Source organism: Pectinophora gossypiella, unplaced genomic scaffold (assembly GCF_024362695.1).
Source record: "Pectinophora gossypiella unplaced genomic scaffold, ilPecGoss1.1 Pgos_41, whole genome shotgun sequence".
Lineage (NCBI taxonomy): Eukaryota > Metazoa > Arthropoda > Insecta > Lepidoptera > Gelechiidae > Pectinophora > Pectinophora gossypiella.
In genome coordinates, this window is record NW_026063251.1 from 67,692 (window position 1) to 139,780 (window position 72,089).

The 72,089-nt window shown below is 38.0% G+C and overlaps 3 protein-coding genes and 2 long non-coding RNA genes across 6 annotated transcripts; 3 read left to right on the plus strand and 2 right to left on the minus strand.

Moving 5' to 3' along the window:
• Positions 1-16,791: 16,791 nt before the first annotated feature.
• LOC126381237 (uncharacterized) lies at positions 16,792-19,224 on the minus strand. The gene has a single exon (XM_050030738.1). The coding sequence runs from the start codon at positions 18,669-18,671 to the stop codon at positions 16,962-16,964; it is 1,710 nt and encodes a 569-aa protein (XP_049886695.1). The 5' UTR covers positions 18,672-19,224; the 3' UTR covers positions 16,792-16,961.
• A 17,481-nt stretch (positions 19,225-36,705) lies between these two features.
• LOC126381255 (uncharacterized) lies at positions 36,706-37,800 on the plus strand. The gene has a single exon (XM_050030749.1). The coding sequence runs from the start codon at positions 36,706-36,708 to the stop codon at positions 37,738-37,740; it is 1,035 nt and encodes a 344-aa protein (XP_049886706.1). The 3' UTR covers positions 37,741-37,800.
• Positions 37,801-39,495: 1,695 nt separating this feature from the next.
• LOC126381250 (uncharacterized) lies at positions 39,496-40,937 on the plus strand. The gene is made up of 2 exons (XR_007568744.1): positions 39,496-39,636; positions 40,691-40,937. It is a non-coding gene; the product is annotated as an uncharacterized LOC126381250 (long non-coding RNA).
• A 543-nt stretch (positions 40,938-41,480) lies between these two features.
• On the minus strand, positions 41,481-44,392 carry LOC126381251 (uncharacterized). 2 transcript variants are annotated; one of them, XR_007568746.1, is made up of 5 exons: positions 43,321-44,392; positions 42,830-43,001; positions 42,192-42,296; positions 42,021-42,102; positions 41,481-41,599 (listed from the first exon to the last, which is right to left on the minus strand). It is a non-coding gene; the product is annotated as an uncharacterized LOC126381251 (long non-coding RNA). The 2 variants fall into 2 exon arrangements; XR_007568745.1 differs by lacking the exon at positions 43,321-44,392 and having other exon boundaries at positions 42,830-43,230.
• A 6,152-nt stretch (positions 44,393-50,544) lies between these two features.
• LOC126381256 (uncharacterized) lies at positions 50,545-51,420 on the plus strand. The gene has a single exon (XM_050030751.1). It carries the CDS (start codon positions 50,545-50,547, stop codon positions 51,418-51,420), a length of 876 nt encoding a protein of 291 aa, XP_049886708.1.
• The last annotated feature ends 20,669 nt before the right edge of the window (positions 51,421-72,089 follow it).

Here is a 72,089-nt window from a genome sequence, read left to right on the forward strand (position 1 = left end):
CACCCTCCTTAAACGTTGTATTCCCTGGTATATAAATATGCCCTGTGTATTTATCGGCACAGTTTACTTTAATCACCTGCATATTTTTCTTCTGTATTATATATATATGGATCTTTAGTAGTTCTGCCTTATCAGAATACATAATCAGAGAAGACTTCTTTTTGTGGACTACAACATCCGGTAACTCAGTAATATTTTGTCCTAATAATACATCTGTACTAAGAAATTCATCTGGCACTACGTAAGCTATAATGTTGGCAGTTACGAAATCTACTGACACATCAAATGATACTTTTCCGATAGGTTGTAAAGTCCCAAAGCCAAAACCTTTTAAAATGGGTAAATCAGTATAGTCAATTTTTAAATCGAGTTCGGAGACTAGGCTTCTCTTTATGATTGTACACTGACTCCCAAAGTCAACAAATGCGGTCTTACATATGTCATTGACTTTAATCATCTTAGTGTATAAGTCGCCGGTCTGATATTGTGTAGTTATGTGCTGCACTTTGTTTACTGCAGAGCTAGTACTGTCCATAATCGAGTTTGTTTTTGTATATTCAGTATTTGATTCTCGTTTACAGTAATTGGCGATGTGGCCCATGCGATGGCATTTCGAGCACTTCTGTGGTTCTTTACGACACCGGGGTGCCGTGTGACCAGGTTCAGAACAGTTATAACATATTCGAATAGTAGTTAGTAGCATAGTTTTTTTTTTGTACTACTGGATGTTTTGTCATTCTTACTCAATTCATTAGATTTATTTGTCATCTTTGTTAAATTTGTTTTCCTATGGTCTCTATTATTCATGGATTTTTTTATAGAAATACTACGCAAGTATTTTAGAAGTTTGTTGGCACTCTTAAAGTTTGCGCCCTGCGCATTCAATTTAATATTTTGGTCAAAAATTCCATGAATGATACAGTCAACGGCATCTTTTCCTTTTATATTGCAGTGAGTAACTAATTTTGCTTTGTCGTAAAAATATTCTTCAAGGGTCTCCTCTCGGCGGCTCCTACGTGATAACATTTCGGTAAGTCTTTCAGCGTAGTTGCGGTCATCAGGAAAATTATACAATATTTTTCTCTGCCATTCCTTCCAAGTTGACTTTACCGAAGACAGTCACTCATACCATTGTCGTGCTAACCCAGATAGTTTAGGCAATGCGTGAAAAATAGTTTGCCGATCACTCCATTTATAGATAGCCGCTGTTTCATTCACCTTGTTCAGCCAGGCCTTCGTAGATTGTGTCCTCTGGGTGGGATCGAAACTTGGTATGACATTTTGTGCGCCAACAAACGTATTACGTCCATGGTCACTGTTTGCATCAATAAATCGATCCATTATATCTTTACTCTTATTTATCTTTGTAATGTTAGACTGTCTCCGAAAGCGTCGTTTCAAATGGAAACGCCTGGATTTTGAACGCGAACGACGTGAATCTTCGCTAAATGAAGAAATTACACTGACGCTACTTGATGACGAAGAGACCGTAGTACTGCTTGAGCTGCTACTATGTGTATCATTAGTTTCTGTACTACGAGTCCTACGAGAACGATTTTTCCGTTCGGAACGTGACCGACTCCTACCCATACGCCGCCGGTCCCTACGGTGGTTAGTGCGTGAACGATTACGTTTGTGTCTACGCAACATTTTCCGATCTTTTGATTTACATCTAGATTTGGACCGTGCCCGTGGGGTTAGTGACCGTTTACTACGTTTCCTGTACACAGGGGAAACGGTCCTCTTTTCCTTTCTTTTACGTGTAGTGGTATCATCAAGTTGAGGAGTATAAGCACTCCTTTCTGAATCCCGCATTTTAGTACCTAATCCACAGACCACTGGTACCGACCAATAGAATAAATAATCTCTTTTATCTACGTTTTAATTTATAGTCAAGTAAGTCATTTTTATGGGAAAAGATAAGGAAAAGGACAAAAGAACATCATTAATCAAAACATTTATAACAATGTGGAAATAACTCGCATAGGATTTGTGTACACATTACCTACCGATAAAACTATCACCGTATTTTGATTTCGACAAAATTAAATCTAATGCCCGACTGTACATAACAAACCTCATCACGTATGTAGTATTATTATGAAATACTCATTATTTAAACTAGCCGTGACGCGTGAAGTTATTTTCTTCAAACCTCTCTGTCCTAATCACGGTATGTACCTACTATAACCACCTCAACGGGCAAGTAGCTCGTAATCTTAGACAATACAGATCCTTTAATATGTAGGTACCGTATCACAGATATCGCACATAAATACGTCGGTATATATTTGAATGTAGTTCATACGAAAATTTAGAACATTACGGGGTTCGGATTCGTGATCCTTTAGACAAGGCATAGACACTAACCACTAGTAAATTAATAAGCCTGTGCTTGCTTGCCTACTTACTTTTACTAAATTGTCTAAGTAATCATGTATCTACATGTCATAATATTCTACGTGCATACAACTTGTCTATTTATTTAATTTTAAATACACCTACATCGCATACCTAATTTGCATTCTATATATTATCTTTATGTACGGTCACGAGCACTAATATGTATATGTCGTGGCCAGATCATAGAATTGACCATTTCATGAAATGATCGACCATTTCATGAAATGGTCGTATTTCATGAAATGGCCAACTTCAACTGACCATATCGTTTAAACGTCAGCGTTTAATGATATTTCCATCCACGTTTGGCCATATCATTAATGTAGGGTGTCCATGATAAGTGGTGTAATAAAAACGCGAAATAAGGTAGGAAATAATGTATTACTCTAGTACAAAGTACAAAAATGTTTAAAAGTCAATTAAAAATTAAAAAGTCATTTTCGATTAACGGAGTGTTGATGTAGTTGACATATACGCCGTAACTGCATCTCGCTTTGAAGTCGTCGTCATATTTTTTGACACTATTTCATGCCATTGGTCATAATTCAGTATACTTTTCGTGTGTAAGATAAACATACTGGCGGCGTAGGGGTGGCCCAAGGGCCACCCCCGCCGCACCCTAACCTACTGTTATGCCTTGTAAAAATTATAAAAAAAAGGATTATGATAATTTAAATTATGACAAAAACATTTATGCGTTTTAATAGAATCCTGTTTCAAGTAGTTAATGCCATCTGCGGCATATCTACAATAAGTCACGTCAAAAAAAGAAACTTTACGGACAGTAGGATCGTCTATATTTTTCTTTTTTAAAATTAATATCTCTTCATTCGCAGTTTTAATTATATCATATTTTGAAATCCAATAATAGTCCATTGATTTACGTAGCGTGGTCACTCGACCTTCATTATTTGCCATATAACCTAAAAATAAAAATAAAGTTGCTGTCTACAGTTAATACGAGTTTTTCTTTTCACCTTAGTGTCAAAACATTGCTTCAATGCACTTTTATCTTGTATTTGCTCATTATTATTCGTATTATTCGTGTTCACACAAGAATAATTATTGTCCGCCGCCATTATGCAAAACATAAACAAAGCGACACCAGCGCCACTACCGGTGGATAATGTTACTATTTTACGATATGATCGCTAACGTTTGGCCATATCATGAAGTAATCATGCATTTAGTTGGTCATATCGTTAAACGTTTTGTGTTCATTGATCTGGCCAAACCACATCATGATGTGGCCAACGAATGTTGTTCTATTTCATGAAATACGACCATTTCATGCAATGGTCGATCATTTCATGAAATGATCAATTCTATGATATGGCCACGATATATACACCCCGGTACCATGCCACACCAACTCCCTTGACAAATTGAACTATAAGTCTCACTGAATGTCAAACATGTTAGCGTGACAGAGCTCCAAAGTGGGTACACTATATCGCTCATGTCATGACTGTACTTACAGCTATATAGGTACGAGCATGAAATACTTACAAAGTTACGAGTAAAAAAAAATCATTGAAAAGTCTATAAAAACACGGTATAATTATGAGATTAAACGAACTTACCTGTAAGTGAAGTTCTATCTCAATTATACGAAGCTCCTTGTTCGAGAGGTTTTTAACAGTGTAGTCTACGTTTTATGCTCCAGCATCGTCACAATTTTCAAAGCTCATATCCAAAGCTAAAAAAAAAAGTTAGTTTCCCGCTTCCTGAACGCAGCTGTCAACTAATGTCATTATGTTTAAAGCATGTTTCATGGACAACTCCATCACCTGTGGAAGCTTTAGGGCGGGATATTAAAATTGAAGGGAGGGAGTCCTCTCGAACAAGGAGCTTCGTATAATTGAGATAGAACTTCACTTACAGGTAAGTTCGTTTAATCTCATAATTATACTCGCTCCTTGTTCGAGAGGTTTTTAACAGTGTAGATGTTCAAAGTTTAGTTAGGAATGAAACATTTAAATTGAAACGAGTACCAATAATATGATTATTCATTAATGAATAAAGTACATACATTGTTATCACAAAAGCTAATTAAGCTGCCCATGACTTTAATCCCAATAAAGGCAGTCAGAGGCACAGCCGTCTCCTGATAAACTCAGCGCGGCGTTCCACCAAACGTTTTGATATTATCATGTAAAAAACAATAAAAATAATAACTGTTCGCTAAACAAGTTTCATCAGTTCTCAAGAATGGAATCGATATTATGTATGTTATATATGGTTATACTATACTGTACTAGAATAGATACATAGTTCTAAATAATAAAGTTGAAGTTGAGCAAGTACATTAAATACCTATTTCACATTACTATCAATTTCACAACAAAAGAACTACACAAGAACAAATTTCTGATGGAGCTCAACATCAAGATTGGCTATAAGAGCCTCACAGGGACCTCACCATAGAGCACATTTCCGAAGCTCTTGAACAACAACGATAGTTATAGTCGAAAGGACTGTGAGACTTCATCATATTATAACACTCATTTTTCATTGGCACACCAAGGGCTACAATAATTATCAAAGTTACACATTATTTGTTTACATACATAAAAGAAGAAGAAATACATAAAGAAGAACGGGTAATGACGAGGGCACCCAGACACAAGATTGATTGTAACATCCTGTGCTAAGTTGGCAATTGTTGTCGACATTGAGTAGTTAAATGAATCCTAAGACAAAATGTCAAATTGATTAGAGAAAATACAAATATAAGTGCAAGTAAGAATTTCGATACATTTATTCAAATGACCTTTTTCATTAAAATATTCAGAACCACTGAACTAAACTTTCCTCTTTATTATAAGATATTGTTAAATGAGGCTGAAAGTATAAAGAGGGGAAGTGCATTTACATTATGTACTTGTGTGATAATTATACTTCAATTTAGTAATCATAAGGCTCAGCGTTTTCACTTTGATATAAAATGTAAAGGTCAGGTGGTGCAACAAACTGATCAGACTAAGTTTATGGGACTTTATTTAGATCAACACTGCAATTGGAAAAATCACATTGAACAAATTTGCAATAGGCTTGGAAAGTTTACATTTGCTTTGAAGTGTCTTAGACGTACTACGGGCCTCAATGCTGCTCTTACCGCTTATCATGGCTACGTTGCTTGTGTTTTAAGATATGGCCTCGTTCTGTGGGGGAATTCAACTGACATTGAAAAAGTTTTCATCACTCAAAAGAAATGTATCAGAGCCATTATTGGAGTTGGACCACTGGAAAGTTGCCGTCCATTGTTTAAACAATTACGCATCCTTACATTAACATGTTTATACATCTATGAGGTGGGTGTCTTTGTCAGAGCGAATCGACACCTTTTCCCATTAAGACCAAAGCACGACACTAGATTGCGACCAAGGGATCCAACGCTATTACAGAAGCCAAACTGTAACAGCGCTTTCTACAGTAAAAGTTGTCATATAATGTCCGTACAAATTTACAATCATATTCCCAGATACATTAAAGAATTGCAAACAAATTATTTTAAATCTCAACTGTATATTTGGCTATGTGATAAATGTTATTATTGTATAAAAGATTATTTTGAAGAAGCTAAGAAGTTTAATATTAATAATGTTTAGAGAATTTTGAGGCTATATATTTATTTTTGTTAATTATTGTAAGCTTGTTTTCTTTAATTATTTTTGTTTTTATTAGATTTATGTTAGGTTAGTTAAGTTAGTAAGTAGATTTAATTAGTTAATTAAGTACTCACCTACTTACCTCCTAAATTTTCGCATGCTTACATCTAGCGGATCATGTGATACTTGAAACATAAAACCCATCAACTGTTATACAAAACCATGAATCCTACGCGAATAAATGATTTGATTTGATTTATCTTCGGAATAATTAAGATTTTGTTTTTATTAAAATAGATTTCCTGAGCCCACGTTATTGTGTATTACCTAATATCGACCATATGGGCTTGGTAATAACATTTAGTATATTTTTTTATGTGGTAATAATAAATATAACTAGTTGTGGATTTTTTTTCACTTGTAAAGGGGCACATAGATACGTCCAAAGTAGATAAACTAACATTTACACGTGAGTCCTAGGGACGTCTTAAGAGCTTTTAAATCTTTAGAAATGAAAAAGACTGCAGATCTTCATGGTCTCTCTGTTAAAGTCATTAACTCCGTGATTGATTGCATAGCTCCCTATCTATCATGTATATTTAATAAATGTGTAGACAATGGTGTGTTTCCAGATTTAATGAAGCACAGTAAAGTCATTCCATTGTTTAAAGCTGGTAGTACTTCTGACCCTACTAATTTTAGACCAATATCTATACTACCCACGCTTAGTAAAATATTTGAAAAAAATTTATTACTGCAATTACTTCAACATTTCAATTTAAACAATTTAATGTCTAATAAACAATTTGGTTTCACAAAGGGTCGCTCAACAACCGATGCTGGTGTTGAGTTAATAAATCATGTTTTTCAGGCTTGGGAGGAGTCCAAAGATGCTATTGGTGTCTTTTGTGACCTTTCCAAAGCCTTCGATTGCGTTTGTCATGATATATTGATCGCGAAACTTCGTCACTATGGAATGACAGATAATGCCATCGCTCTTTTGGAGTCGTACCTTAGTGGCCGCGTTCAGAGGGTTGATGTGCATGGCTCCAGATCGTGTGGATCTAACGTCACTATAGGCGTCCCGCAGGGCTCAATTCTAGGTCCATTTCTATTCCTAGTTTACATAAACGACCTACCTAGTCTTGTAAAACATGAAGTGGTGCTGTTTGCAGATGATACCTCCTTACTTTTTAAAGTAAAGAGACGACAAGATTCCTTTGACGATGTAAACAACGCCATTTCAGAGGTAGTGGATTGGTTTACTGTAAACAACCTGCTACTTAATGAAAATAAAACAAAATATGTTTATTTTACGTTATCGAATGTTAGTAGGCCGCTCGATTCTATTATTGTAAAAAATAAGAAATTGGACCTCACGGATACTGCTGTATTTTTGGGAATTACTTTGGACGCTAAGTTGCAATGGAGTCCTCATATTGATAAGTTGTCCAAAAGGCTCAGCTCAGCAGCATTCGCGGTCAAAAAAATTCGTTTAATAACCGATGTAGAAACCGCGCGATTAGTTTATTTTGCCTACTTCCACAGTCTAATGTCGTACGGCATCTTGCTGTGGGGTCATGCTGCAGATATGAACAGCATTTTTGTTCTGCAAAAACGAGCCATTCGGGCGATTTACAAATTGGGACCCAAGATGTCACTTAGAAATAAATTTAAAGAAATTAATATTTTAACTATGGCATCACAATATATCTTTGAAAACTTAATATATGTAAAAAAACATATAGGATTATTTGCAAAAAATAGCGATCGGCACATTGTTAATACCCGGAATAAAAATAAACTTGCTTTACAAGTCAGTCGATTACATAAGATTACTAAATCTTTTAAGGGGCAATGTATACGTTTTTACAATAAGATTCCCATTGACATTCAGAATTTGCCTTTCAACTGCTTTAAGAAAGTAGTTAAACAAAAACTTTACAAAAAAGGTTATTATAAAGTTAGTGATTATTTAGAAGATATGAATGCATGGGATTAACTGTCTGAGAACTGATATTAGGCAGCTAAATTACTCAATTGTATATCAATATTTTATGTTTATTTTTATTTTTTTTAAAAGAACGTCTAGGGCCCTGTGCCGAGGTTTTTCTTGCAGCTTCTTTTCCCCGGCTATACAGGTTGTGAGAAGCTGCAGTAGTTTTAGGCGGATGAGACGTTCGTTATGTAAAAATTGACGATTCAAAGTGTAACTATGTTACCTACTGAATAAAGATATTTTTGAATTTGAATTTGAATTTGAATTTCCTATTCCTCTATGCAACCTTTCACCCACCAATCAGATGATAGAACAACGTACACACAACACATTAACACACGTAACATTGTTAACGCAGCTATCTCTTTAGTGTAATAATTATTGAATTTGTTTTTAGGACAGTAATAGTAACGTCCTATTATTTACTGGAAAAATAGGATAAACATATATTTATCATGAAAATATTATTGTTACTTCTCCATTGCAGTTTGGTTCCGATTGATTAAGTGGAGGGACATTATTGTTGTAATTTTTATATTAATTGTAAACTGTGTTTTGGGCTGATCAGCAACAACATAATAAATCTACAACAACATAATTTAGAGAAAACGCTAATGGTGATGTAAGTTATATGTTAATAATGAACTAGTTTTCCTTCCTTTTCACCCATGAGTTAATAATTAAAAGGGCAACTATTCTATCTAACCGAACTAGGTATCAATATTTTACAATTTCGAATGTAATACTTGAAGGAAATTTTCATTGAAGTTATAATATTATCAGGTAGGTACCTCAATTTATACTGAGATTAGTATTGTTATTCCTGATTAACAAAGACAGAATTTGAATCCCATGTCTTAATGATAATGCTAAAACTTTTAGTGATAGACATTCGGAATAAATTTTACCAGAATTTTGAAAAAGTAAATATCATAACGGTAGGTATATTTGCTTGTGCAAATTTTCCCATTATAACTTTATAGGGAATTCTTCCTCCTCATGAGGTACTATTCTTAAACGGCCTTGCTGCCTGGGCCACTGTTGATACTAATGGCTGTGAGACTGCTAATACATCTGGTTGTAGCTCTGCTACTACTGCTGGCTGTAGGGCTGCTGGTACTGCTGGTTATGGCACTGCTGATCATGACTGGTTGCATCACTGCTTTTATTGCTGGCTGTGGGGCGGCCTGCTGATACTGTTCCTTGTGGGCTTTCTGTTCATGCTGTTGGCTGTGGGGCTGCCTGCTGATACTGTTGTCTCTGTTCCACAGATTCTGTTGCTATCTCGTTTACTCACTCTTCGGGCAATGTTATTCATTATTATTTATGTGCTATTTGAATTTTATGATGTTGGTTGAAAGAATTTAATAGCAGTATTCTCTAACCATGTCTTGTGTACAAGTTATCTCTTTTGAAAGTAATCTCTGACATTACATACTATTAATACTTTGATTTCTAGCACAATTGAATCATCTGATAAAGATGTAAAGGCCTGTGATGATGAGGTTGATTAATAGAACAGAGGCTTTTAGGTTTTGAATTGTCGGTTATTTCTTCAGAATTTGTACTCTCATTATTTTATAATAATCAATTTGACATAATAGTCTATTGTTTCTCAGCATTAGTCTAATCTTGAGTTTCAACATGGGTAGGTAAGCCCCGACAATTCAATGGTTTATCTTTGATTCCTCAAGTGACAAACCAAACATGGAAATAAAAGTATAAAAAATAGTTGGTCTATGTTCTAGCTATCTACTAGCGTTTAGCAAAAGGCGATACTTGTAGTGGTAGCTTTATGTTATTTGAGTTGATACCATCAAGTCCATTGTCTATCCTCTAAGTGATAGCTCTAGGTATGGAAATGAGAAATAGGTATATAGCGCTTGCCAGTGCCGACCATAATCGTGGTAGCTCTTATGTTAATAGGGTTCATACCATCAAGTCCATTGTCTATCCTCTAAGTGATAGCTCTAAGTATGGAAATGAGAAACAGGTATGTTAGCGCTTGTCAATGGCGACTTTCTTAGTGGTAGCTCTTACATTCATTGTGTTGATACCTTCAAGTCCATTGTCTATCCTCTAAGTGATAGCTCTAGGCATGGAAATGATAAATATGGCGACCTTCCTGGTGGTAGATCTTTTGTTAATTAGGTTGATACCATCAAGTCCATTGTCTATCCTCTAAGTGATAGCTCTAAGTATGGAAATGAGAAATAGGTATGTTAGCGCTTGTCAGTGGCGACCTTCCTAGTGGTAGCTCTTATGTTCATTACATTGATACCTTCAAGTATATTGTCTATCCTCTAAGTGATAGCTCTAGGTATGGAAATGACAAATAGGTATATTAGCGCTGATCAATGGCGACCTTCCTAATGGTAGCTCTTATGTGCATTGTGCCTTTAAGTCCATTGTCTATCCTCTAAGTGATAGCTCTAGGTATGGAAATGTAAAATAGGTATATTAGCGCTTAGCAATGGCAAACTTCCTAGTGATAGCTCTTATGTACATTAAGTTGGTACCAGTTTGGCGGCGAGGGTGTGCTGCCGCCAAAGGATGTTTTCGGGGTACCGAACTGAGCATAGTACCCCGCTAGCCACAAGTTGGTAGTGTGACTAGGGATCGACGATCCGACAGTGTTGTGTTGGAAGTTGTATATATGCTTCTTGCTGTGTAAACTTCGATACCGCGTTTCACGACCGCTTGAAGAATGTGGCGCCATCTGTTGCATGTGAGCGGAACTAGGTGGCCAACTAGTTGGGTCCGCTACATCACTCCCCCCCTCAGACCGGAGGTCGATTCAAGTGCTTCAGTGCTCTTCAGGAATGCCGTGTTGCCTGTAATCCCAGTGAGTCGGGAAGAGGTGTGTACGGCGTGATTTGTGCTCCTATCCACGGTGAGTCGGGATGGGGAGCTGCTCCTATCCGCGGTGAGTCGGGATTGTGGAGCCGGCGACTGGCGTGAGGCGAGAAGGCGGCCTGCCACGTGGAGCGAGTGCTCGACAGCGTGGTATGGCAGTGGACCTCGTGTGCTGTGTCGCTGTTGCGTGCGGAGTGCCAGGTCCAGGCAGCTTGGGCAGCTGGTCATGGAACTGTAGATGCTCCGAAGTCCTGGTGTGGAGTGTCAGGTGTCCAGGCAGCGTCGTAGGCGGCTGGCAGGTGGACGTGCTGATGATGCTCCGACTGAAGGCTGATGATGAACGCCTGTTGAGGGTTGATGCGGGGTGATTGATGCTGGTGGCGGATGATGCAGGTGAGACGCAGTTGACTCCGACTCCCAGAAGGTGTAGGCAGGAAGTGTTCTGTCGAGGGTCACCAGTTTGGCGGCGAGGGTGTGCTGCCGCCAAAGGATGTTTTCGGGGTACCGAACTGAGCATAGTACCCCGCTAGCCACAAGTTGGTAGTGTGACTAGGGATCGACGATCCGACAGTGTTGTGTTGGAAGTTGTATATATGCTTCTTGCTGTGTAAACTTCGATACCGCGTTTCACGACCGCTTGAAGAATGTGGCGCCATCTGTTGCATGTGAGCGGAACTAGGTGGCCAACTAGTTGGGTCCGCTACACCATCAAGTCCACTGTCCATCCGCTAAATGATAGCTCTAGGTATTAAAATAAGGCATAGGTATATTTGCGCTTTGCAACAGTCTTAGTGGTTGATTTTTATGTTAATAGGGTTGATACATCAAGTCCATTGTCTATCCTCTATTGTGATAGCTCTAAAAGGAAACAAATAGTCTGTCTATTCTCTAGTCAGACAGTTCACTACTAGTGCTTAACTAGGTGACTCTCCAAGTTGTGTTCTCTTGTTGGTTAGGTTGGTACCAATAATCATCACCCATACGTTGGAAGCTTGAATTATAATAAGATTAGAGTAATTTGGAAGAAATTGCTTACTATAATAAGGCTATCTTTTGCCTGTACTCTCTTAACACTCTTTCTGTTTTTATTGTTAGGGTATATTATCATCATCTTATATTGTAAGTATCATTCGGAGAAGATAACATTATTAACACCACTTAACAGAGACTGTGAGAAGGGATTATGTACTGTTATAATATATATAATATCATTTTTAAGTATGGTTATCCTGTAGTAAACCAATTATAATTCTCTAAATGTTTTAAGTGTTATCTTGAATAAGTTATGTATTTTGTCTACCAATGGTGTAGATGACCTCTGTGATATCGAGTACTACTGTGTCATGGGTACTTCTTGATGAACAGGGTAAACATGAAGTGCTTCTGTCATCTAATTATCTGAACTTGTCAAATTATTTCCGAGTTAATTATTTACTTTTCTATGCCATTCTGCGGTTATATTTCACTGGTTCTCTTTGTTTTATAATAAAACTGCTCATTTCATTCGCTGATAGTAAGTTATCAACCGCAACATAAGCCAAGAACACGAATTACAAAAAGAAACAAAAAAAAAATTATTATTTTTGACAGATGAAAATAAAAACGCGGCAATCAGGGACTGAAGACAAGGCTTAGGCCTATTTTGATCGTGATTTTCGAATATTAAATTACTAAAGTCAAGACTGTATAGTCCTCAGATCTTTGCCTGCCTTATATAAGGCGAATTTAAACAACATCAACATCGGAATAAAGTATAACTTTTAAATCACTGTTATAACACGAACACGATACAATTTTAATATTATTATTATTTCTGTTAATAAAACTAGTTACTTTTATTAGTAATAAGTACCAACTTAAGTTACTTCTTCGAATGTTAGGATTATAAAATTATAACCTCAAAAAAAGTAATTTGTTTTCGACAATAAAAGGAATTAAATTGAATTGATCATAATTATATCTTCTCTTGTTTTAGTAGATGGATAATGTTAAGACTTACCAGTTTAATCCACATTTTGTTTTATCAAAAAGAACTTACGCTCGTCGTCATCCACATTTTTTCTTTGGTACTGTTTCTAGCTTTTTTAGAGAAAAAAGCACTTGATTATGTAAGTAACAGATTTTTCGCACTATATCAATCATGTTTTTGTATTAAATATTGGTTTTCAATTAGTTTATTTACGGAGGCGAAGTGACGCGCCGGTGCACAAAAACCGTAATGACATTAGTTGACAGCTGCGTTCAGGAAGCGGGAAACTAACTTTTTTTTTAGCTTTGGATATGAGCTTTGAAAATTGTGACGATGCTGGAGCATAAGACGTAGACTACACTGTTAAAAACCTCTCGAACAAGGAGCGAGTATAATGAACAATATGCACCTTCATTGCTGCAGTAGTAAACAAGATAATAAAATGAACAACTTGTTGGTAATCCGGAACTAGAATGAGTAAAATTACATACCTGCGAGCAGATCCTTTAATATCCCGCTTCTGATTTATTAGTAAAACGTATAGATAAGTAAAATAAACGTGTAGAATTATACAAACTTTAATTAATTACCTTAATTGTACAATATTTCCAAAAAATATCGACACCCTTATATTATCACGTTTTTCAATTAGCTGTCAGTCGAATGCCCGCTGATTTCAGTGTTGGTTCATCATCGGTTTTTTTTTAAAACAAAGTTGAAATTGAAATAAAATTTCTAAAACACTTTAAACAAATATCAATAATACAAAATGCTAACACAATTATTTATTAAAATATAGAATTGTAGTAAAAATACGGAAGAACAGTTATCACACTTATTTATTCTGGTATCAAGAAAATAACACTTAACTTGGTAAACACGTCCGATGTCGACAAGGTCCCCAACGCAAGAGAGCGTGTATCAATCCGTCCGATTTGACAACCCCATTCTTGTGTTGCCATTTATAGAAAAATGTCTTATAACTGTCAACGAACTATTCAGCCTAACACTCGTCCATCCTGACCGCGTGTATGTCCCCATACATGTCGACTGATGAGCCTAACACTCGGCTGATTGATGCACGCTACCAGCTTAATGTACCTAATTAAAAAAGTATATTTAAGTTAATCACACAATAAATGCACAGAATAAATCTCATTTCATTTCATTTCAATCTTTTCACACAGTTTCATAGAGCAGTTAAGTTTTTGAATAGACATGAGGTTGTTCATTTTGAAATTCACTATACAAAGATTTTAATCGTAAGACCCGGTTTTCTAGACGCAATAATTAAATGATAGAGATTCGATTTATCTCAACATTAGGTTTTACGACCATTAATGTAAAAGAAAATATTTATATTCAAATTAAGAATGTTGGTAATATAGAATGACCGGTAATAGGTATAGATTTATATGAACCCACAAAAATGCTTTCTAGCCGTGGGTAATAGCTACCGATTTATGGTGGTACAAAGGTAATTTCAATTAGCTGCACAGAATAACAATTCAAGATATTTAGATATAAGGTAATCGATTTTGTTTACAATTAAATTAATCTATATTACATACTAATGAACCAATCACATGGTCCATTCTATCTCAGTTCTAACGAACCAATCACATGGTCCTTTTTTTTTTGGTCATGGTTTTTTTTTTTTTTTACTTTGACTTTGACTTTTATTTCAACACCAACGAGCCAATCACATGGTCGTCTGTTTCTCTAATATTAGTTAACCAATCACATGGTTCTTCATACCTTAAATTTAAAGAACCAATCACATGGTCGCTACTTTAACAAACTATTGTCATAATACCTTTAATCTTATCGTATCGTGATACCTTCATACACATTTTACACATATAAGTATTTATACTAAATACAAAAGATGTAATATCGTTGATTTTTTGATTCGCAACTCTAAGTCATGATCAACAACAATAAACGCTGTTAAAAATCATGTTCACTGTCAATATTTTCAAGATCCGTGTCACTTTCATTTATGCTTAAGGTTGCTACATGTACCCAGGGCAACATAACGATCGGCAGCGACTGTAGTTTTACGCTTATGTCTACTATTACTTAAACCTGGTTTCGCCGCGATTTTATACCGGTCATTACCGAGTACTGCAATAACACGATATGGACCCGAATAATTGTGGTAGTAACTTTTTACTTTTTCCATCATTTTTAAAATTTGTAGATGTAATCTCTACTAATACGAATTCTAAGAATATGCGTATATTCTTAGAATATGCACATTCGATGCAAGCATCCACATATATTTTCTTTCACGAATCTTGACATCTTAGGAAAACCAATATGTCCTCTTCAACCGATCCAGTGTTCTCTAGGCCAAAGTGGCCTATGTCGTCGTGGTTCATACGGCATAGCTGCCACCTTGCCCCCTTCTGCACCACCCAACGCAAATCAGATCTATTACAATTAACACACCTGTATAACTTGTTATCCTTGATAACATAATTTTCCTTTATTTCTTTTAATCCATTAGCATCTAAGTCAGATGAAAGTATCTCTCGAATCCGGCATAATTCACTATCGCCTAACTACAGGGTGTGAAGCCAATCGTCACCTTCCCTAACGAATAAACAACTTCGTTGCCAAATCCCCTCAAAGCTGTCGTTACGTTGTTTTGTTGAAGGCCCAAATGTGTTAATTTTGAATTTGCCAAAAGAGAAACCTCACTCCCGAAATCTACAAAAGCTTTCACTGGAACCCCGTTAATAAAAACTTCTTTATAGAACTTCAAGTTCAGAGTAGACGTGGATATGCACATCGTCTTTTGACAATTGGTAGCCTTACGTTACGTTACCTTATCACGTTACTCGTCGGGTTTCATAAAAGAACTGTCTATTTTATGGCCTATTTTGTTGCACCGAGTACATTGAATAAGTGGTTTCGGGCACATTCGAAATGGGTGACCTGATCCCTTACAATTAAAACAAAATATACCGGTGTCATTCGGTACTGATTTTATCTTGAAACCACTAGCTCTATTACCATTGCTGCCGCTAGTTGTATTGAACCCTACGTTTGGCCTATTCCTAAAATTGTAACGTTCTGGGATATTTGTCTCCTTATTACTCATTAGGAATTCTAATAACTGTTCAGGTTCTGTGCACCGTAACGTCAAAGCATTCGACTTTGTAGTTTTGTCACTCAACCCGTGTATCAGACAATCTACCGCGCGTTTGCCGATATTGCACTGGTTCAACATTGCCAATTTCTCGTAAAAGTACACTACGATTGGTTCCTGGAACATACTTTTGCGCTTTAGCATGTACTCCAAGGACTGGCCATAGTTTTGCTCAAATGGGAATGCACTACACAACTTTTGTTGCCATTTCACCCACGTATACATTATGGTTTCTAGACTATCATACCACGATTTAGCCAGTCCCTGCCGTTTCTGGCAACGCGAAATGAATTGTAGTTCTTTCGTCCCAACCGTAGACGGTGGCGCAATCATTCACCTTTTTTTTAACCAAACATCTACTCGCTGTCCTTTCGATGACGGGTCAAAATCTGGAAGTATATTCTTAGGATTGGGGTTATTAGAGTGACTGGGTGCGCCTGCCGGCGTCGGCTGGGGCTTTATTGAGTTTAGTATGTCTATAACATGCTTGGACGTGAATGTAGGACTATCTATTTATTTATTTATTAGGCACATCAACAGTACAAACACACAACAATTAATAAAACTTTCTTAAGGCTAGTACTAGTGTTTGCACCAATTACAGACGTGCACAACTTATGTAATTAACATGTATGTAGAATTTGTTTTAAAAAAATAAATAAAAATTAACGGAATAACAAAAGGTATGAAAAGTTACAGCCAGGCAACACTACAACAACAAAAAAAAGAAGAATAGGTACAAGAAAAAAAAAAACTACTATTTTTTTCTACTATCTATCCGTGACTACGCGCCGCCATGGAATGGTGCTCTTCAATGAATCAGTGTTGTTTCAACTGTTTATATACTTTTATTATAATGAAATTACAAAATTTAATACAGCTTCGTCAATGACGGAAAACGCAGTGCCGGCCCCTTCCTCTTGACAGGTAGACGTCACTTTGACAGATTGTAATTCTGATACACGCTCAAACATCCTGCCCCCCCTCGACGACAATGGAAGTTCGAGTTGATTGATTGATGGGGTCCGGCAAGCAGCATAACCTGTGGACTGCCCGACGAAGTGTTCCTCTAGATGTCTTTACTTCTGCGACTCTTTGTATACCATCAGGACCTGAGAAAAGCTTCTCGATCCGTCCCATGCGCCATTTGAGTGGAGGGGTGTTCTCCTCTTTGAGGACAACTAGCTCACCCTCGCGGAGGCCTTCTTCATTAATACGCCATTTGGTCCTTTGCTGAAGTTCGCTTAAATATTCGTTGCGCCACCGCTCCCAAAACAGCTGACGCATTTGTTCTATGCGTTGGTAACGATCCAATCTGTGCATGTGGACATCAGTGAGGCTCGGTGATGGTAGCGACGTCAAAGGTCTTCCTATGAGGAAGTGCCCGGGAGTGAGAGGTTCAAAATCGTTAGGATCAGAAGAGAGAGGAGTCAATGGACGGGAGTTGAGAATAGCCTCTATTTGAATAAATAGGGTCGATAGCTCCTCAAAAGTCAAATGTTGACTGCCTAGAGTTCGAATGATGTGATGCTTGGCGGATTTTACCGCGGATTCCCAAAGTCCACCGAAATGTGGAGAGTAAGCCGGTGAAAATTTAAATGTAATACCTTCGTCAGCTGCAAAGGCAGATACATCTTCATTGCTTGACCTCAAAAACGTTGCGAGTTCGTTGCATGTGCCCACAAAATTCGTCCCGTTGTCGCAATACAATGTAAAGGGCTTTCCTCTACGGGATATGAAACGTCTTAAACATAAAATGAAGGCATTTGTCGAAAGATCGTCTGCTACCTCCAAATGAAGTGCCTTAGTGGCAAAACACACAAACAGGCACAAATAGGATTTGTGTACTTTGGCACCACGACCCTTACGATCAACAATGAAGTATGGACCGGCGAAGTCAACACCACTAGTAAAGAATGGCGGGCTGGGAGTAACTCTGGGAGCAGGTAAGTTACCCATTATGGGATTAATAGCTTTATCTTTCATAATTTTACATATTTTACAATTATTGACAGTACCTTTAGCTAGAATTCTGCCTCTTAAAGGCCAAAACTCATTTTTTATATTACTCAGCAATAGCTGAGGACCACAGTGTAAGTATTTTTTATGAAAATGCAAAAATAGTAATTTTGTAAAAACATGAGTTGAATCCAGTAAAATCGGATGTTTTTTATTATATGTTTCAGGTGAATTTTGAATTCTCCCACCTACACAGAGGATGTCGTTGTCATTAATAAAAGGACTGAGAGACAAAATGTGTGAAGAAACTGGTAAGTTTTGTTTATTTAATAAAATATTAATTTCTTTAGAAAAGCACTTGCTTTGATGAAGTTTAACTAACATCAGTAGAGAAGACTTTAGTTCATCTGTAGTTAAAGTACCTGTAACCTTAGTAGTTTTATTACGTACGTTATTGATGAATCTTAAAACATACGCCATGGATCTTTGTAATGTAGTAAACCTCGAAAATCTTTCGAAGTTCACCACATCACTCAGATCTGTTGCTTGTGTAGTATTAATATTATTTTTAGTGCATGACGTAGAATTAGATTGTAGTTTAGTTTCTGTAGTAAGTAGTATAGTTGTAGATTTATCCTTAGAATAAGCTTTCCTTTCAGGTAAATCAAATATATTTTTTGTGGCGATTTGCTTAGGCCACTCAAACTGATCGTTCATTAAAAATAATGGTCCATTCCACCACAGTTTCGAGAACTGGATTGACTTAGGACTTACACCTCGCGAAGCTAAGTCTGCTGGATTTATATCTCCAGGCACATGTCTCCACGTAGACTGAGACGTAAGGTCTTGTATTTATGAAACAAGATTTGCGATAAATGCCTTTAAGTCACGGGGATCAGAATTTAACCAGCCTAACACTATTGTCGAGTCTGTCCAATGGAAACAATTATCGATTTTAACTCGCAGTGCCTTTAACACTTTGCTGCTTAAGCGAGCTGACAGTAGAGCTCCGCAGAGCTCTAGCCTGGGTATGGTGGTAGGTTTCACTGGGGCTACCTTTGTTTTAGCACAGAGCAGTCGAACTAGAATATTGCCAGAATTATCAATAGATCGCAGATATACTGCGGCTGCGTACGCTACTTGCGACGAGTCTGAAAATGTGTGCAACTCTATTGTAATTGCGTTAGGTATTAAGACACACCTAGGAATTTCAATGTCTGACATTTGCTGTAGCTCCTTTACAAACTTAAACCACTCCCTTTCTAATTTTTTAACATCAACTGGATCATCCCAATCCAGTTTGGAAAGCCATAATTTTTGAAGCATTATTTTTGGGATGATAGTGGTTGGACTAACCAAGCCTAAAGGGTTAAATAACTTCGCTGAATTAGAAAGAATAGTTCTCTTTGTTGCCGGAGAATCACAGTGTATATTAACAGGAAATTGTAACATATCCTTGACTGGGTTCCATTTTAGCCCTAAGACACTTGACTGAGAGTGAGAGTTAAAACTTTTAGGCGAGGGATCATTCGAACTATTTTCTATCATCATGGATGAGTTGGTGCGAAATTTCCGTAGCGGAAAACAAGCGGAATTTAGCACAGTTGTCACTGAATTTATCAATTTACTTAGTTCTCTTTCCGTCTCTGCCCCTGCAAGGAAATCATCGACGTAGAAATTTTCTTTTAATAATTGAGATGTTTTTTCATCTTTACATTCTTGTGACAACTGTACCAAGCATCTAGTACTTAAGTACGGTGCAGATGATGTGCCGTAAGTTACGGTATTTAATTCAAAATGTTTAAATGGTAGAGACGTTTCGTCTCTCCATAATATCATTTGCAAGTGCCTTTGTTCCGGTTGCACTGACACCTGCCGATACATTTTCTCTATATCGGCAGAAACAGCGTACCTATGCTGCCTGTACCGTAATAAAATAGAAAATAGATCATCTTGCACCACCGGACCCACATGTTGAATGTCGTTAAATGATACACCGCTTGAGGTCTTTGAGGAGGCGTCAAATACTACGCGTAGTTTAGTAGTCTCACTACTTTCCCTAATAACAGCGTGGTGGGGTAGATAGCACCCAAAGATAGGTTTGCTTACCTCCGTCATGTGACCTAAGTATTCGTATTCATTAATAAAATTGCGGTAGTCTTCCTTCAACTGCGGTTTATTTTTTAACTTCTTCTCTAACTGCACAAACCGTTTTTCGGCAATGTTATAAGAGTCACCTAAGACAGTTGAAGGCTCCTTTAAAGGAATTTGAACACAAAATCTACCGCTGCTTTCTCGTTGCGTTGTTTCAGCAAACAGACTTTCACAATAATTTTCCTGTAACTCAGGCTTGGTATCTCTTGGTACTTCTTCGATTTCCCAAAATCGATTAAGTTGTTCTCTAATTTCATGCGAGAAATTGCAACTAATTTTATTGGAATTATTTTCATAATAATTAATATTCATGGGGCCTGCAACAATCCACCCAAGATGTGTTTCTTGTAAAATCGGTCGCTGTGATCCTAGGTTCCATCTATTTGATCCTATTAAATCCCAAAACACGTCAGCGCCCAGCAACAAATCAATGTCGTTGGGAATATAAAACTGTGGATCGGCTAACTTAAGGTGTTCTGGAATACCCAAGTCAATCACGCGAATCGATGCTTGAGGTAAGTTATCTGTGATTCTGGGTAAAATGTAATACTTCACTGAAATATTGAAATCACTATATAGTGAAGAAAGTTGCAGGTTACAATGCTCCGATAACTTGAAAGTGGTGTTGCCAAGGCCAGATACGTTTTGATTAATATTTTGTCTTTTAGTACACCCGATAAGCCTCTGTGCTCTTTCGGTTATAAATGATGACTGGCTACCGCTATCCAGAATAGCCCTCAGAGTATGAACATTGCCATTATTAGACACCTGGACCAACGCTGTGGAAAGCACAGCTTGGTTGGCGGTGATGGCTGACATAGAAATAGTACTGGAGGGACCAGGAGCCGCGGTATTCGTTGTAGTATTAGAATTAGATTCATTAGTAGATACGTCATTAATTATTGATTGAGATTCAACAGGTTCTGTTAGGTTTCCCTGCATGGTAGATGATTGTGGATGTGAGACTGACTGTGATTTATGTAATAATGTGTTATGCTTTCTTTTACAGATGCGGCAGCCATGGAGTCTACATTTGTATGATTGATGTCCACCACGGAGGCAGTTGGCACACACGTTCCACTGATTGACGTAAGTAACTCTTTGTTCTAATGGAAGCGATTAGAATTTTGAACATTCATACAATTTATGATTTTGCTTACAGGCTAAACAACTATCAGAAGGAGACAGCTCACAGGAAGAAGCAATAAATGACTTTGATTTAGATAAAATTCTCTCGTTTTTATTTTTGTTATTATTATTCGAGGATCTGTTAGCATTTATACTCTCCAAAACAGTTGCTCGCTGACGCAAGAATGAAAAGAACTCCTTAAGAGTAGGGGATTTCGAATCGCTTCTAGATTCCTCCCACTTTCTAGCAGTGAAACTGTCCAACTTCGCCGATACCATATAAATAATAAGCGTGTCCCATTGATCAGTGGGCTCATCTAGTGATTTTAATGCACTTAAATGTTTTGAAGCAGTATCTATTAAATGACGTATTCCATTTTCAGACTCTTTATGTAAGTTTTCCATAGAAAATAAGCACTTTTTGTGCTCGTTTATTAACATGCGTTTATTGTCGAACCTTTCACACAATAACGACCATGCAGTATCGTAATTGTCCGAAGAAACAGTCAACGAATCAATCACCTTGCTAGCCGAGCCCTTCAAATATTGTTTTAAATAATGACATTTATTAACATTATCAATTTCATCATTGTCGTGAATTAATGACAAATCATCATCATCATCAGCCGTATGACGCCCACTGCTGGGCATAGGCCTCCCCCAAGGATCTCCACGACGATCGGTCCTGCGCTGCCCGCATCCAGCGGCTTCCCGCGACCTTCACCAGATCGTCGGTCCACCATGTAGCGACAAATAAGACAAATAAGTGTCCCTAAAGGAAAGCCAGTTACTATGGTTCCCTTCAAAGCATGGGATCTGTATTGGCGGCAACTTCAATTTAACTAAAGAAGAACGATTAGACTTGTGCGACAATGCCTCATTAGATTCCTTCTTTTCAAAGTACTCGAGCAGCGCCTGACCGCGAGCTATTAACTCATAGAATTTATTTTCGGTAATTTCACGTTCATTCATTTGACTTTCAGTATTTTTATCATCATCTAACAATTCAATTTGCGTTTGAATGTCATCAAAACCCGAAGACAACTCTCGCACAGAGGTTAGCCTCAGGCGCAACTCGTTGACCTTGACACTACTAACTTCGCTTACATCCAATAATGGTTGCAAATACTTTTCAAAATTAGTAAGTCGCTGTCTAATCGAACCCCGTCGCTTATTGAGATCTTTTAACTTTTGTTCATCCATTTTAACACGTTAGCACATACAAAAAACACGCAAAGTTCAATAAACGCAAAGAATCACTCAATATAAACACAATAGTAACAAGTCAATACAATAAGACATACCCGGCCGGAACAGCTGACGCGTTGATAAGAAACCCGCTCGGACGCTAGTAGGTATGCAGTGCAGACACACAATGCGAACGACACTGCGCATTAACTAGAATGTCCTGGATCACTCACCGGTACTTTTATCAAGTATACACCGCACTAAAAGAAATAAACTTTAAATTAATTGCAAATAAATGGGACTTGCCGGTATAAATCACACGGCGAAATATTAATTATTATTACGTATTGTACGTCAAGGGAACTATTTAAATGTTTATTTAAATTACGTAGACTACAAGAATTGTTATTTAAATGAAAACTTTGGATTGTATTATGAAACTAATGGTAAAAATTAAACATTCGACGATAGGTATGTAGGTACCTACGGAAAGCTATCAACACTATACTCAAACAAAGGAGAAGGAAAAAATGGATAAGGATTGGGCACTTCCCTTCTTAACTTCGGATAAATGGCTGCAGCAGCTGGCTGGCGAATCCTGAAGTAGAATTCCTCTCTTATCCTCCGCTCCGTCTTGTAGGTATCAGAAGATTGCTGACGTATATTATATCACGTCGGGGTCACCAAATGACTACGCGCCGCCATGGAATGGTGCTCTTCAATGAATCAGTGTTGTTTCAACTTAATTTAATACAGCTTCGTCAATGACGGAAAACGCAGTGCCGGCCCCTTCCTCTTGACAGGTAGACGTCACTTTGACAGATTGTAATTCTGATACACGCTCAAACAATCCGTCTAGACCGATGCGCGGTATTAATTCCTTCGTCATGTGCATCTGTATGCGGACGTTTCATCCCATGATTGACGTCATTTCTGTCTGGTAGTCTACTACGTTCACGGTCACGTTGAAGTTGATCTTAAAGGAACTGCAGCCGTGCTCGCTCTCGCGCTTACAATTGTTCTCGCTCCTGTATACTCGAACTATTCCTAGTTCTACTTTGTTGGCGACTTACACTGCGATTACGGTGGTAGAGAGTGGAGCTAGGACTACGTCTTCTACTTCTGCTTCGCGTCTTACTGTGACGATGAGAACAGCTCGTTTTACGTCTACGACTTCTACTTCGCGTCTTACTGCGTTGACGATGACAATAGCTTGGAATACACGTCTACGGCTTCTGGTTCGGGTTTTGCTGCGGTGACGACGCGAACGGCTAGGACTACGTCTACGACTTGTACTACGTATCTTACTTGAGTCATTGCAAGTAGAGTGAAGTCCACCCTCGGTATGCACATCACGGTCGGTGCGCCTTTCACGTGACTGCTCGGATGTCTGGATCTCGAGAGTTGTAAGGCTCCGTCGCCTCTGAGCTTCAGATTCATCACGTTGTTGCATATCTTGGTAAACAATTACCGCTCCAACGGTAAAACAAACTATTCAACGCCACGTGGACTAGCCAAGTTCCGTATACTTTCGCCGCCAACCTTCGAATGCCCAATTTCTGCATTGCGAAATGCACTACTGTCCTCTCATCCCAGCCGTAAACCTCCACGCACTGATTTACCTTTTTTAGCCACATGTCTATGCGTTGGCTTTTCAGAGACGGATTAAATTCCGGAAGAATATTTTTGTAATCCAAATTTTTATTTACTGATGGTGCGCTTTGATTTAACGGCTGCGATGGGAGAGCATCTTTAATAGTTTTAATTAGTTCGACAACCTTCTCCTGCTCTCTTCTCAAAGCCAGCTCGCGATCAAGCAAGCAGCGACTGCGGCTGCGGCTTTCACCGCGGCTGCGGCTGCGTCTGGCACGTGAACGGCTCCTCCTAGGAGTCTCCAGACTACGGACTCCGTCTCCTCCGTCCATTTCCTAGAACTCGTAGAATAAAATTGTAACCATTAATGACTAACCAACATTTGAATTTTAAAGAATCTAATTTTACTGTTTTTGATGATAACTCGAAAACGGTGCGTCCGGGGCACGTAATTATCCGCCAGATACTACCATCCAGATAATAAATCCGAAGAACAATCCGGAGTGGTCGGTCGTCCGGATATCCGGACAGCATGCCCTAGGTGCATCTAGAGAAAATAGACAATATTTGACCCCTTTCATCAACCTCCGTAACCTCAACCTGGTATCATCACATGTGCTGTTCATATAGGATCTATTATTGTTACTAAAGAACACCCAAAACCTGCTAGGGGATGGATAATAAGGCTATGATAACATTTTATTCACAAAAACGTAGAAGTTAAAAATATTTGTGTAAAAATCTCGTAAACTATGCATGTGACCTTACAAACGACATTTTCAGTAATCCCTTATAACCCTCAATACCAGCAAGTTCTACTTTATGACAATAAATTACATTTAAGTAGTTCTACCTTATGATAATAATTACAATGACTCTTAATGATAAGAGGGATGAGCTATCCTCCGAAACAGTCGCACAAAAATTTTCTTGTCGTTTTAAAATTAAAAAATCTAGTAAATACTTACATTTTGGAATCATAAATACATCCAGATTATAGCAGTACATTAACGAAGTGTGGTGATATCATTGACCATCAATAAATCGAAGATTACACATCACAAAAGGACTGGGTATGGACAAATTTAACTGTTGAACTACATAATTTGAATTATAACAGCTTTTAAAACCACCAATAAATACAAAATTCATTTAAAACAACAGCTGATTGGATTCTGTGTGTTAAGAGGTGTGGCTAATAATTTGACAACTCAACTGACATTATTGTCAGTTTGACGTAAGGACAAGCAGTATTGCCATTTATATGAAAGACCGATAAAAATCGAAAATTTAACTAGCGCCATCTAGCCTACGCTTCTCATCAAGAGAGGGCGCCACTGGCGACTGTGTTTGGTACAACGCTATCTAGTACTAAGTAGATATACTACAAATATATAAACTTGCCATATACTACTCCTTTAAAAGCAAGCACTGTTAAAAACATCAGGATGGCGACTAAAATTCTAACTTGCAATATTTGCAAAATGAAATGCAAAAGAAACGACTACATTGAATGCAGTGTCTGTAAAAAACATTTTTGCTTCGATAACTGCTCAAGTATATCGAAACAGCGTTATAATCTTTTACAATTTGAGAAGAAAATTAATTGGAGGTGCAAGATATGTATTAACAGGAAAACTAGTACTCCGATAAATACCAAATCGGCTAGTAAACGTAGTACAAAACCTGAAATTATTGTGTCAAAGAAGAAACCTGCGACACCCATGAAAACCTTGGAAAATAAGCTTTCTTCATCCATAAACTCCTGTGTAATAACACCCAGTAGTCAGAACATGTGTCCCCCTTTAACAGTAACCGAAACTGAACTAGTAATTGAGAGCACATCAGATAACATTAATCAATTTCCTGAGGAACAGTCAAATTTAACTTCTGTCATGTTTGAAAATATCACACAAAGACGGAAGGAAAATGTCATAGTAAACGTATCGACCACAAATTCCTTTAGTTCATTATCGTCAACTCTAGATACTGACAACGATGGCGATGATGTAGAAAAAACATCCTTAAACCACGGAAGAAGCTGCCCCGAGTTAAATAATTTGTCTAAATCTATCGAAATAGAAAAACTAAGAGAAAGGGTCTCTACTCTGGAATTACAACTTGAGTCTGCGGAGAACGAAATAGAGAATTTACTATCGGAAAAGTACAATTTAGTTGATGAATTAAATCATTACAAGAGGAAAAGTGACTGTTTGACGCAATTTTGTTTAAAATCTGATGGAAAAAAGAAGAAAAATAAAAATAAGATTAACAAAACTATGCCTACGTTGAGTCCCGAAGCTGATGACTTCCCACAACAGCAACATCAACTGTGCACTTTGGGGAATGTTGTGGCAGATAAACATGAAGACGTATTCCCTGGTAGAATTCAATCGAATCCAGGTCCACTTACTGATAGATTTACGGAGACTCTAGCCAAGCGTGACGGTATACCTACTAAAATACAGTCACCGTTAATGCCCACAACAATTAGAACTACCTCTAGACGTAGTAAAATGTGCATAGTAAGTTCAAACAAGTCGAACAAAGTTTTGGCTACAGCTTTGAACATTTCTCAGGGAAGATATGAGCTCTGTCATTACAAGTTTGCTGATTGCGAAACTAACCGATTGTTAACGGGATTGGAAAGTAAATTGAGCAACTTTACATTAGAAGATTTTTGTATCGTGTTACTGGGTGAAAATGATTTCCTTACCACTAGAGATTATCCAGAACTGGTTTCGTGTTTTAGAAAAACTCTTTCAGTAATCAAACACACAAATATTATTATTTGTGCACCTACATATAAGTATGGAGAGTTCTTTAATTTGTATAACTGCCGGGTTGAAGTGTTTAATAACATGCTCTACGAGGATGCGATGAATCATGAATATGCTTATGTAGTCGACTCAAATAAAAACTTAGAGAACAATTTTTCTATGTTTTACACAGACACGGGATTACTAAATGGACATGGTTTGTCTACTGTTTTTAATGACGTAATGAAAATGGTGCACCTGGTGAAACCTATTACTGAGATTCAGTTTTTTCTTTGATACAAACATCAGTCATTTGCATGCTTCTGACGCTCCTACCCCAAATAATAATAACTATTCTAAAATAAATACTGTTAATGATTTGCTTATACCTGAGCCACTAATTATATTGCCAAATGTAACTTTAAATATTTTCTACCAAAATGTTTGTGGTCTTAATACAAAGAAAGACCAACTAGAATTATATTTAGACAGCTCAGAATGGAAACTTGATTATGTTTGTTTGTGTGAGCACTTTCTAAATGAACAAGCAATTAACGTGTTAAACTTTGAACAATATGACTTAGCTTCATACTATACTAGGACAAATAAAATCAGAGGAGGTTCATAAATACTTGTTAGCAAAGATAGAAAAGTAGAACCTCTAGTGTTTTGCAAAACGTTGAGCAAATTGGAGTATTTTGAAGTTTGTGGTGTAAAAGATTTGAATACAAATGTGAACATATTTTGTATTTACCAAAATAACAAGGATATTGACGTGTTTTTTGACAAACTAGAATCTTTGTTACAGCACTTTTTCAAAAAATATTGTATAATTTGTGGTGATTTTAATGTTGACATTTTGAAAACTCATAATAATAAATATAATTTCTTGAATTTAATACATAGTTATAACTTTAAACATTTAGTTAATATTAAAACTTTTGAACGGAACGGATCATATTCGTGTATTGATAACATTATTACTAACATCCCTGAAGGGGATGTAAAAAATGTCATTGTAGACCAAAATGGCTTATCTGACGGGCATGGTGCGATCATTAGCAAGGTTGAGGTGGAAAGTACGCATAATGATACTGCGAAAATTGGTAAACAACAAGTAATCTATGTTTATACACGAATCTTCAATGATAAAAATTGTGCCACATTTAGGCAGAAAATACAAAATGTTGATTGGGAAAAAACTGGGATTAATAGCTTTTTGAAGACTTTTATAGATATTTTTAAACATAGCTTTAAGAGAGTCAGAAGGAAAATCCTATTAAGGAAGTGCAACAAACTCAAATGGGTAACAAAAGGTATACGTGTTGCTAGTAAGATGAAAAGGGTGTTATGTTTACTTGATAAAACCCATAATGATCATACCCTGTTGAAGTACCGGAAAACATATGTTACACTATACAAAAAGATATTAAGAAATGCAAGGGCAAAATCAATACAGACACGTATACATAAGGCAAAAAATTGCGTCAAAGAAATTTGGAACATAGTCAATACATACACAAATAAAAAATCAAATAACAAGGAAAATCTGCTTCTTAAATTAGAGAAAGATAATATAATTGATGACCCCGCTGAGATAGCTAATGTTTTTAGCGATATTTTCGACCATGGTTCAGACTTTAACTTACTACACTTAGAAAGAGCCACAACTTTATTAGAAAATAGCACTACAAGAGTAACTTCAGATATGGAATGTCGAAGAACAAACAGGGTGGAAGTTACTAAAATCGTTAAAGAAATGTTAACGAAAAAATCTTTCGGCTATGACCACGTTCCAATTACTTTAATAAAAGATAACATTGACATTATAGCGGAGCCCCTTACTTATTTTTTTAATTTGTGTATGGAGGAAGGTTTATTTCCCGACCAATTGAAAATAGCCAAAGTGGTGCCAATTCACAAGAAGAACAATAAAATGGACCCAAAAAACTATAGGCCTATTTCGTTATTGCCCTCTTTGTCCAAAATCTTTGAAAAACTGTTAAAGTCCAGATTGTTGAGCCACTTATATCAAAATTCCGTATTGCATATGAGACAGTTTGGTTACCAGAGAGGTGTAGGGACGGATACCGCCATAGACACTCTTATAAATGATATGACAAAACTACTTAATGAAAGAAAAAAGGTTGCAGGAGTTTTCCTTGACCTTAGCTCGGCCTTTGACACTGTAGACCATGCCATACTCATCCGTAAAATGGAGCACTATGGCATCCGGAATAAAGCCCTAGATATGTTTAAATCCTATCTACTAAACAGGAAACAGTATGTCGAGGTTAGACAAGTTAGTAACGGGATTGAAAGGGAATATAATTCGAAGATGGTAAACGTTACTAGAGGCGTTCCCCAGGGCTCAGTTCTGGGCCCTATATTTTTTATCATATTCCTTAACGATATGTTACAACACGTATGTAACCTTATTCCAGACATAAAATTGGTAGTTTTTGCGGATGACACTAATGCCATTATAGCAAGCGATAATGTGCAGGACTTGAATTCAAGGGTAAACAGGGCCTTAGGTGTTTTTGACGAATGGTTCAAGTATAATAATCTTAAGCTTAACATTGGTAAAACAAACATCTTACTATTTAAAACCACAGCACGCAACCAAGATAATCTTGACATTGTTTTGCACGGGAACTCGATTGACAGTGTAAATTATGTTAAGTTTCTGGGAGTCCATATTGATGAATTTCTAAACTGGAAACCAGAGCTTAACACATTGGCAAACTCTATTAGTTCTGCGTGCTATGCGCTTCGCAGCCTAAGGGATGAACTGACTTTAGAACAATTAAAAGGTGTTTATTATGCCCTGGTTGAATCCAGATTAAGATACAGTATCAAACTGTGGGGTAATAGCTACGCGTATAATGTAAATAAAGCATTCGTAGCTCAGAAAAGGGCCATAAGAACTATAGTTCGTATTCCTCAGTGGGAGTCCTGTAGACCTCATTTCAAATCTTTGGGCATTTTAACGGTCCCAAGTTTATACATTTTTGTTCTCTTGACTGATATTATTAAGTGGAGGCATTTATTTGAGACTGACAATGAAATGAGAGTCCGGTTAGCCACAAGAAGGAAAGATTTAAACTATGTTATTGAACCCACATTAACGGTGGTAAAACACTGTGCTCGACATCAAGCAGTAAGACTATTTAATAAGCTGCCTATTGAATTCAAGGAAATTACTAATATAAATACTTTCAAACATAAATTAAAAGCATATCTTTTGGAAAAGTGCTGCTACAGTGTTGACGAATTTTAACATAATTATACAAGGGATATGAAAGTTACACTTTGGGTAACATCAAATTATTGTATTTTATTAAAAGTTATAAGGAAAAAATAATGTTGTATTTAAATTGACTTGTACATGTTTATTTTTTATTTATTGTTTTTGAATTGTAATTATTGACTAAGTTGTTTTTAATTTAATGTTTCGTTGATATTAATTAGTAATATATGTACTATTTTTAAATTCGTCGAAATATTGATAAATGTTGATTTCACTTTAAGTTGTTGGCTTTTAGATGCTCAATTGTTATATTTTTGGATTGTTTAAATTCATAGGTACATATGTAAAATTTCAAATACAATTTATATTGTTATTGAATAAATATATAGGCGGTTCCCCGCCTTCGTCAGGATCAGCCATAGCGTCTTACGTGGGTATAAGGGCAATTTGAAAGGAAGTAACAGTCAAGTCTCAATCAACGTTCTTATAATTCGATAAAGTCACTTTCACTTCTTAGGCACAAAATAAATATACTAGCACATAGAAAACAACTAATCACATCCGAATAAATTGTAATCAACGATTAAAGTATTTGGATTACGAGGAACAATTGCGATTCGTCGCAGACGTGGTGCGCTATCCGTTGACGTTTTAAAAACTGACGTCCAATATGGCTGCGCCGACCATCGATACGACGCTTCGCTAAACTGACAGCTCTCAATTGACAGCTGCCAATTTCGTTCCAACGCAACTCAATAGATGGCGCTAGTGCGGCGCCGTCACGGCCGGACTGACCTGCGACCGTCCTCGGGCGCTTCATTTTGTAATCCTGTAACAATCACACAAGTACTATAGCCCGGCTTGTCAAACAATCCGCTCGTCCAACCTGATATGCCAAATACTTGTAGGTGTATTCAGCAAACACAAAATCTAGAAGCATTGAAAGTGTGCGTCCCTTCGACCACGCGTGGACCGGACGACACCTTTCTTTCACACGATTCATTTCAGACTAGCATGTCCTTACGACCAACCACTCATGGTCTGGCCCGGACGATACTATCATCTTATCGAACTGGACCGGACAGGTGCGTCCTTTCGACCAGCCACACGTGCTTGGACCGGACGGCACAGTCCCTTCGACCAGTGTACACCTTGGGTCATAAGCCTGGACCGGACAGATGTGTCCCTTCGACCAGCCGCGACAGCTCAGCATGGACCGGACTACATTGTCCCTTCGACCAGCTTCATATAAATCGAACCATTATAAGTATTATCTTTAGGATGTTAAGCAGCTACCTATGTAGCTAAGTAAATTCAAGATTAATATAGCACATACACGACGGTAAATACCCAGTAAATCACAGACTACCCTGCTCGGCGTGGATTTGGACTTCATGCTCGTAAGTTTCATTGTCAGAGTTGATGCTGAGTGTATCTGATCCTGCTGTGAGCGTGTCAGATTCTGCTGTAAGGGTATCGGACCCTGCAGTTGACGTGTCATAACTAATCAATCTATCGGGACACTCATCATTGAGTTCTACATGTATCGGCGCCGTCTCGGCCTCCTTTTCACTCATTAAACTGTTACTTATTTCAAGCAAACCATCATGACCTCGAGGTACTGGACGCAAGTTCTCGTGCGCGTATTTAAATGTACGATGTGAACCAAATAGATTTTTTAGCTCGTACCGGTCGTTATCGAGCACTGCGGTTATTACATAGGGCCCCTTAAATTTCTTACCCAGTTTTATTTGGTTGCGTTCGCTGCCTTTTATAAACACAAAATCTCCTACCGAAAACGGCCTAATAATCGCACGACCTCGGTTAAATCTTTCAGTATCGGATACAGCTGCTTTTTGTATATTACAAGAGGCTTCATTTCGCACCACATCTAAGTCAAGCCGTTGTTCATCTTCAGACCCAGCAACCCTAATTTTTGACATTCCCAAGGATTGTGATCGAATGCCGAACATCAGCTCCGTTGGTGTGTACTTTGTGACACTAGACTTGGTACTGTTAAGCGCCAGTTGCACATTTCCTAACTCATCACGCCATGTTTTGTTGGGATCGTTTTCGATTATCGTAAGTAGAGCCTTTAAAGTGCGCATAACCCGCTCGACTTGGCCATTTGCCCTACTGGAGCCTGTTGCAATGAAATGCAGTTGAATGTGATGGTCCGCACAAAACTCTTTAAATTCCGCGCTAATATAGCACCTGCCCTGATCAGCAATAATGCGCTTTGGTGCTCCAAAAAGACAAACAGCATTTTTCAGGGCCTGAACTGCACCAGCCGCGTCCACCGAATAAGTATGCTCTAATAACACGTATTTGGTAAACGCGTCGATAATAACTGAGCAATATTCTTTGCGATCGCTCTTCCCGCTCAATTTCCCAGTAAAGTCTATGTGAACAGTGTGCCAGGGCACAGAGACTTTTGGGATGGAATGCATTTGAACGGGTTGTGCTCCGGAAATGCCTTTCGATGTTTTGCACACTATGCAAGAGTCAATATACTTTCTAACACATTTGGACATCTGAGGGAACCAGTATTGTTCATACAGTTTGTCCAAGGTCTTGTCACTCCCTAAGTGTTGTAGCTCATTGTGGACGTGATTGATCAGGGTCCATATCAACGATCGAGGAACTACGGGAAGCCATGAAATAATCTTGTGACGCACAACCTTCCTGTAAAGAATGCCGTCCCTAACGTCGTACGTTTGGCCTACATTATCTGGAAAATCGTTATTCATGTGTTTGCTAATTAAATCTTGGATTTCCGCATCGCGCCTCTGTTCCACGGAAAGCCAACCTTGATGCAGTTCAATAAAATTCACAGTTTTAGCTGCAGAGGTAGTTGGAACTTGGGGCGTAGACTCTCTACCCGCACTAGTACCCGGCAACGGATTCCGTGATAGATAATCCGCGTGTTCCATTCCACGGCCTTCGCGATACACTATATCAAAATCGTAGGCCTGTAAAAAGGCCCACCAGCGATGGACACGAGGGGTCAGATCCGTTTTGGACTTCGATGCTTTAAGAGAATTACAGTCTGTATAGACTTTAAACTGGCGGCCATACAAATAATGCCGAAAGTGTTCCACCGCTCGTACGACTGCAAGTGTTTCCAGTTCGTACGAGTGGTAGCGCGACTCTACTTCGGACGTACGTCGACTAAAGTATTCTACGACATAGGGAAGATTATCTTTCTTTTGGATTAGAATTGCACCATATCCCTCAGAGCTGGCGTCACAATGCAACTCAACAGGTAACTCCGGATCAAAAATTGTTAAAACCGGTTCGGAGGTTAGTATATTTATAATACTATTACGGATCTCTTCATGCTTTTTGGTCCACTGAATAGAACCCTTCAGTTTGGTTAAAGTGTATAATGGGCCAACGATATTAGTGAACCCGGGGATAAATCTCCGAAAGTATGAGGCGAGGCCCAAAAACTGTCGGACTTGTGTAGCAGTCTTAGGTTGAGGAGAATCTACTAGAGCCTGTATTTTGCGAGAATTTGGTCTGACTTCACCGCATTGGATAGAGTATCCCAAGAAATCTACTTGCTGCTTCATGAATTTGCACTTCTTTAGGTTAAATGAAAATCCAGCAGCAGTTAACACACCTAGAACTTCATCAAGGCGTTTCAGACCCTCAGATACGTCGTTAGAATAACATAGAACGTCATCCATGTAGATCAAGGGTTTATTTTGCAGCTGATGGACAGCTTTAGTGATGCATCGCTGATATACGGATGGTGCGTTTCGTAACCCGAAGGGCATTGCGAGGTATTCGTATTGCCCTTCGGGCGTTACAAATGCCGTTTTCTCCACTGACCTAGGATGGATTGGGATTTGGTGAAAACCCGAAGCCATATCAAGCGATGAGAAGAAATGTGCACCACTAAGCTGATCTATTTGTTCCTCTATGCGGGGAAGGGGGTAATGCTCAGGTCGTGTGTTGGAATTGAGCTCTCGGTAGTCAACACACATTCTCTCAGTATTGTCCTTTTTCTTTACCAAGAGGATGGGGCTCGCAAATGGCGATGTACTCTCTCGAATAACGCCTGCGTCAATGAGCTCTTGAACTTTTTCCCTAACAATTTGCTTTTCTATTGGAGCTAACCTATAAGGACGCCTCTGGACCACCTTGTGTGGGTCTACTAACTCGATTTCTAGTTCTCCTGTTGTTACGCGTTTGCTAGGGACACCGTCTATAAAAGAGTTAGCATACCTATTTAGCAATTCGATGAGAGCTTGTTTATCTTCACCTGATAAATCAGTATCTACCTGAGAGAAATTAGGCCTGTCGCTTATATCACATAGATTTGTTTGTTCCCTACGGGAAAATATCAAGTTGTCATTATTTATCTGAACGTTTACACCACTCTCTAACATATCCCTCCCTATGATAACAGGATCGCTAAGGCATACATCCGGTACCACGTGAAATGTCAGAGTTTGCGAAATTTCCCCAACAATTATTTGGCTTGCAATTTGACACGTACATTTTATTTCGTCACCACTAATACCAGTGAGAGAAACGAGATCATTGCGCACAGTACCCGGGAATTTACTAGAGAAACTTTCTTTCATCAAGGAACAGGACGATCCACTGTCAAACAAAAAGGAGACCGACTCACCGGATGATGTCTTCAAAGTGCCTCTCGACAGTCGTTGTTCACACAGATTAACCTCCTTACTAGTAGCAACTCCACCACTGGTCTTCGTGTTCCTTTCTGGACAATTCGGTGAAAGATGTCCTTGTTTGCCACACATATAGCAAGAAACAGTTCTTTCAGGTAAACCCGCCGGCCTCGAAGCGTCGTGATGTATTGGGGTTGTGATTGAATCCTCTCCTCCATTAAATCCTCGTCGCTTTTTGCATTCAGCTTGTCGATGACCTTGTCTTCCACACCAATGACATTTGCCGGGGAATTTGGTCTCCGATAATCGGGGTCGCTTATAATCAGGCTCTTGAACTTCAGAAACATCCCAGCGTCGCTTTAGTGAAATACCACCAAGGATTCTAAATAACTGTGACTTGGTCGTAACAGTATTCGCGTTCAATTCGCGACGAATCAATCCGTCTTTTTGGCTTAGGACTGAAATCACAAAACCGGTTATAACTGCCTCCGACATTTGGGTTTCCGGTATACGCTCGATCATAGTCCAGAGCCGTAGGCCGGCTTCCGAGGTACTTTCCTTAGCCCCAATTTGGAAACGAAGTACTTCGTCGAATAAATCTTGAAATGATTTTGGCTGGTAAAATCTGGCTAATAAACTTTGCTTTACCGCAGCCCAAGTCAGGTCTTCCAAATTAAGTTTAGTAAGGCAAGAAGCAGCGCGTCCTTTTAGAGCACTAGTCAGAGCCACAATCAAATCAACACCTTCCAGGCGTTTGGTCTTGACAATAAGGTCGGTAATTTTGCACCAACCTTCTATGTCCGCGTCCGTTTCATCCGGGTTGAACTGCACCAACTTCACGGCCGTCGACTGTGCTGTATCTGCTAATGGCGCCGGTGATGATGATGCCATCACTCGTGTCAGTAACTCCTCCATACTGCTTAAAAGCTTCATAGCACCATTTTCTTCAGATATTTGTTTCTCTTCCTGCCGTAGCCCATGGAATCCCACTTCTGATATAGGCGGTTCCCCGCCTTCGTCAGGATCAGCCATAGCGTCTTACGTGGGTATAAGGGCAATTTGAAAGGAAGTAACAGTCAAGTCTCAATCAACGTTCTTATAATTCGATAAAGTCACTTTCACTTCTTAGGCACAAAATAAATATACTAGCACATAGAAAACAACTAATCACATCCGAATAAATTGTAATCAACGATTAAAGTATTTGGATTACGAGGAACAATTGCGATTCGTCGCAGACGTGGTGCGCTATCCGTTGACGTTTTAAAAACTGACGTCCAATATGGCTGCGCGGACCATCGATACGACGCTTCGCTAAACTGACAGCTCTCAATTGACAGCTGCCAATTTCGTTCCAACGCAACTCAATAGATGGCGCTAGTGCGGCGCCGTCAAATACATTATTAGGCCAAACAAAATAATTACATTTTATAATTTATTATCTAAATAAAGATTCAATTACTGAAACCAGATTTACCGGACCATATTACATATGTACATACATACATATACTCACGCCTGTAATCTCTAATGAGGTGGGCAGAGCCACAAGTAATCAAAGACAGCTTGCGGCCACTGTTGATACAAAATCCTAAGATGCCATACATACTCAGTATGGCATCTTAGGATTTTGTATTCAGTATCGTCGTGAGAATCGTATTAGACGGACGTGTGTTACTTGGATTGCCAAGTTTAAATTCATAATTCGCGACTCCTTAATTGTGATTGGTGTATAGTGTTTTTTTTTTTTATTCCTTGTCTTTCTTGTGATATTTGGTGGACTGACTCCTCCTCTTGGGCGGTCCTAGAAGGAGACAGACTTTGTTTTTAAATTTGCGTCTCAAAAGTTTTTAGTGTGGTGGGATCGAACCGGCGGCATCGTGGTGGAGGTCTGACGATCGCACCCCTACACCAACTAGCTGTTAGCTTGAGTGTTGAAATTTAGTTACGCTTTCAACTACGTCGGCTGCTACGCTACGCGTTTGAAGGTACTACGACATTGCTACGCATTGAACTGTTCAAAGTTCAAGATGGTAGTGTGTGGCAGATGTGGAGCTGATGTTCGCGATTACATCCAATGCTGTGCGTGCAACAAATATTTCGATTTCCCTTGTTCGGGAATAACCGAAAAGGGTTGGCGCAAGCTTGGGCTCGAGCGGCAGGCCGTATGGAAATGTCCGGATTGCAAGATTGTGACGCCGAAACCCACTGCGGTTACAACTACCGACACTGACGGTGCTCACCTTGTGACTGTGACGTCCTCTCCCAGTGTGCCAAGTGTGCCTGCCACAGCCCGTACTGACAGAACTGTTGTTTCGACTGGCGAGACACGTGACCACTCATCCCCGCACGCTGCCGTAACGTTGGACCAGGTGATGCGGGAACTCATGTCAATAAAGCGTACTTTGATTCCACTGCCCGAAGTAATTACCGGTATACAGGAAATAAGGAACGTCATCGGCAAAATCAATACATCACTGTCGGCTCTCTCTGACAGAGTTGAGGTCTTGGAAACAAAAGTTAAGGCTGCAGAGGGTGCTCATGATGCTGTTCTTAGGTTGGAAGCTCGTGTCATCCAATTGGAGAGTGATTTGAACGAGAAAAACCAGTGGGCGCGACTTAACAATGTCGAGATTAAAGGAGTTCCAATGAAAGACCGTGAAAATCTTTTTGATGTCGTCGCGAAAATTGGCTCCAAAATAGCATTTCCTATCGTCAAGCAAAACATCAATTTTGTTGCGCGTGTGCCTTCCATGAATGACAAAGCTAAACCGATTATAGTCTCGTTCATCAATCGTTACGCGAAGGAAGATTTTGTTGCTGCGGCGCGTTCTTTTAAGAACCTCTATCCGATTGAGATCGGGCTAGAGGGCAGGAATCGAATCTACATCAATGATCATCTCACGGTCCAAAATAAGTTGCTGCTAAATGAGGCTAAGAAGTTGAAACAGCTTCGCGATTACCAGTACGTGTGGGTAAAAAACTCGAAGATATTTATGAGAAAGGACGACCACTCAAAAATAATCGCGATCAGGAACCCACAGGACTTGGAAAAACTGCGCTGAATATAATATCTACGCTTGTGTCCTTCGCATTGTGCCTTTTTTATATGTACTGCTCAATTTATAATTGCCAGCTCGTTTTTTTCCTTTCATGTTATTATATTGCGCCTATCTTATTCTTTGCTACGCTAAGTATCACTTTGATTCAGAACTGCTTGCTTTTAATTTATTTTATGTTTCATATTTGCTATCTGCTACTGCCTAATTTGATGCTAAATTATGTGCTATTTATTATTTTACGACTTATGTACTTTTTATTCGCACGTGCTGCTGCCGTTGAGGAACATGAATGCGTTAGTTCGGTTATCATTATATTTGTAGCTTTAACAGTTAATAATGTGTGATATTTATTATCAGAACTGCAGAGGACTACGTACAAAGACTATTACTTTCTCGAAAAATTTAATAACCACCAATTATGCTGTTATAATTCTAACTGAGACCTGGTTACTCGATAACATACATGATTCGGAGTTGTTCGACGACAGGTACATTGTTTTTCGTAGGGACCGTAATTATCAGCAAACTAAGCAAAAATTTGGCGGTGGGGTGGTTATAGCCGTAAGCCGGGATATATCGGCCTCCTGTCAAACAGATTGGTGTTCCAGCGCTGAGGATCTGTGGGTTACGGTTGCACTGCGTACTAACTCTCGTGCAACTCTTAATCTGCACATATGTGCATAGTACCTGGTTGAGCAAAATCTGGGTAATTCTTTCTCTACTCAACTTACGAATTTTCTAATTAACACCAAACGTCTAATGGAATCACTTTGTTTAGATAAATTTATAATAATCGGTGACTTTAATATGAGTGAAATTTCTTGGTCTCCCTCGAACATCGGACTTCAACCGTCATTTTTGACACAAAGCGCAAAATTCTCCGATTTCATAGACTCAATCTACGAGTGTAACTTAGTTCAGTACAATGGTATTCAGAACGACCGTGGTGTCATATTGGACTTGGTGCTCTGTACCGACACTGTATGCGTCACTAAATGCTTCGACTCTCTGGCAACCCCTGAGGATGTCCATCACAAAACACTGCTTATAACTCCGTCATTTGTGGATTTGGATCCGCTTGAAACACCTCAGCGTACCGTTTTTTCCTATCACAGAGGAGATTATGATAAGTTGTGTAGTCATCTTTCCGACATCGACTGGGAAACCATTCTGCATCAGGACTCGGTTGAAATTGCAACTGCCAGATTCTACGAAACAATATACCAACTTAGAGACCGATTTATTCCCACTAAATTGACCAAGCGACGTAAGTACCCTCCTTGGTATAACAATTACCTCATCAAAATAATTAAAGAAAAGTTTAAATTCTTTGTCAAATACAAAACCTACGGAAATAAGTCTGACGAAATTACGTTTTGTCTTCTACGGGACAGGGTGAAAATGAACGAAGGTTTATGTTATAAGAAGTATATTGATTCTGTCGAGGAAGCTATAACTAAAGATCCTAAACAGTTCTGGTCTTATGTTAAAAGTAAGCGTGGTAGTAGTGCATATCCAGCCGTTATGGCCTATGGTCCTGTGCGATGTGGTCGTGCGTGGATGAGGAGCTGGCCGAGGGACTTCAGAGAAACCACTTTATTTTAGACATTATTTATTACACGTCTAACATACGTGTGTTCGGTACAGACTTGAGACGAGAAGTGTAGTGTTGCCATAAGACAAATATACAACATGCCCCTTTTTAGGACAATTATAATGGCAATACATAAATTAACTTCAAATTCCAATTGACATTGACAATATTTGACAAATAAACAAATGAAGTATAAATTATTAATAAATTGATTGAATACAATGCAAATATTAATTTATCGTTATTTTATATGAAATTATAGTACATTATTTAATATTTAAGATTATTAAGGCATGAATTACATCGTAAGTATTCGACATCTTATATTAAGTTTATACAATCATTATAAGTTAAATCTATTAGGTTTTTTAATTAATCGACCTTTAGAGCTATATCTAGCTTCAGGTAATGCTGCACTAAATGACATTTCGTGTATTTCTGGTAAAATATTGTTTTCAGACTGACCTAATTCTGTATCTAAATTACATTCTTCGTTATCTGACAAATTACTCATTTCTATGAATTCTGGTGATAAAACAGTATTATTCAATTGACTTTCAGACTCTGTTTCACTAAGACAATCTTGTATATTAGTTGGACTTGATTCGACAGACTTAAATGAGTTTTCTGACTGCTCATTTTGACTAATATTTTGACTATTACTTGTAATTAAATTATAGCTTACAATGTTTTGATAACAACTATCTTCAATACTAGACTGATAACCATCTTCCTCTTCCAGGGAATAGTTATTTGACTGTGATTTATTAACAATAAATTGACTATTTTGTGACTTCTGACTGTTAAAACGATTGTTATTATTGTTAGTTAGTTGTAACTTATTTTTGTTATTATTATAGACTTGGTTAGACTTATACCTATTATGACATGCATTATTAGACTTTAGACTTGACATGTTAGACTTAAATGGTTGAATATGTTGAGAGGTTCTGCGATAGCTCACATTATTCTGATCTTTGACTATATAAGACCTTGGGTAATTTGTTTTTGAGACAATTGTACCTTTTGTCCATATTATATCTTTAGGATTTTTCTTAAAGAATATAGTTTGACCTTCATAAAATTCATGACTAGGCTTTGAATGTTTGTTATAATAATTTTGTGTTTTATATTGTTTAAGACTTTTTCTTTGATAATGATCACAGAATCTGACAACTTTAGGTTTTAAATTATTAGTTTTAGTTGGTATTTTAATTCTCAACTTTCTTGACATAAGTAGTTCTGATGGTGACTTCAGATCATGACCACGTGAAGTTGTTCTGTAATGTAATAAACCTATGAAGTAATCTGTGCCTGACTCATCACATTTTCTGAAGATGTTTTTTATTATTTTTACAGATATTTCTGCTAAACCATTCGACTTTGGATAATGTGGACTTGAGGTGATATGTTCCACATCCCATTCTTTAAGAAATTGTTTGAAATTATATGAATTGAATGGTGGTCCACCATCACTCAATAATGACATTGGAATACCGTGACGGGCAAAAATTGATTTTAATTGAAATACGACTTTATCACTCCTTGTATCATTGTTTAAATATGCAATTTCTATATAATTTGAATAAAAATCTACTACTATTAAGCATTTTTTATTTTTGTATTCAAAAAGGTCTATAGCTACCTTTTGCCAAGGAAGAGACGGTTGTTCATGAGACATTAGTGGTTCTTTTGTTTTGTTTGGTCTATATGACATACAAGTTTCACAATTATTAATTTTTGTTTCTATTTCTTGATTTATTTTTGGCCAATAAACTAATCCACGAGCAAGATTTTTTGTCTTTTCAATGCCCATGTGTCCCTCATGAAGATCTGAGAGAATTTCTGATCTTAATGACTTTGGAATAATTATAGAATTATTTTTGAAAATTATTTTATTTTGTACATTAATTTCATCTCTAATGTTCCAATAAGGTAAGACAATTGGATCACAATGTTGTCTATTATTTGGCCATCCTTCTTTATAATATTCTACTAGTTTTTGTAATGAATTATCTGATTGTGTATGTAGTATAATTTTGTCTAGTTTATCTTTCGAAATAGCTAAATTTGAGGTTAATAAATTGACTTGACATTTTATATTTTCCTCTAATTCCTCAAAATTAAATTTATCTACCTTCGGATTTACTTTTATGGGTGCACGTGATAGTGTGTCTGAAACATACATCTCTGTGCCCTTTACATAAGAAACTATTAAATCGTATGATTGAATTGCTATCATCATTCTTTGTAGTCTTGCCGGGACATCTGAAAGTGATTTTTTAAATAAAGTTACCAATGGTTGGTGATCAGTTTCTACCTGAATAGTTTTACCATAAATATATTGGTGAAATTTTTTGCAACCAAATACAATAGCATAGAGCTCCTTTTCAATTTGAGCATAGTTCTCTTGTGACTCAGTTAATGATTTAGAACCGTAAGCAATAGGATTTTTTCCATGAAAAATTACAGCACCAACTGCATTTTTAGAAGCATCTACTGACATTCTAATTGGTTTGTTTACATCATAATGAACTAAAATTGTTGATTGACAAATAAGTGATTTCAATTTAATAAATTGATTTTCATGATTTACTGACCATTGCCAAATGTTTTTCTTTTTCAATAAGTCTCTTAAAATTGTTGTTTCATTAGCTAAATTAGGAATATATGAACCAAGATAATTTACCATTCCAAGAAATCTTTGTAGTTCTTTGACATCTTTTGGTCTCTCCATTTGAGTTATTGCCTCGACCTTTGACCTGTCAGGACTAATACCATGTTTATTAAAAATATGACCTACATATGCAACTTCTGTTAAACCAAATTGACATTTAGACTTATTAAACTTTAAGTTTACCTCTTTTGCCTTGGTGAAGACTTTCTCCAAGTTTTTATCATGTTCTTGTTGTGTTGAGCCAAATACTAATATGTCATCAACAAAAATTATTACTCCAGGTAAATCCTGAAATATGTTAGTCATTACTCTATGAAATATTTCTCTACTAGAGTTAATACCATAAGGAAGTCTAAGGAATTTATACCTGCCATATTGAGTATTGAAAGTAGTGAGTTTACTGCTTTCTTCATCAAGTTTCAGCATCCAATATCCTGAGTTAGCATCTAATTTTGAAAAAAATAGAAGCACCAGCCACTTTTGATCTTAAGTCATCAAATGTTGGATAAGGATAATGAGGTCGCTTTATAGCTTTATTTAGATTTCTAGGATCTAAGCATAATCTCAATGATTTATCAGGTTTTTCAACAGGAACATATGAATTTACCCATCGTGTAGGTTCAATTACCTTTTCGATTACTTTCAAATCTTCCATTCTGTCTAGCTCATCCTTTAACTTAGTTTGTAAAGCATAAGGAATACGTCTAACAGGACATATTTTGGGTTGTATTGATTCATCAATATCCAAGTGAATGGTCATTGGCAAACAGCCTAATCCTTCGAAAGTATTAGCATATTTGTTAATAAGATTTTTTACTGACCTTTATTGACATTCTCCAGTGTTGACCTTGACTGTATTGTTAGTAGTTTCATGCTCAATGAAGTTAGTATAGTCATCATGCATAGCATTTTTAGTAAGTTGAAACAGTCGTTTCACAATTCCAAGTTTCTCTGAGGTTCTCCAACCTAGTATTGTTTTACATGGATGTTTTACTACAATAAAATAGATGTTTGCATTAGAATTAGTCTCCAAATTACAATTTAATTTTACACTGCCAATATTTTCAATTAATTGACCTGAGAATGTAAATATTCTATTATTTGTTTTCCATATGGGAATTTTGACATTTCTACTTTTTTGAATAAGTGACAAGGTATGTTCTGAAATTACATTAACATCAGCACCAGTATCTATTTGACATGAAATTGTATAATTAAAAATATCAATATTTATTATCCAATTATGTGAATTTTCATTATTAATTGAATTAATTACAAAGTCAGACTGTTTATTAGAATTAATAGTGCTCACCGTCGATTTTTCATTCTTGCTTTTGCAGAATTTAGCAAAGTGATTCATCTTTTTGCAGATATTGCAGATTTTCCCTTCTGCTGGACATTTTTGTCTGTGTACTTGACCACATCTTCCACATAACTTCTGTTTTCTATTAGCTGAAAAATAATTGCTGGAAAAAGAATTGTTATGCTGGAAATTTTGAAAATTGTGTTGTAACGGTTTTTTGCCATTTGACTTGTCATGGTGATTATTGACATTTCGTTGTTTGCTTCTTGATCTAAACATCTGTTTCTTGCCCGAGATAACATCAACAGTGTTTGTTTCTTCTTTTTCTGTCTTTGGAAGTTGGTTAGATCTTTCCTGTGACAATTCTAAGTTTCTTGCATACCTGATAGCTTCATCTATGTTTGTGAAATTTTCTTGTAACAGTCTTTCCTTTATATATGTGTTTTTAATTCCAATTATAAACATATCTTTGATGAGCGAGTCCTTCAAGTTCGATAATTCACAACTTCTTGCCAGATTATTCAATGCTGTACAATATTCATCCAATGATTCATCTTGTTTCTGGTATCTTGTAAAGAAATTATATCTTTCCACTGTCGTATTCTTACATGGGTTAAATTTTTGATCAAATTTTAAAATAACATCGTTGAGTGAAATTTTCGTTCTGTCCATATTGAATGAATTGAATATGTCGATTCCATCATCTCCTAATGAATTCAAGAATAATGCCACTTTTTTCTTTCCGGAATATTATCAAAATCATTTGCATCCGTATATATCAAAAATTTTTCTTTCCACATTCGCCACAATTCAAAATTGCTTTTGCCGTTATTCCTTTGTGTGCCGCCATTTGCTAAATTTAACGGTCTTAGGTTAGACATGGTAATTACGTTCTTTACCTGCTCCGTTGACATGTTTCTTTTTCTTCCGACTTTACTTCTGACACCATGTGCGATGTGGTCGTGTGTGGATGAGGAGCTGGCCGAGGGACTTCAGAGAAACCACTTTATTTTAGACATTATTTATTACACGTCTAACATACGTGTGTTCGGTACAGACTTGAGACGAGAAGTGTAGTGTTGCCATAAGACAAATATACAACAGGTCCCACAACCAGTAATACTGGGGAGGGTATCACTGAGCTCTTCTCTGCATACTTTACCTCTACTTTCCAATGCAATAGCTTTCACCCAGTAACGGCCTTGCCCGACGGTCATGCTCCTGATGCTCCTTGTGACATACATACAATTGAGATCATTAAGTCACAGGTTCTAAATCTTCTTAAGCACCTAGACGTCCGCAAATCTCCAGGACCTGATAAGCTACCGGCCATATTTCTAGTTAGCTGCGCCAAACCGCTATCAGTGCCGATATCTATTCTGTTTCAGCGATCAATTAATGAAGGCATTATGCCTGTTATGTGGAAATCAGCTTTTATAACACCAATCCACAAAAAAGGTGCCAAAAACCTGATAGAAAATTATAGACTAATTAAATTATATTTAGTTTATAATGTTAAAAAAAGCGAATACATGATCTTTGAAGCCGCCGGTAAACATATACAGTACCAGCCTGCTATCACTCTTAATACTGTACCGCTTAAGAGAGTAACTCAATTTAAATATCTGGGTCATTATGTTGCTGCGGACAGAAAGGATCATCTAGACGTGGATCGGGAGCGTAGAGCACTAGCGGCAAGATGCGGCATGTTGGCTCGCAGGTTTGCCCGTTGTAGTAAGGAGGTGAAGATTACGCTTTTTAAAGCCTATTGTCAGACCTTCTACACGGGGGGCTTGTGGACCAATTGCTCGCGGAAGGCACTAGACGCTCTGCGTGTACAGTATAATAATGGTTTTAGGATGCTCCTGGGATTGCCTCGATATTGCTCAGCGTCGGGCATGTTTGCTGAAAATCGAACAGACGACTTCTTTGCCATGATAAGGAAAAAGACCTCATCCATTCTAACAAGAATGTGGGACAGTCCCAACAGCATCCTACAGATGGTTGCTGCTAGGTATGACTCGCCTGCACTGAAACACTTCATGAGGGTTTTAGTGAGGCAGTCGTGATTGATTGTATATAGGCCAATATAGTTTAATAAGGTTATTGTACTACTAACATAGTTGTAAGTTTTATTTCTGTAACTAATAAGTGGGCCTACGTTGCCTAATTATGGTAAATACAAATAAATAAATAAATAAATAGACCTATATCGAAATTGTGTCTCCTTGCTAAGGTGTTTGAACGTTTGGTCTACAACCAGCTCTATAGCTGTATCAAACATACATTTATATCCCAACAGCATGGCTTTTTGAGGGGTAGGTCAACGACTACTAACCTTGTAGTACTGAACGAGTTCATTACCGTTAATATGGAAAATGGCAACCAAATCGACGTCATTTATACAGATTTTGCCAAAGCATTTGACCGTATTGATCATGACTTATTGTTACGTAAGCTGAGCTCTTTGGGTATACGAGGAGATCTGTTCAGATGGTTCACTTCCTATGTAAATAACAGGACTCAAGCGGTTGTACTGGGTGGTTATACCTCATCTTGGATCGGTATACCTTCTGGGGTGCCACAGGGGTCTCTGCTTGGTCCCCTTCTTTTTGTGATTTTTATTAATGACATCGGCTCTTGTTTTCTTCCCTCAAACTTTTTATTGTTTGCTGACGATGCTAAAATATTTAGGACTGTTAATAATTCCAATGACGCAGAACTGAGATTGGACAATTATTGTTTTGAAAACAAACTAGACTTGAACGTCTCTAAATGTTTCTTGGTGAACTTCACGAGAAAGAAGAACGTTTATAATTTTATTTTCTCTCTTAGGGGTCAAGCTTTGCAAGTCTGCAAATATGCTAAAGATTTAGGCGTAATTCTTGATAATAATCTTCAATTTGATCAACATATTGAGAGCTGTGTTGACAAGGCTTATAGGGCTCTAGGTTTTATTAAGCGTGTTTCATGGGATTTCAAACATATGAAAACTGTTAAGATAATTTATTGTGCATATGTTCGGACTCATCTTGAGTATGCCTGTCAAATTTTTAATCCCTGTTACGATGTTCATATCAACAGCATAGAAAATATTCAGAAGAAATTTGTCAGGTTTTTATTTAAAAAGTTTATGCCGTTTGCAGCTGTTTTTGACTATGAAGATTTGTGCGCTAAGTTCCATCTTTTACCACTGCGTCTCCGCAGGACGATCGCTGACGTGTGTCTTCTGACCAGGATAGCGCAAGCTAAAATGGATTGTCCGGACCTCCTCTGCAGTATTAAGTTGCAAGTGCCTAAACGGCAATTGCGTCACAGTCGTCTGCTTCATGTTCCTCGATGCCGCACCAACTACCGACGTAACAGCTTTTTGCCTCGTGCGCTCAAACTATTCAACATTTTAAATAGTTCTGAATGCGATTTGTTTTTCAGCTGCGCTGGTTCTCTTAGGACCTCGCTTATAAATAACTATTATTAAATAATAGCAATATTATTATTGGTTGTAGTAGTAGTATTTTGTTTTGTTTAGTGTTTGTACTTTTATGGCTTTGCGCATGTCTTAAAATTGTATTTTCTTTTAATTGTTTTCATTTTATTCTTTTTCATATAGTTTAAATTTATTTTCAATCATTTGTGGTAGCTTGTAATTGGCCAATAGTTATTATTAAGTTGCTTATATTGTAAATAACGCTGTAAGCTTCCCTAAGACAATAAAATAAAAATAAAATAAAAATACCAAACCACCATATTATGTGGCCTATAAGAAAAAAAATGTAAAAACAACACATAAATTATCTTGTAAACTACTTATATGTCTGGTCGCAATAACAACGAATTTTTTTTTTATTTTTTTAAATGTAGGTATGTACGTAGCATTGGATTAATTATGTCATTCATTGAAGTTGAACATATCAAGAGTAATACATTCATTTTTGTTTATTTTCTGTAATCCGTACGTAATGTTTAGAATGTGGGTAACTCTTCGAAATAAAGACATGTTAAATAACTATAGGTACCTACTATTTGAAATAAAAGTTGACTATGCGTAATTGAAACAATTAGAGTCTCACTAATAATTAAAGAATAATTATAATTCAAACAACACTTTTCCACAGTTAAACTTACAAACTATCCAGCTTGAAAAGTGGTCACGCGTGGCAACAAAACATTCCAAAAACGTAGGTACTTACCACTTCTGATATGTAGTAAAAATACGGAAGAACAGTAATCACACTTACTTATTCTGGTATCAAGAAAATAACACTTAACTTGGTAAACACGTTGGATGTCGACAAGGTCCCCAACGCAAGAGAGCGTGTATCAATCCGTCCGATTTGACAACCCCATTCTTGTGTTGCCATTTATAGAAAAAATGTCTTATAACTGTCAACGAACTATTCAGCCTAACACAATGAATTAGTATTTCGTGAGAATGTATTATTGTATAATCTATTTCCAATACAGAAAGATAGTTAAAAGTAATAAACTAATAATTACAATTATTATACTCAGTATCGGTGCAAAGCAGATAAAAATAAGACAACAAGAGAATAAATTTTAGTTTTAGCTGTACTATTTAGAATACTGCGGTATTTAGGTTGCCACTTAAAACGCGGTTTAAATAGTCTGAACAGAATATTTTCAGGCCAGAATTTTTCACACAAAATATTTTCAGATCGTTCCTTATAAACCGTTACCTTAAAGTAAGAATACTTTCTTGTACTGTATGTCCAGTGCGAGTTTCATAAAACCAATCGAGTAACTTTACTATCGCGTTAATCGAGCTAACGTCAAACGCATCGACTATCGAAAACACGCGAGTGCGAGAAACCATCGAGTCTTACTACTCGATCGCCGTTTGCTCACCGTGAGTTGCGTTTACTGTATTTCTTAAGTTGGCAGCTTTGAAGCGTCTTTAAATAAGCCTACCAAATTTAGAAGAATGCGTTACATATTACTCATATAGACGTTGCTAGATCTCTCAAAACTAAACGGATTATCGCATTCCGCCATTGTTTGTTATTGTTTGGGTCGTCGTGTCGCGTCGTTTTGCTTTGTTTGTTTTCATTTTGAGTTTCGTGTTTTCTAAAACCAAAGACCTTTGTCTAAAACCAATAAGAATGAGAACTAGTTCATCACAATTCGAATTAATGGTGACGTTTATGCAGGAGTAAGTTCAAATAAGATTTAATGTTATTAATGTTGGCAACATCGTCGATAATAGATAGTTGGCGCAAAATAACAAGGTGTCAAGCCAGAAAATATCCCCACCTTCTCATCCGTCAAAGTTGTTTACGACGTATGATAAAAACGGGCGAAGGCGGTAAAACGGGTTGAGTTATTCATTCGAATTATTACGTGCTCAGAGCAGTGACTGTGTGATTACTTGTGCTAAGTACTTTGTGTAACGGAAATTATTGTTGTGTCCATTTGAACTATAGTTTTCACGACATCAGAAGTGGGATCATAAAATATGGGAAAACGCAAGCATAGAAAATCGAATAAAATAAAAAGCGCCATTCACGTCCGAAGTCGACGTCATCCTCTAGTAGTGCAAGGACGCCATAACCACCGCCAAGGAAAAAGAGTAAGGCATCCCAGAATGCTGAAACCGTGAGTACGAGTACCTTGCATAATATGATTCCGGAATTTGATCCTCTGACGGACAATGTTCATGCATGGTTAAATGTGATTGAATCCTACGCAGTAACATTTCCATGGACGGATAATATAATTCGTTACCAAGCGTTGAATAAGCTAAAGGGCTCTGCGAAAACATGGTACGAATCTTTATTACGCAATGGCTACATGTGGACTAGCTCGGTATGGAAAGACTGGAAGGATAAGATTTCTTCTACGTTCCAGGTCAAACCAGGCAATATGTTTGAGTTTAAGACTAAGCCGACTGAGAATCAATCTCTCTATGAATTCTTTTTCGAACAAAAGTCAAAAATTTGCAGGTTATATCTTAATTTCTCGGAATCTGATATTGTCTCTATTATATTAGGGAACTTAGGCGATGTAAATTTAAATGCTTTCGTTGAAGCTAGTACTTTCCAAACGTGTGACAGTTTAGCGGGATTTTTACATAGCCGTTTTCACAAAACAAAACATCGAAACAGATTTCGAATAACTCTCGAGACCCAAACGTAAGGCAATCCGTCCAGACACAGGTAATAGTGACTCAGCCTACTACAGGAAATGCTGATCGCGACTGTGATGCTATAGCTGGTACGTCTAATAATAAAGCGATCTCTGGTCAAAACTTGAAACCCTGGTTAAATATCTAAGATTTGGTACTTGTAATAATTGTAAGTCGATCAAATGACGGCCGGAGTAAAACTTGTTGCCCACAAATAAGGGGCCTTATAAGGGTATACAAGTCCTGGGCCATGACATATACTTGTGAACATACTGAGAAACGCTACACAGGAACAGTTGTCGTGGAAAACATGAAGCCGTGGTTTCGATTAGACAACTGGAGTCAATTGTGTAGGCTACTCACCTACTTCATAATAATATATTTACATTTTATGTACAATACATAAATTCTATAATAATTATAATATATTACCTATTTTATAAAACATTATCTTACTTATAATAATATTATGATTTATATATAAATATACATAAAATACACAATACAATAAACAGTTACAACAACACAAATATATACGATAATATAATGTATAATATATTTATAATATAGTATCGTAATACAAGTAGAATAGCGTTTACATACGATATTCATCCTAACATCAGCTGATCGTCCGGCCGCACCTGTTGCCGTACATCAGTGGAAACTTCGAGGCGAAACTAGTTTCTTTGTTCTCACCTCGGGCGTAGCTGTGTGACGTCAGGCCGGTCGATTCGCGGCGCCGGCGCAGACTGCGTGGCGCCAGTCAGATACCTATCTCGACGCGAAGCGCACGCTGCTTGAGCTTAAAATTTCCTTTGTTCTCGCTACGTTGTTAATTTTTGCTGTATCTTCTGTGCTGTTCTCTAGTGTTCGTGCCACGCTTTGCTTATCTTTCCGTTACTGTTCTCCTTCTTTCTGTGTGCGTTGTGTGTATATTTGTTGTATAATTTATCGTGTGGAGTATTGTATTATACGGACTTCTACCCCGTAAGGATTATTTATTTCCGACTGAATACCTACGCCGAGCACACTCACAACTGGAATAAAGGTATTTACTACGCATATTTCCATACTGGTGACCCCAATAGAACATGGAGAAGGAATTTAGAGACTCACGAAGCGACGACCCAGCTGACGTCAGAAATCGCGTTTCCACAACACCATCCGTCAACATCGATGTTGATAAAGTCGGTGTACGGATTCCTCCGTTTTGGCCAGAGGAGCCGGAGATATGGTTCGCGAATGTGGAGGGCCAGTTCCTAATTTCCGGAATTACCAGCGACACCACCAAATTTTATTATGTGTTGGGACAGCTAGAGAACCGGTACTCCAGAGAGGTGAAGGATATTATCGTGCGACCACCCGCAACTGGCAAGTACGAGAAGCTCAAGACGGAGCTCATAAAGCGCCTCTCCGCTTCCAATGAGAAGAAGATGAAGCAGCTTCTGATGCACGAGGAGCTAGGTGACCGCAAGCCTTCGCAGTTCCTGCGACATCTGAAGAGCCTTGCTGGTGACGACGTGCCCGACGACTTCATTAAAACCATCTGGACAAGTCGCCTACCTAGAAGCATCCAGACGGTGTTAGCTGGTCAGGCATCATCTGCTGCACTCGACGACCTGGCGGACTTGGCTGACAGGGTCAACGACATCGCACCCTCTTCACCGGTGGTAGCTGCAGCGTCGACAAGCCAGACTCAGCAGACAGGGATACCGGGATCTGTGCTGAGTGACCTCACTCGCGAGATCGCAGAGCTTCGCAGGCAGTTCCAGCAGTTGAGTGGTGGCAGCAGCAGACATTCTCGGTCGCGCGGCAGGCGACAGAGTCGTAGCCGATCCACATCGAGATCCCAGTCCAATTACCGGAAGTTCCCGCTGTGCTGGTACCATGCGAAACATGGCGAGAAGGCACATAGATGCATCCGTCCCTGCGACTACAAGGCGGAAAATGCCAGGGGCAGTCGCTAATGGCGGCTGACGATTGCCCAACTTCTTCTGGTCGCCTGTTCGTCACCGACCGATCGACGAAGACGCAATTTCTGGTCGACACCGGTAGCGACCTCTGTGTCTTTCCCCGATCTTTACTGCGTGATCGTCGTGCGAGGACTGATTACGTGCTTAGTGCTGCCAATGGCTCGGATATAAATACGTATGGTTTTGTTCACCTCACTCTTGATTTCGGCCTCCGTAGAGATTTTACCTGGCGTTTTATTGTCGCCGATGTTACAAAGCCAATAATTGGCGTAGATTTTTTAAATTTCTACCACCTAATTGTAGACTGCCGAAACAAGCGTTTGATGGACAATACCACCACGTTATGTGCTAACGCAATACTAGTAAATCATAAGCTAGATAATATATCTTCGGTTAAGGTGCTGACTGGCGACACGAGGTTTCATCGGATCCTCGACGCCTATCCCGAAATCACTCGACCAGCTGGTATACACCGCACTACACGTCACAACACGGTACATCACATCCGCACGACACCAGGTCCCCCAGTTGCATGCTCTCCTCGACGTTTAGCGCCGGATAAATTGAAAATCGCCCAAGAGGAATTTCGGTCAATGCTGTCTAGTGGTACAGCTAGACCTTCTGAAAGCCCTTGGTCATCGCCCTTGCACTTAGCCCCGAAAAAGGACAATGGATGGCGTCCCTGCGGTGATTACCGCATGTTGAATGCCCGCACTGTGCCTGACAGGTATCCGATTAAGCACATCCACGATTTTGCTCACAGTATAACGGATTGCAAGATATTCAGTACATTGGACTTAGTGAAGGCGTACAATCAGATACCTGTCAGCCCAGAAGACATTCCCAAAACGGCCATAACGACTCCATTCGGGCTGTTTGAGTTCCCGTTTATGACGTACGGGCTAAGGAATGCGGGACAAACCTTTCAGAGGTTCGTGGATGAAATGACCAGAGGGCTGGATTTCGTCTACTGTTATCTGGACGATTTCCTTATATTTTCCAAGGACGACGCGCAACACGAGGAACATCTTCGGATAATTTTTAGTAGGTTGAGGGATTACGGCATGCTTATAAACACTTCCAAGTGCGTCTTCGGTGTCCCTGAGGTAACCTTTTTGGGATACCGTATCTCAGCAAGCGGCACCAGACCACTGGACTCCAAAATTCAAGCCATCCGTGATTTTCCCCCTCCCACCAACGTTCGGCAGCTCAGGCGATTCTTGGGGATGGTAAATTTTTACCGTAGGTTCCTCCCACGAGCAGCCGAAATCCAAGGTCCACTAAACTCCCTGTTGGCAGGCTCAGTCAAGGGATCTCAGCCAATAAACTTGATAGGTGAAGCCATGGTAGCCTTCAACGCCACTAAGGACTGCCTCTCTGACGCTGCAATGTTGTCACACCCGGACTGTGGGGCAAAATTAGCGTTAGTGACGGATGCCTCAGACAAGGCGATAGGCGCAGTCTTACAGCAGCTGAAGGAAGACACATGGCAACCACTGGCGTTCTTTTCCCGTAAACTGAGCCCATCGCAGGAAAAATACTCTCCTTACGATCGGGAATTACTAGCCATCTACGAGGCTATTAAATACTTTAGGCACATGCTCGAAGCGAGGCACTTTATTGTCTACACTGACCACAAGCCGATCAGTTTCGCATTCCACGAAAGGAAGACCAACTGTTCGCCTAGGCAGTACCGACATTTAGATTTTATCTCTCAGTTCACTACGGACATCAGGCACATTTCCGGCAAAGACAATGTCGTGGCCGATGCCTTGTCCCGTATTGAGGAACTGGAAGTGCCTGTTAGCCTAGCGACACTAGCGAACAGCCAGTCTTCCGATCCGGAGCTAGCGAAACTGCTGGAGGGCGGTTCATCGTTGCTTTTAGAAAAACGTATCGTACCTGGAAGCCACGTACCAATGTACTGCGACGTCAGTACACCGACTTCCAGGCCTTATGTACCAAAATTTTACCGCAAGCTAGTTTTTGACAGCCTACATTCCCTCAGCCACCCTGGCCCTAACGCATCAGCCAAATTAGTTGCAGAGCGATTTATATGGCCAGGAGTAAGGAAAGACTGCAGGACCTGGGCACAAACTTGTTTGTCTTGCCAACGCGCCAAGGTTAGCCGTCATGTGACTGCTCCACTCGGCACGTTCAACTTGCCCCGTGCTCGCTTCAAGCAAGTCCACATAGACCTCGTGGGTCCACTGCCACTATCGCAAGGTTTTAGGTACTGTTTAACAGCCGTTGATCGGTTTACTCGGTGGCCGGAAGTCGTGCCGATAGAGGACATCACGGCTGAAACAGTAGCAAAGGCTTTGCTCTCCACGTGGATAGCCCGATTTGGTTGTCCCACGGACATTGTCACAGACCGCGGTCGACAGTTCGAGTCTGCCCTATTCCAGTGCTTGTCTAAGCTAGCTGGATTTGAGCACAAAAGGACGACCGCTTACCATCCAGCGTGCAATGGCCTGGTGGAACGCTTCCACAGGCAATTAAAGGCATCCATTATGTGCCATGCAAATGACCGGTGGACCGAGTCCCTGCCTTGGGTTTTGCTCGGAGTCCGCAGTTCCTTTAAGGATGACCTGCAATGTTCCTCTGCAGAACTGGTGTATGGCGAACCTTTACGCCTCCCTGGTGAATTTTTTGAGAGCGGTGTCGGTGGAACCACCGACATATCGGAATTTTCCGCCCGTCTCCGCTCATTCGCTGAGGCACTGCGACCAGCACCTGCTTCACGCCATAGAAGAGACAAGGTGTTCATCTTCAAGGAGCTGCCGACTAGTGAACACGTCTTCTTGCGTGAAGACGCAGTACGTGGTTCGCTACAACCAGCGTACACTGGCCCACATAAGGTGCTGAGTAGGGGTGACAAAATTTATAAACTTCTCATCAAGGGTAAAGAAGTCACAGTATCGTTAGACCGCCTTAAGCCGGCTTACATACTGTCGACTTCCACCGACGATGACACTTATCGTGAAGAACCACCGCCACCGAATCCGATCACAGAGCGTACCACTCGTTCTGGACGTCATGTTAGATTCCCAGATTTTTACCGCCCTTGACGGTCTCTGGAAGGGGGTGGTGTAGGCTACTCACCTACTTCATAATAATATATTTACATTTTATGTACAATACATAAATTCTATAATAATTATAATATATTACCTATTTTATAAAACATTATCTTACTTATAATAATATTATGATTTATATATAAATATACATAAAATACACAATACAATAAACAGTTACAACAACACAAATATATACGATAATATAATGTATAATATATTTATAATATAGTATCGTAATACAAGTAGAATAGCGTTTACATACGATATTCATCCTAACATCAGCTGATCGTCCGGCCGCACCTGTTGCCGTACATCAGTGGAAACTTCGAGGCGAAACTAGTTTCTTTGTTCTCACCTCGGGCGTAGCTGTGTGACGTCAGGCCGGTCGATTCGCGGCGCCGGCGCAGACTGCGTGGCGCCAGTCAGATACCTATCTCGACGCGAAGCGCACGCTGCTTGAGCTTAAAATTTCCTTTGTTCTCGCTACGTTGTTAATTTTTGCTGTATCTTCTGTGCTGTTCTCTAGTGTTCGTGCCACGCTTTGCTTATCTTTCCGTTACTGTTCTCCTTCTTTCTGTGTGCGTTGTGTGTATATTTGTTGTATAATTTATCGTGTGGAGTATTGTATTATACGGACTTCTACCCCGTAAGGATTGTTTATTTCCGACTGAATACCTACGCCGAGCACACTCACAACTGGAATAAAGGTATTTACTACGCATATTTCCATAATTGTAAGCTCATGTTGGCAATTATAGGTGATTGTTTACTAATAATATTATTCATCTATATATTTATTATGTAAGGTCACGCACGCACACCTCTCGCTCTCTCTATCTCACACATTCAAACACACGCACACGTACACACACACACATGTTGCAATACAAACTCATGTTTACTAAACTCAAACTTGGTACAGGTTTACCTAAGTCTAAAGGTAAATTGCCTAAACCAATCAATCAGAATGTTGCCTAAGTCTAAAGGAACAAGACTGATTTGGTAGTGCATGAATAGAGAATTGTAAATGTCACACTCACACAAACACCAACACTTCACTCATGATTACCAAAAAAATTGGTACGGGTTTACCTAAGTCTAAAGGTAAATTGCCTAAACCTATCAATCAGAATGTTGCCTAAGTCTAAAGGAACAAATCTGATTTGGTGATACATGAGTGGAGAATTGTAATATCTACTCACACAAACACCAACACTTCACTAACCAAACCAACATAAATGGTGCGGGTTTACCTAAGTCTAAAGGTAAATTGCCTAAACCAATCATTTAGAATGTTACCTATGCCAAAAGGAACAGAAAAGAGTGAAGGAAAAGTGAACACGCTTAAGACGTAAAGGGAAGTAGATCAGATATAATCTTATATAATACTAGCTTTTGCCCGCGACTTCGTCCGCGTGGCGTGTTATATAAGAGAGAGATCTTTGTGTGTGTGGGAGTGCATATCAAATTTCAAGCATCTAACTTATGCAGTTTAGATTTTTTCATACAATTTTTTTCCCAATAACTCCCATTTTTCAAAATACAGCCAAAAATAAACTTTATATTTACTAAGGTATGCATGCATGCTAGATTGAATCAATTGATTGAATTGATTTTTTTTTTAATTGATTGTTCATTGAGTTTTAATTTTAATACACACTTCCTCTCTTCCCTTCAACGTTGCTGTGCCCTACAGGGTCCATGTTTTAGTTCCTATGCCTATGTAACACCCCATTGTACTACATGGAATGCAATAAATAATTTAATTGAATTGAATTGAAAACATCTATCTTACGCGGTTTCGATTTTTTCATACAAATGTTTTTTTCCCGCTAACTCCCGTTTCCGTGGGAATTTTGCAATATCCTGTTGCAACTAAGGTTTAAGTTAACTAAGGTACCTGCATGCCAAATTTCAAGCGTCTAACTTAAGCGGTTTAGATTTTTCATACAAAAGGATTTTCCCGCTAATTTCCGTTCCCGTGGGAATTCCGGGAATTCCTTTCTTAGTGCACCTCTACGGTACCTAAGCTATGTCCCTTCCAAATTTCAAATGCCTACATTTAGCCGTTCAGGCTATGCGTTGATATGTCAGTCACTGAGTCAGTCAGTTTCTCCTTTTATTTAGATTTGATTTTTTCATACAAATGTTTTTTCCCGCTAACTACCGTTCCCGTGGGAATTTTGTAATATCCTGTTGCAACTAAGCTTTAAGTTTACTAAAGTACCTGCATGCCAAATTTCAAACGTCTAACTTGAGTGGTTTAGATTTTTCATACAAAAGGATTTTCCCGTTAATTCCCGTTCCCGTGGGAATTTCGGGAATTCCTTTCTTAGTGCACCTCCACGGTACCTAAGGTACCTGCGTGCCAAATTTTAAACATCTTACTTGAATGGTTTAGATTTTTCATACAAAAGGATTTTCCCGTTAATTCCCGTTCCCGTGGGAATTTCGGGAATTCCTTTCTTAGTGCACCTCCACGGTACCTAAGGTACCTGCATGACAAATTTCAAACGTCTAACTTGAATGGTTTAGATTTTTCATACAAAAGGATTTTCCCGCTAATTCCCGTTCTCGTGAGAATTTCGGGAATTCCTTTCTTAGTGCACCTCCACGGTACCTAAGGTATCTGCATGCTAAATTTCAAATGTCTAACTTGAGTGGTTTAGATTTTTCATACAAAAGGTATTTCCCGCTAATTCCCGTTCCCGTGAGAATTTTGGGAATTCCTTTCTTAGTGCACCTCTACGGTACCTATGGTACCTGCATGCCAAATTTCAAACGTCTAACTTGAGTGGTTTAGATTTTTCATACAAAAGGATTTTCCCGTTCCCGTGGGAATTTCGGGAATTCCTTTCTTAGTACACCTCTACGGTATCTAAGGTACCTGCATGACAAATTTCAAACATCTAACTTGAATGGTTTAGATTTTTCATACAAAAATATTTTTCCGCTAATTCCCGTTCCCGTGGGAATTTCGGGAATTCCTTTCTTAGTGCACCTCTACGTTATCTAAGGTACCTGCATGCCAAATTTCAAAAGTCTAACTTGAGTGGTTTAGATTTTTCATACAAAAGGATTTTCCCGCTAATTCCCGTTCCCGTAGGAATTTCGGGAATTCCTTTCTTAGTGCACCTCTACGGTATCTAAGGTACCTGCATGCCAAATTTCAAACGTCTAACTTGAGTGGTTTAGATTTTTCATACAAAAGGATTTCCCTTCACTACTCTGCTCCTATTGATTGTAGCGTGATGAAAAGTATACTATGACCTGTCCAGGAGTGTGAAGAATAATTGTACCAAGTTTCATTAAAATCCGTCCAGTAGTTTTTGTTTCTATAAGGAACATACAGACAGACAGACAGACAGACAGACAGACAGACAGACAGACAGACAAAAATTTTACTGATTGCATTTTTGGCATCAGTATCGATCACTTATCACCCCCTGATAGTTATTTTGAAAAAATATTTAATGTACAGAATTGACCTCTCTACAGATTTATTATAAGTATAGATGATCGGAAAATTATGTCACGATTGGCCGAACGGAATGGCATTTAATTAATTTTTGAATGATCTTACGTTACAGTTATTTGAGCAGCGCCTGAAGGCATGCGCTTTGCAGAATGGCCGTGTTGGCAACATCGTCGATAATCGATAGTTGGCGCAAAATAACAAGGTGTCAAGCCAGAAAATATCCCCACCTTCTCATCCGTCAAAGTTGTTTACGACGTATGATAAAAACGGGCGAAGGCGGTAAAACGGGTTGAGTTATTCATTCGAATTATTACGTGCTCAGAGCAGTGACTGTGTGATTACTTGTGCTAAGTACTTTGTGTAACGGAAATTATTGTTGTGTCCATTTGAACTATAGTTTTCACGACATTAAATACACATATTACTACAGTGAAGTTTTTTGGAAAGTTGAAATGGCTTCGTGATTCAATTTATTATTGTGTTATGATTGTGCTATATCGCCGTCCCCGGAGAATAAAAGTATAAGTGCAAAGTCAACTTTTCAGGAAAAATAAAAAACTGAAATATCGTCATAACTTTGTAACAAATAAACTATGTGAAACATCAAAGATTGAATTAAATAGCTAATTTTTTACACTAACGCTTATTTATTATTAATTTGCTATTAAGTTAACAGTTTGGGAGATAATGTATTTTTTTTTACTTTAGCAAAAGAACAAATAATTAATATTTTTTTTAATAGTCACTTGTCATTTTATTCTTGTAAATTTTATTATGCAATATAAAAAAAGGAATTAATATCATTTTATTCGTTGGAAATAATAGAGTGAAAGCTTGCCGATTATAGACAGTAGTATTTTTTTTTCTGGTTATTTCAGTTATTGTTGAGGTTCGCAAAGTCAAATATAACTTTGTTCTAGTACTTAAAATAAAACAAAATTTTGTTAATGTTATATAAGTATATTAATTAGGAAATATAATTTACATGAGATTGACTTTTTTTGATACAGAATAATTAATTTAATTAAATTTAAAACAGTAAAGTGAAAACAATTTTGATAAACTAGCATTTCACCTACTTTTGCAATAATATTTAATTTATAAATAAAGGAAGGCAATATTCAGTATAATTTATTATGTTAAAACTTGATTCTATGTTTTATCCATAAAAAAAACTAATAGAAAATATTGCTCAAAGTGCCATACGTTGAAACATAGGACTGCCTACACCCCTTAGCAGATGTATGGAATCATCATAAATGCGATGAAGTAAAAGAAATGAATCAGTCTGATTTTTACAATATTAAAGAACTAGTAACAAATACAGGAAGTAAAGAACTAGACAAAAGACTAAAGTGCACAAAAAATAAAATCATCAAAAATTATGGAGGTTTGCACTTGTCATACTCACCTAAATGACTTATATTTTTAATATGATTTATACAAAGAATATTCCATATTGCATACAATAAATTAAATGTGTCTAGAACGATGAGACGTCCATGAACAGTGACAACCACTGCTGCTCAAATCAAGTTAAAGTAAACATATTATGGACGTTATTCTATAAGTTAAGCTGTGTGTAATAATTTGATCAGTTTGTGCAATTAACAGGCCATACCTGCCCACTATCCTACATTCTATCAATCGCTTACCTTTGATGATGCGACTGTAGGAGGTGACAACAAATATGAAAATAACAGATAAATACAGTTTAAATAACTTGTGCTTGATTTAACTCCTTAAATCTAGTTAGTAGCAGTGGTTGTCACTGTTGGTCGGTGTTTTATCTTTCTATGCACATTTATTGTATGGTATTCGGAATATTTTTTGTAAAATCATTTAAAAATATAAGACGTTTTGGTAAGTATGACAGGTGCAAACCTCTATAATTTTTGACGATTGTATGTTTTGTCAACTTTCGTCTTTTGTCCAGTTACTTCCTGTATGTGTTACTAGTTCTGTAGTATTGTAAAAATCAGACTGATTCATTTCTTTTACTTCATATTGCAGAGAAGTTACTTTCGCATTTATAATTATTGCATACATCTCTCAGCTGCTCAGGGGACAGTAATGTATTTCAACTTATGGCAATTTAAGCAATTATTTCTATTAGTTTTGATATTTGGCTCGTATTCTTAATACACACCGGGGCCTTTTCAAGTACACTCGTTTAGTGTTTGGTCTTGCGAGCGCACCGGCTATATTCCAGCGCGCCATGGAATGTGTTTTAGCAGGAATGGACGGCGTATTATGTCTGTTGGATGATGTGCTTATTACTGGTAAAGACAGAGCGGAACATATTAGTAGACTGTATGCTGTCCTAGAAAGATTACAAAACGTAGGACTGGTATTACAAAAAGAGAAATGTGAATTTTTTAAATCGGAAGTTAATTATCTAGGATATATAATTAACAAAAATGGGTTAAAAAAGTCACCGGAAAAAGTACAAGCAATGTTAAACGCCCCAGTCCCAGTAAATGTGAATCAATTGCAATCATTTTTGGGTCTTGTTAATTATTATAGGAGTTTTGTTCCGGGTGCCTCCACCATTATGAGCCCGTTATTCGAGTTATTGAAAAAAGGTGCCAAGTGGCGCTGGGACGAGGTTCATAACGCTGCTTTCCTAAATATAAAAAAGTATTTAGCCTCGGATCAAGTATTGACACATTTCAACCAAAATGCTCACTTAATTTTAACCGTCGACGCGTCGCCTAGTGGACTGGGGGCGATCTTATCCCAAATTGACAGTGATGGCGTGGAAAGACCAATTTCTTATGTATCACGCACTTTAAATCAAGCCGAAAAGCGATATTCTTAAATACAGAAAGAAGCGACAGCAATTGTCTTTGGGGTAAGGCGCTTCCACCAATATTTATATGGGAGGGCAAAACCCTTCACACTTCGTACGGACCATAAGCCGCTAATTTCGATCTTCGGCCCACATAAAGGTATACCGGAGGTATCAGCCAACCACCTACAGAGATACGCTATGTTTTTAAGTGGTTATAATTATAACATTGAATATATTCGTAGCGTAGGTAACAGTGCGGATTATTTGTCTCGCGCAAGTTTACCGGAGCCGCAGAGCCCGACGGGGATAGGAGCGCGAGCGGGGGGCGCGGACGCGCCGCCGCCGCCGCACCACTCAGCTGATGATGACTCAGGAGTGTGCGATCGCGCTGCCTATGTACATTTCGTATTGGATGGTAGTATGCCGGTAACGGTAAACGAGTTGCGCGAGGCAAGTAAACGCGATTATATACTAACTCATGTTAAACACTACATATTAAATGGTTGGCCAAAAAAGATAACAGATTTGCAAATAAAACCGTATTATTTATGCAAAACACAACTGTCATACGAGAACGGTTGCATAATGCGCGGACATAAAGTTGTCATTCCACAGGCTTTACGTGAACGGGTAATGTCGGAGCTGCACACATCTCATTTAGGAATCGTAAAAACAAAGGCAGAGGCTCGGTCGCGATTATGGTACCCTGGCATCGACGGTGCTATCGAAAGAATGGTGGGGGGGTGCGATGTATGTATACAGCTACGACCATCGCCTGCGCGCGTAGCCATGTCTCCATGGCAGTACCCTCCCCATCCGTTTAGTAGGCTGCACATAGACTTCCTAGGTCCCCTAAATGGGCATATGTACTTAATTGTCGTAGACGCGTATACCAAATGGGTGGAGGTATATGATATGTGCAGTACTACAACATCAGTTGCAGTAATAGAAAAATTGTGCGAATTTATGTCAAGATTTGGCCTACCAACAACTTTAGTAAGCGACAATGGCACAGCTTTCTGTTCAAAGGAATTTCAGCTATTTTGTAATTTAAACGGCATTTCGCATTTAACATCTCCCGCGTATCACCCTGCAAGCAACGGCCAAGCCGAGAGTTATGTAAAGTTGATAAAAAAGGGTATCAAGTCAAGTTTATTAGCAAGCCCTACCATAAAGGATAGCAAAATTAAACTTTTAAAATTTCTTATGGACTATAGGAATTCAGTGCACTCTGCCACGGGATTCTCACCGTCCAAATTAGTGTTTGGACGAAAGATAAAAACAAGATTAGACTTGATGAACCCGTCGTTCTCACCGCCGCCGTCGTCACCAGTAATATCTGAAATTGTGAAAAACAAACAGTGTACGCAAATTAACCAGCAAGCCAGAAGTAATAAACAGTTCTTTAATAAAAATGATTATGTGTTGTATAAGAAATATATAAGGGCATTTCTCTGTAAGCTTGCACAGGTCCCATATAAATGCTGTCCTGGTATATTTTTTGTACATTTGTCATAAAACCGAGTTGTATTTTGAAGAAAATTAACTAATATTTTAGTTAGATAAGGAGGCTCACTGAATTTATACGTATTTTCTGAGATATTAGCGATTTAAAAAAAAAACATGACAGGGGACTTTTTGAGGCATCAGGGGACTGTTTTGAACGTAACAGGGGATTGTTAAGTTAGAAAGAGGACTGTTATACTTAATGAAAACCCATTTTACACTCTTCAATATTTTTTTTATTTTTATGGCATATTTGCACATCAATAATCAACAAAACTTTCTTAAGAAAATATCAACAGACATATCAACAGGCAGCAGGTGAATGGGCTATATTTTCGGAGACTGTGCAAAAAGAACGGATGGAATTATGTTGGTAAATTACTACGGTATGCAAACTCAGTTGTGCTCGTGATCCACCGAAATGAAAAGCCTGTATTTCTGATGCGTACTTGGTGCAATAATTTTCGCTAAAATCTACGTGGATCAAGACTTCATCATCTTGCAGGTTTGCCTTCAAATCATTAATGGCTTTATATTGATGGACAATATTTCGCTGGTGATTCAAAAATTTCTGTAAATCTTCCTGCAAACATGTTATGAGTTGTCTTGGATGTAGTGCAAATGTTTTTATCAAATATTTGGTCACTATTCGGTGTTTCTTAGTCGTAAAATCTTGGATTTGTTGTCTTTCGCAAACCCACATTTTATATTTTATGACTGTTCCATCATCGAATTCTTTATATTTCGGATCGAATCCCGACAAGTATGACACGATCTCGCCAAACAATCCACATCATAACGGTCGCAACATATTTCTTCCAGCAATTTCTGGTGATTGTTGAAGGACATTATTTGTAATATTGTACGTCCGACATGGACATACTGTTGAGACAATTTTATAATGTTTGACACCTGCATGTATGTACCTACACAGCTTCTCAATAAATGTTTCTTGTTTCTTGTTGTTTCTTGTAGCAGTATGAAGTGCGCTCAGCTTCATATCCACGTTGGTGTGAACTACGCATAGACATGTATCGCGGTTTTGAGTGTTTGGTTTTACAACCCAAAATGGACGGAGTCGACAAAATGTTTGGTAGCTAAGTTTTATGTTGCCAGTCTTAAACTTTTTGTAGAGATTAAAAACTGTATCAAGAAGATACCTCTTCTGTTTCCTTACAGTCTTCTGCTTATAAATTCTTTTTTACCGGCTGCCATACGGCTATTACTATCATCTTCAAAGAAATTCTGAACAGTCCGTTTATAACTCTCAGGTATTTTACAACGTCTAGCTAAAGGTACGTCCAAGCCACTGAGATTGGCTTTTTTGCCGTTTCTAGACAACAATTTAATGTCTTTAGGTATCCAGTGCCTGTACTTTTGAACAATACTGCCCTCAACAACTTTTTTAAAGATTTGTCTCTCTTTGGTACGTTTCAATGTGGAATAATTCTCTTTCAACTGTTCACTAATGACGTCACCAAATAATGCTTTCTTGACTACTTCTTTTCTTTGATCGGGCTCGTCTAACATTTTAAATATTTTTGTCTTAGGGGTATCTTCAACGTTCTTTTTTATTTTACTTTTAAATCTCGCTAATCTTTTCTTGTACTTCTCAATTTGCTTTTCCAAATTTGCGATCTTTTCATTTCTTTCTCTATTATACTTCTTTCGTCTCTTTGAAGCTTCTTTTTTTCTTTGCTGTCGACTAGCAATGGAAACGGCTAAGCTTGGCGCTGGAGATATTTGAACTGGAACTGGAGTGGTAGATCTTGAAGGCGGAGTATCTACTTCTGGATCTGATAACGGGGTATTTTCTCGTAAAAAAAGTGTTCGTGACGCTTTTAAGTCTCAGTCTTTTGGCTCGGTATACGGTACAATGTTCTTTCCACTTCTTTAAGGCAGCTCTATGCTCACGTGGCGTCATATCCTTTACTAACTTCCGTAAACCTTTTTCTTTCTTCTTTTGGTATTTCAATTTCTCCTTTTCTCTCATTTCTTCTCTTTTTTGTGGGTCATTCTTTCTTTTTAGATATCGTAGTTTTTCTGCTTCCCTCTTTTTCTGTAGCAATTCCTCTCGGGATAACTTTTTCTTTTTAGGAACCATTTCATGTGTGTTTGATCAACCTGAGTAAAAAAAATGAGTTTATCAAAAAAATATGCTGCAAATTATTAATCCTGCAATCAAATTGCTTATGTAATTTTGCAGGACATTGCATTTATACCAATGTAATAATAATAAATAATGATACTTTGATGATTCTTACATAAATAAAACTAGCGGATAAATTAACACAAACAATACATCAAAATAACAACCAATACACAGTCCTCTGTTAATCAGAACAGTCCCCTGCTCTATTTTCAGGCAGGGTACTGTTGCCAGGGGACTGTGTATTTTGGCTAAATTTCACTACGATTACAAAACTAAAGTAAATAGTTTTTTTAAGAAATTGTCGATCAATTAAGACATAAATGATAAACCAATAAATTATGTCTCCAAATAATTAAAGCAATTTAAATAAATATAACTACTTACCAGAGGACTGTGTGTGGTAGCGGTCCTACCGCGTCTTTACCTCACAAATGGTGGTCTGACACTAAACAAAATGGCTTCTCGCCGCCGCCTTCGGCACGGTAGCCAACTTCACAACAATTGCGTTTTTTTTCACTCAAAAAAACGTTTGTAAACATTACAGTTTTGTTTTATTATGGCTTAATTTTTTTGACAGGGGCCTGTATACAAATTCTGGGGACAAAGTTTACAGGACTTTACAAAATTAATAAAATAGATAATTAGACCTTTTTTTACTACAATAACATAATTTAATTATTTTACTATATGATATTAACTGCCAGATATATTTAGCTTCACTAACTTTTCCGTAAATCTCATTTCGAGAAGGAAATACAGTGATGGGGACAACCAGGGGACTGTATTTTTAGAGTTTCTATTAAGTCTAGACAAAAAATTAAAATAATTATGGTTCTAAAACAAAATGGCCCCTAAAGTTTCGGGGTTGAATTTCCATTAGAAGTGATTTCTTTTTAAATAATTTAATTACTTTCTGAAAAAAATTGTCGGGACAGCCGATTACGACCTTACAGAGAATCGCCCATAAACAAAGTCCAATATACTTGGTGTAAGGGAATAATTCTAAATAGAATAGGGAAAGTATTATACTTAGTAAAAGATTGTATCTCAGCAGTTACAAGTAAAAAACACAAAAATCAAATAGTAATGTATAAAGGGATCGATAAACCCCAGGAAAATGAACACGACTATAGTTATGACCACCTAACATACTCACCTAACATGATGCCGTCACCACCGACATCGCCTTTGCTGCCGCAAAAAACACCACCACAAGTGGCTGACCAGCAGCAAACCCAATTGGCAACGCCACCGCAAGCATTAAGAGAGGAAAAACTGCCCGCGACCAGAAGTGATGATGGAGTGCCGGAAATAACAGAAAGGTCCTCCCAGACAATCAGCAACACACCCGGAGAAGGAGAGAGGGAACACGTCAATGAAGAAGAATTTCACGAAGCGGAAACTGTGGTCCAGCAAGAACATGAGAGAGAAAGGGTATTACGTAAACGTCTCAATGTAGATTTTAAAAAATATTTTTGATAGATAGTTTCGTCAACTAGGGGTAGGAAGTGTTAAGTATGTGTGTATGTCCGCTTGTGTGTGTGCGTGTGGCTGCGATCCACGCTCTTTCTTTATAATAAACGTCAGTGCAAATCGAGCCAACGGTTGTTTCACTCCTCTCCACCCGCATATATACCAAAATTGAAAACTGTTGTTGCGGTGAGTTGTTTTCATACTGGAACCTTATTGTTATTGACTTCGTTGCTGGGTGAGTGTCCGTTTCTAATGGTGAGGAAATTGCTTTTTTTTTGAAGGACGGGATTGACGAGACATATTGTGTCAATCCGTGTCAATCACACCACGTTTTGCAATCTGTTTTCATCATCGTCAAATCTTTGTATTTTGGTCTAAAAATATTTCGAATTGGTGCAGACACGCTTAACCTGCGTGATTAAAGTTGTATTTTCCCACTCCAAGTAAAAATAAATTAATCATGATCACCGTCTACAGGTAATACAAAATCGTTTCATGCGGAAAGCCACGGGAGCTCCGTGGTTCCTTCGCAATGAAAATCTGCACATTGACCTAGGTCTGCCAACCATTGCCCAATGGCTCAAATTAGCTTCCAAACGTTTTTTCGATTCTGCTCCGCACCACCCAAATCCCCTGGTAGTTGCGGCTTCCGAGTACATTCCGCTTAGGGACGGTACTGAAAAGTATCGGCGCCCGAAGGACGTAATATACGATCCCGACGACCCGATTACTCTAGCCATAGAGGCAGCCAATCAGCTCGCGACACCAAACACTTCAGAGCCCCGATACCGACCCCGCCGGCGTGGTCGACGATTTCCCTCATTCAGCGCTTATCGCTATCGACCCACTAGGTTCGATTAATTCTTTCAAATATTTTTCCTCTCAGACGACGCCCTGAGCCGAGGTTCGCGCCCAACTGGGCACCCTCAGGCCTGTTGTCTTAAACGTTGTACCGGGTGAGAGCCTTCAGCGCTCCCCATTTGTCCGGCCAAGTAGTTAATGCCATCTGCGGCAAATCTACAATAAGTCACGTCAAAAAAAAAAAAAAAAATTATCATGACATGATAATTAAGTCTTGTTAAATAACGTGTTTTGTAATCTACCGTCATTCATCAAATCTTTCAATATTCAACATTCTTTATTGTAATCTTTTCAAACTGATTGAAAGAAAGTCACGTGAATACAATAATACAGTGAATTCTTTTGTTTCATGTCATAATTATGAGATTAAACGAACTTACCTGTAAGTGAAGTTCTATCTCAATTATACGAAGCTCCTTGTTCGAGAGGTTTTTAACAGTGTAGTCTACGTCTTATGCTCCAGCATCGTCACAATTTTCAAAGCTCATATCCAAAGCTAAAAAAAAAGTTAGTTTCCCGCTTCCTGAACGCAGCTGTCAACTAATGTTATTATGTTTAAAGCATGTTTCATGGACAACTCCATCACCTGTGGAAGCTTCAGGGCGGGATATTAAAATTGAGGGGAGGGAGTCCTCTCGAACAAGGAGCTTCGTATAATTGAGATAGAACTTCACTTACAGGTAAGTTCGTTTAATCTCATAATTATACTCGCTCCTTGTTCGAGAGGTTTTTAACAGTGTAGATGTTCAAAGTTTAGTTGGGAATGAAACATTTAAATTGAAACGAGTACCAATAATATGATTATTCATTAATGAATAAAGTACATACATTGTTATCACAAAAGTTAATAAAGCTGCCCATGACTTTAATCCCAATAAAGGCAGTCAGAGGCACAGCCGTCTCCTGATAAACTCAGCGCGGCGTTCCACCAAACGTTTTGATATTATCATGTAAAAAACAATAAGAATAATAACTGTTCGCTAAACAAGTTTCACCAGTTCTCAAGAATGGAATCGATATTATGTATGTTATATATGGTTATACTATACTGTACTAGAATAGATACATAGTTCTAAATAATAAAGTTGAAGTTGAGCAAGTACATTAAATACCTATTTCACATTACTATCAATTTCACAACAAATGAATTACACAAGAACAAATTTCTGATGGAGCTCAACATCAAGATTGGCTATAAGAGCCTCACAGGGACCTCACCATAGAGCACATTTCCGAAGCTCTTGAACAACAACGATAGTTATAGTCGAAAGGACTGTGAGACTTCATCATATAGTATAACACTCATTTTTCATTGGCACACCAAGGGCTACAATAATTATCAAAGTTACACATTATTTGTTTACATACATAAAAGAAGAAGAAATACATAAAGAAGAACGGGTAATGACGAGGGCACCCAGACACAAGATTGATTGTAACATCTTGTGCTAAGTTGGCAATTGTTGTCGACATTGAGTAGTTAAATGAATCCTAAGACAACATGTCAAATTGATTAGAGAAAATACAAATATAAGTGCAAGTAAGAATTTCGATACATTTATTCAAATGACCTTTTTCATTAAAATATTCAGAACCACTGAACTAAACTTTCCTCTTTATTATAAGATATTGTTAAATGAGGCTGAAAGTATAAAGAGGGGAAGTGCATTTACATTATGTACTTGTGTGATAATTATCTTCGGAATAATTATGATTTTGTTTTTATTAAAATATATATTTGTTTCTTTATTTATTTTAAATTTTAAAATACAGTTTCAAATTACAAACAGTCAAATAATTCAACTTAAAATTACTTAACCTAGAACCCACTCCGTGTCAAACCCGGCCCAAAAGTGCCCATGACACTAGCAGCGTTACCGCGCTGGATTGCCACGGACAACCTCTGAGCCAAGTAAGACCCGGAGCGGGGGTCAAAGCCCTGCTCTCTAAGGCGACGGCCCACGTCCTTAACGAATTGCTTCGCCTCCTCCCCCCAGCAACCACACGTCTCCACCGCAAATGGCACAAAAATGTAGCCCCCCTGTAGCAAGTTATTAAAATAGATTTCCTGAGCCCACGTTATTGTGTATTACCTAATATCGACCATATGGGCTTGGTAATAACATTTAGTATAATTTTTTATGTGGTAATAATAAATATAACTAGTTGTGGAATTTTTTCCTATTCCTCTATGCAACCTTTCACCCACCAATCAGATGATAGAACAACGTACACACAACACATTAACACACGTAACATTGTTAACGCAGCTATCTCTTTAGTGTAATAATTATTGAATTTGTTTTTAGGACAGTAATAGTAACGTCCTATTATTTACTGGAAAAAATAAATAAATGAATAAAACATATTTTACCCTTAGGTATGCAGTTACATATAGGGATAACATTAATTTATTAATTATCGGTCGTGTAGGTATATTATCATCGTTCGTAAAAATCATCCTTTCCTTTAACCTAACTTAGCATGATCCTGTTGTTTGCACAGGGATTCACTTCTCGTACCCATCCTGAAGATTTAATATGTCAGATTATTTAGTGAAGGGACCTGCCTGATTTACGTTACAACACTAACCGAAAAATAGGATAAACATATATTTATCATGAAAATATTATTGTTACTTCTCCACTGCAGTTTGGTTCCGATTGATTAAGTGGAGGGACATTATTGTTGTAATTTTTATATTAATTGTAAACTGTGTTTTGGGCTGATCAGCAACAACATAATAAATCTACAACAACATAATTTAGAGAAAACGCTAATGGTGATGTAAGTTATATGTTAATAATGAACCATTTTTCCTTCCTTTTCACCTATGAGTTAATAATAAAAAGGGCAACTATTCTATCTAACCGAACTAGGTATCAATATTTTACAATTTCGAATGTAATACTTGAAGGAAATTTTCATTGAAGTTATAATATTATCAGGTAGGTACCTCAATTTATACTGAGATTAGTATTGTTATTCCTGATTAACAAAGACAAGATTTGAATCCCATGTCTTAATGATAATGCTAAAACTTTTAGTGATAGACATTCGGAATTAATTTTACCAGAATTTTGAAAAAGTAAATATCATAAAGGTAGGTATATTTGCTTGTGCAAATTTTCCCATTATAACTTTATAGGGAATTCTTCTTCCTCATGAGGTACTATTCTTAAACGGCCTTGCTGCCTGGGCCACTGTTGATACTAATGGCTGTGAGACTGCTAATACATCTGGTTGTAGCTCTGCTACTACTGCTGGCTGTAGGGCTGCTGGTACTGCTGGTTATGGCACTGCTGATCATGACTGGTTGCATCACTGCTTTTATTGCTGGCTGTGGGGCGGCCTGCTGATACTGTTCCTTGTGGGCTTTCTGTTCATGCTGTTGGCTGTGGGGCTGCCTGCTGATACTGTTGTCTCTGTTCCACAGATCCTGTTGCTATCTCGTTTACTCACTCTTCGGGCAATGTTATTCATTATTATTTATGTGCTATTTGAATTTTATGATGTTGGTTGAAAGAATTTAATAGCAGTATTCTCTAACCATGTCTTGTGTACAGTTATCTCTTTTGAAAGTAATCTCTGACATTACATACTATTAATACTTTGATTTCTAGCACAGTTGAATCATCTGATAAAGATGTAAAGGCCTGTGATGATGAGGTTGATTAATAGAACAGAGGCTTTTAGGTTTTGAATTGTCGGTTATTGCTTCAGAATTTGTACTCTCATTATTTTATAATAATCAATTTGACATAATAGTCTATTGTTTCTCAGCATTAGTCTAATCTTGAGTTTCAACATGGGTAGGTAAGCCCCGACAGTTCAATGGTTTATCTTCGATTCCTCAAGTGACAAACCAAACATGGAAATAAAAGTATAAAAAATAGTTGGTCTATGTTCTAACTATCTACTAGCGTTTAGCAAAAGGCGATACTTGTAGTGGTAGCTTTATGTTATTTGAGTTGATACCATCAAGTCCATTGACTATCCTCTAAGTGAAAGCTCTAGGTATGGAAATGAGAAATAGGTATATAGCGCTTGCTAATGCCAAACATAATCGTGGTAGCTCTTATATTAATAGGGTTCATACCATAAAGTCCATCGTCTATCCTCTAAGTGATAGCTCTAAGTATGGAAATGAGAAATAGGTATATTAGCGCTTGTCAATGGCGACTTTCTTAGTGGTAGCTCTTACATTCATTGTGTTGATACCTTCAAGTCCATTGTCTATCCTCTAAGTGATAGCTCTAGGCATGGAAATGATAAATAGGTATATTAGCGCTTGGCAATGGCGACCTTCCTGGTGGTAGATCTTTTGTTAATTAGGTTGATACCATCAAGTCTATTGTCTATCCTCTCAGTGATAGCTCTAAGTATGGAAATGAGAAATAGGTATGTTAGCGCTTGTCAGTGGCGACCTTCCTAGTGGTAGCTCTTATGTTCATTACATTGATACCTTCAAGTTTATTGTCTATCCTCTAAGTGATAGCTCTAGGTATGGAAATGACAAATAGGTATATTAGCGCTTATCAATGGCGACCTTCCTAATGGTAGCTCTTATGTGCATTGTGCCTTTAAGTCCATTGTCTATCCTCTAAGTGATAGCTCTAGGTATGGAAATGACAAATAGGTATATTAGCGCTTATCAATGGCGACCTTCCTAATGGTAGCTCTTATGTGCATTGTGCCTTTAAGTCTATTGTCTATCCTCTAAGTGATAGCTCTAGGTATGGAAATGTAAAATAGGTATATTAGCGCTTAGCAATGGCAAACTTCCTAGTGATAGCTCTTATGTACATTAAGTTGGTACCATCAAGTCCACTGTCCATCCGCTAAATGATAGCTCTAGGTATTAAAATAAGGCATAGGTATATTTGCGCTTTGCAACAGTCTTAGTGGTTGATTTTTATGTTAATAGGGTTGATACATCAAGTCCATTGTCTATCCTTTATTGTGATAGCTCTAAAAGGAAACAAATAGTCTGTCTATTCTCTAGTCAGACAGTTCACTACTAGTGCTTAACTAGATGACTCTCCAAGTGGTGTTCTCTTGTTGGTTAGGTTGGTACCAATAATCATCACCCATACGTTGGAAGCTTGAATTATAATAAGATTAGAGTAATTTGGAAGAAATTGCTTACTATAATAAGGCTATCTTTTGCCTGTACTCTCTTAACACTCTTTCTGTTTTTATTGTTAGGGTATATTATCATCATCTTATATTGTAAGTATCATTCGGAGAAGATAACATTATTAACACCACTTAACAGAGACTGTGAGAAGGGATTATGTACTGTTATAATATATA

Bases quoted from the DNA above. Each gene is read 5' to 3' on its own strand.
- LOC126381237 (XM_050030738.1), bottom strand. From the start codon at position 18,671: ATGAACGATCAGTTTGAGTGGCCTAAGCAAATCGCCACAAAAAATATA.
- LOC126381255 (XM_050030749.1), top strand. From the start codon at position 36,706: ATGGTAGTGTGTGGCAGATGTGGAGCTGATGTTCGCGATTACATCCAA.
- LOC126381256 (XM_050030751.1), top strand. From the start codon at position 50,545: ATGGAGAAGGAATTTAGAGACTCACGAAGCGACGACCCAGCTGACGTC.